Genomic DNA, 72089 nt, shown 5'->3' with positions numbered 1-72089 from the left:
TGTGCTTCTATAAGGCTCTTCTGAAGGGTATTTATTATTATTATTTATTCATTTATTTGTATATTTATAAGATTTGTAATAAATTTATTCAATAGAATAAAGTGCACTTCTTTTTCACAAGGGACAGTCATGCTTGTACTTTACAATTTAATTTTACTTACTACATAGAACATTTTCTTACTGGCAATGAACAATTTGACTGAACACATAGCTTAGGCTGAAGTTAACCTTGTATTTTAATTTTAAGCTTTAATAAAAAAAAATCACAAACATCAATTGGAGAACAACAGCTGGACCCCCTGCAGTGCCACTTAGTCAAATTATGGTGAGAAAAGAAATGCAAAAGTAATATTTTAAGAGTAATGTTTTTATTCTAACACACTGTTCATATTTCTTGTGTTGTGATGTGTGATAACCCTTCTCCTTTTCTTTTTTACAGTCGCAGCACTTGCTGAAAGCATTTAGCTTTCCCGTTTCGTCCGGGATGATGTGCTCTCTCTCTGTGAAGACATTCCTGATGGCCGAGGTAACACAGATTTACCCTCTGCACCACAAATGTGTTTAGAAAAGATATGATATACGGTGCCCAAGGTTTTATGACTGGAGCTGTTCATTACATTCCTGAAGTGGCAGCATATCTCAGCGAATCCTGGTCTCCTTCACCTCCCAACCTGACCTGCGTGTGTCCTCCCAGATCAACAGTCAATTACAGTCTCTCTTGTGCGCTCGCTCTCTCACTTTCTCCCTCAGAGAAGAAAGGAAGGTTTTGGGCCGGCCACGGTTCCACTGCCCGGCTAATTAGAACCAGGGTCTGTTAAAACGAGAGCTTTAGTAAAACATGCAGTAAAACCCTGAAGGCGAACCATAAACTAACCCATTTCTTTCATTCTTTCAGAGGCGACTCGGACTGAAACCTGGGAGTAAACTTTTACGAGCACCCCTGGGGTCACCAGTAAACCCGGTAATAGAGATGAGATATGAGGGCTCCCAATGGCCTCCCATTTCGTTTCTTTCTCAGATTTTGTGTTTGTGTATGTGTGTGTGTGTGTGTGTGTGTTTTGTATTCTTAAAGAGGGTTAAGTTCTTGGGTTCCAGCTCAGGGTTTCTTAGAGGAGCAACACCAAACAAAAACAACTTAAGTGTAACTTGGTCTTGGTGCAGTGGATTGTTATTTTACTGAGGCATTTAGAGTATTTAATTCTGAAAATACATACAGTACATCCCTACAGGAATCTTTAACTTGATGTGGAAAACAAATCTGTCATAGCTTACTGATCAAAAGTTTGGCGTCATTAAGATTTTTTTAAATGTCTTTGAAATATCTTATGCTCTTATGCTGGAGTTACTTTAATAAGGGCTCTCAGGATCTTTAGACCTTTATTTGTCTCTAATTTGTATTTGTCTTAATTTTGACAGCACACACACAAACACCCCTTTTAGGGCCGAGGGGAAATTTAAAGCCCTGATCGGAGTAACACCAAATCTATAAGCACAGGAATGATGATGCCGTTGAAAAAGCTGACAAAACAATTTGTTAATATTACAAATGATAACGATTTTTTGGCGGTCATGTTGCCACGGGGCAACAAAAACACACCAAATGTCATGTCGCAGGGTTTGTATGTCTACGTTAACGTTGTTCACAAGGGCAGCACGCTTCAGATTTCAGAGCTATGCTAACTTTCTCGGGTTACCGTGTATCCTAGGCTTTCCTACCCTGTAGTCCACCTCCGATTAATCTTCCCCTTGTAGCGCCTTTATAATTAGCCATTACAAAAGCCATTAAAGCACAGTCTGATTCAGACCCCTGGAGGATATTCTAGCTGAGAGATCGAGAGGCTCCTAGAGGCCCCTGACGGCCCTTTGCACCTCGGACGAGCCCCGAGTCAAGCGGACAGGTCCTTAAAGCTGGGTGAAAAGATCAGCCTAAAGAAAACAAGCATGATTAATGAGAGAAAACGAGGGCCCTTTTGCTTTCTTTCATCTGCCCTTATTCTGGTCTTCAGTGGGCCATTAACCCACAGGACAACTGTCCACCGAAATGCTGAGAAATGAGCTCCCTGTGCTCGGTTCAGGCAAATGTTTATGCCTCACAAATGAAGGTGGAACCCAGGGACATTCAAGAGGTGGAAGAGCGTGGAGGAGAGAAAAAACAAAGCTCAACTGACCATTTGGAACCAGAGTTGAACTGATATCATTAGTAACGGTCTCGCGGCTGCCCGGCTAATCACTAAATCTCTTTCCGCAAAATCGACTCTGAAAGTGAAACAGCCTCATTTGTGGGCCATTTTAAATGAACCCTGAGGTTCCAGATTATATATTCTACAAAATATTCACAAATCAGTGCATTAAAACTGAAGCACTCTGAGAAGAATTCACTGGATGAGCTGTTCTGTGGATGTTTCTTATTGGCACATGTCCGTGTTGATGTAACACCTCATTCACTACAGGAATTATGATTGAATTATTAATTGAAAGTTGCATAGAACATAGTTAGAAATAAAAAAAAATGCATTAAAGGAGTTTTGACTAGGCTTGATTGTGTTTATTGGATGCAGTCTAACGTGTTCATGCTTCGTTTTTTTTTTTTTTTAACGCATTATTTTTTGGCAAGGCAAGTTTATTTATATAGCACATTTCATACACAATGGTAATTCAAAGGGCTTTATATAAAAGAAAGTAAAATAATCATGAAAAATAACAAAAAATAAAACAAGCAATTTTAAAACTTTTAAAATAATTAAAACATAATTTGCATAAAAAATAAAACATTTTGCACAATTTATCTTTATTCCACACCGATCTGTCCCTTTTCTGACCAATGCTTCGATTTATTTCCTGTTATTATGAAGCCCCTCCCTCAGAAATACATTAGAACATTGGTTTTAAAACTTATGAATCCATTAGAATCGTAAGAAGACAGAATCGTTATTCATTTATAAACAGATTTTTATGTGCACATCTAGTTTTCTATTCCTCTTCTCTAAAGCAGAAGAACATGGCCTCGCCCCCTTTGTTGCATGTTCCCGGGGGCGGGGTTTATCTGGGTTTATGATGTAATGGACCCAGGAAGAAGCTCGTTGTAATCCCTTACCAGACATTTTTAAAAGAATATATCTCTGTTTGCATTGAACTTTCAGCTTTGTAACTTCGCAGATATTGTTTATGCTCAGACAGCAACATTACAAACTAACTAATGTAAAAAAAGTGAAACCACAATCAACCACCCCTTTAAGGGAAAGCACTTCAGCAACACTTCTGGTTGAAAACTATTAGCTGTAACACTCAGAGTTAAGATGCTAAAACTTTAAAAAGTAAAAACTTTATAATATTATTTTTTAATATTAAATTAAGTGTATAGTTAATATTAAATACAAATATTCAGTTATTTAATTTAAATAAATATGTATTTTGTTTCAATGCAATTGCAGAATTAAAAAAAAAAATAAAATAATAATAAAAATAGAAAATGCAACCTCGACAGTTAAGCTAGTACCATTTATTCTTCTTCTGCACTGTATTTAATCAAATGTCAGATTCCCTCTGGTGCTAATAACATTAAAATTGCCAGACATTTAGCACCTACTATAAAAGAAAAATGGTTGACAGTGAGTTCATTGAAATGTGATTCAGCTCTTTATCAGCACAGATAATGCTTGTTAAACTAGTTTTGGGGTGGTTAGTGAATGACACACTTAAATGCCATGCACAGAAGTAGTGCAACTGTTTTTGTATTTCTATTTCATCTTTAAGCATCTTTCATTGAATTGCTCTTTTAAAATAAAAATAACAAATTCTCCATGTTTGAACATCCTTGAAGATAGAAATCAAGAAGTTGCGATGCCGAGGCAGCACGCAGGGTGTATGTCCGCCTATGCGGGTATGGTTCGCAGCAAGGGGTGAAACGGAATATGAGCTGAGCTCTGCATCTCTGAAGCCGAGGCCTGCTAGCAAAGACAGAGGAGTTCAGGTCAGGGGGAGAGAGAGAGAAAGAAAAGGTCAGTCACACAGACAGTTTCACACAGTAATATGTTTCTAAGCTGTTCCCTCTGCAGAGGTAAGAAACACTCCATCACTTCATATCACTAGAAATCCCGAGGCCTCTCGCTAACCCTACACATTTCACATTGGTGAAAAGCGTTATGAAGCAATGCTGGAATGTGATTTAAAAGAATCTGACTATTTTATATTTCAGTTTTTGCAAGTGTAACTATGACAAATGGCTTGCAGATCTTCAAAAATGGCCTTCATAAATTTGAAATTGGGCCGTCGCGCTCTGAATATCAACACTGAATTCCCTTTCTTTCTTTCTTTCTTTCTTTCTACCTTTGGACCAAATTATTGCTGTCAAATCCGTAGAACTGATCAACTGATTTAATTATTTGTATTTATTTTCCTTTTTTTGTGATGTGCTCCACAATGTCTCATTAGATCACATTTATGAGAGATTTCTTAATGATGCAAAAGCATGTTTCCTTCCTGACAGCTCTGGCTGCAGAAGAGCGTCCATGGCCTGCTGAGAGAGGGGGAATAATCGTTCATTAACCTTTGAACTCGAAAGGGTGTCAATTCAGTAAGGCTTCAACCACCACACACACACATACATCATTAACACACACATTGCCTGCAGTGAGACGGCAAACAACTAATTTACATTTCAGAAGAAGTTAGGTTTGTTAGTTAGTTTTTCAATATCCTTCCTATAAGCAAGATTAGTGCAAAGATTATATATTCATGATCTTCTGACAAACATGCCAGTTTCATGCTCAAATGTATCCTTTATTTAAATGCAATTCCTATGGAATTTATTTATTTATTTATTTTTATATAACAGTATGTGGATATACATGCAAATTGGATGAAGGTTAGGTTGTTCTGTTTCTTCGTGTTATTCCAGACAGACTGATGATGGTGAGATCAGATCTCTTTAAGTATTATATATTTCTATAATTAAATTTTATTGCTGTCTAATCAATGTTTATATAAACATATGTATACATTGTATTGTAAACAGACTTCTGTAATATCCCTAATTTTAACAGTGTGTGTTGTTGTTTTACTTTTGTTGTGGTCAATATTTTTCATAAAAATTGTTGTTCTTCTTCCTTCCTTTATTTATTTATTTTATTGTCTTGAATGACATCTCAAATAATTCTGCTTAAGGAGACATTTGGCGTAAAATCCCACATTTAAATTAAAGGAGGGACATTAGACACTTCTACAGACCAGAATATCAAAGAAACGTGAGGACGGGCTCTTTTGAACAGTAAGAAACCACCCAAAACACCATATCAACTGCATAACAATGCCCTAGCAACAATTCACATCCTAGCATCATAGTGGAGACTTCTGCATAAGCAAGCACCACTAAAAATCAGTATTATAGTCTATTATATCTTGACCTTAAGTAATAGTACAGACACATGCCTTCATCATGGTATTTTATCTGCAGTTATAACTGAATTCCTGCTGTTTGTGCCATTGATTTTGTTGTCATTTTTGTCTGTAGAGCAGACATAGTTTATATCTTGCCCTCTCACAGTAGCTATAAGCATAGACTGACCCCAACCCTCGCGCTGACATAATAAAGAGTATGGTGTTAGTTAGGTGTGAGTCAGAGTTGTGTAAAAACAAACCAAATGCCATGGACAGAGCCGCAGTGTGTCAGTACCGCTGTTAGCAACTGCTTCAAACACTCAGCAGAAACAGCCCACATGACATTTCCTACAAATGGAAAGAATGCAAGAAAGAAAGCACGTCCTGGAGGAAAATACAGATTTTTTGATTCCACTGCAGCCGTTAGAGAATCGCTTTCATTGATTTGGACCATAGAGGCCGAGCAGAACGGTCAATGTTCATGTTCGGTTTACACTAACTTCCTATTGGATGCTTGGCGAACATGATTGAGTCTGTATTGCTCTCTTCAGGCTTTCTGGCTTGTCAATATTGACTTATTGTGTGGAAAAGCATGCTTTTGCACAATTGCTTGACTTGAATGTGTTTTATAAAGACCATTTACCCATAAATGCTCTGGCATTGCTCTTTTACGGTTTGGTGTCATTTAGTGGCAAGCAGAAAGAGGCTGCTAAGGTGCAGCTGTGGATAACAAAGTTTTTTAATTATTCAGGAGTTTGTGATTAAAGAGAGGATGTGTGCTCTTCTTTGTATTAGAACAGAGGTAATTACTGTAGAGGTTCTTGACTGTCCAACAAGAGGCCAATTCTAAATGTAACTGTTGAAAGCAGATATCCTTTCGTAAAGGGATAACAGCAAAGAGTGTTGCTATTTGTTATCTTCTCAATATGCCAGTGTCATATATAAATTGATTAAAACATTAACAAAAAATTCGATGAGCCACACATTCTATTTTAATGAGCTTACATTATTAAAGTTTAATGCAGTTAGGCCAAACTATTACTTGACAATTACTAACTTGATAATAATAATAATAATAATAATAATAATAATAATAATACATTATTATATTTATTTAATAAATAGTTAAAGCTTAATAATTTATTTGCATTAGTAATAATAATTACAATTATTTATTATTATTATTGACACAGAATTTGACTGAACATCATTGACAAAATTTGATTCACCTTATTGCATGTTAATTATGTATTTCATAACATTTTTATTTAAAAAAAATAAGTAAAAAAATAATAATTTCCCCCCAAATTAGGAAATTTTTTTAAATTGGGACTGGAAATACATATTGCTTTATTATTATGTTTTTTAAAATAGAAAATGGTATTTACATTTTTTTTTTTTTTTTTTTGAAGACAGGCATTTTATTTTAATTTAGAATATATATATATATATATATATATATATATATATATATATATATATATATATATATATATATATATATATATATATATATATATATATATATATATATATATTTTATTATCTATATTAGCATTAAAACATTTAAATATTGTAATTATGTATATAAAAAAAATGCAGATGTAGTAAATTATATAGACTGCATATAAATGACAGCTCATATAAACTGTTTAAATGATTCCAGTGTCCTACAATGGCTGGATGTGTTTTGATATTCCCTCTTTCACTTCTTTCGTTTAGTGCTCGTCCAGATCGGGAACTCTAATGAGTATGTCAGGCTACTTGTGAGTGTGTGTGAAGTGTTTTGTCATCACCGTGTGTGTGTGTGTGCGCGCGCTTGTGAGTATGAAATGTGTCTGAGCTGATCTTCCTGTCAGTTTGCAGTCTCTACATCACCAGAAGAAAGGCAGGAGTTGCTACCAGATGGTTAAACAAACACATCACCCAACTGCACATAACTCAGACCCAGTTAGTGTGCGCTGTCAAGGGTGCGAGGGAAAGCGGAGGGACGTCCTCCTCCTCCTCCTGTTCTCCTCACCTCTCCTTTCTCCTCATTCTGCGCTCCTTCCTTCCCATTACACACTTCAGGGGAATGAAAACAGGATGGGAAAGATGGAGGGGAATCCATCACTGTGTGTATTTAATTGTAATCAGCGAGCACATTTGTCCATGTTAGCATCTCTCTGTCCCAGGTGTGTTGAATAAGGAGGACATCTGAGAAGGCATGTCTGCGACTGTGTGGGTGCACGCAAAGATAAAGGGTTTCATGGGGAAAGTGGTGTGTGTTGAGAGATGGAGGACTGGTATCTTAGTAAGCGTGTGTAGGGGAGTCGTTGAAGACCCGAGGGGCAGAGGTTAAGAGTTTGGAGGTCATAAGATCACTGTGCTTTACTCTCCCTTCGCCTCATCTCGCACTAAAAGCTCTCAGTGGCGCCCTTATGAGAGTCATTTGTTACTGCAGGTCGCACAGTTTATCTCTGCTCTGTCTGTTTATAAATTAATACACACACTCTCACACACACACATGCACACCAGTGTTGGCTGCTTTAAAATTGTGCTGCAGTCCATTATTTGACTACGGTCAAACTGAGGTATTAATAAAATATTGGTAACTTTTAAAGGGATTATTCATTCAGAAGTTTTTATTCTGCCATCATTTACTCACCCTCAAGTTGTCAAATCTTCATCCGTGAACATAAATGAAGACCAAACATATGGAGCCCCGCACATGACATGCAAGAAAAAATAAAATAAATTGTGCTGACGATTTACTAATTAGTTACCTCAATTTATAAATCTAGTGAACAAAATAGTAAATCGAAGGAACACAATAGTAATCGTGTGCAAGTTTTAGTACAGTGAGGGAACGAATTAGTAAATCGTGCACACAATTTAGCTGGACCGCAGACAGAAGGCAAAAGGGCCAACAAGTGCTGAGCATCTCTCGGGGAACTCCTTCAAGACTGTTGAAGACCATTTCAGGTGACTACCTCTTGAAGCTCATCAAGAGAATCCCAAGAGTGTGCAAAGCAGTAATCAAAGCTAAAGGTGGCTACTTTGAAGAACCTAGAATATGACATATTTTCAGTTGTTTCACACTTTTTTGTTATGTATATAATTCCATATATAATTCCACATGTGTTAATTCATAGTTTTGATGCCTTCAGTGTGAATCTACAATTTTCATAGTCATGATAATAAATAAAACTCTTTGAATGAGAAGGTGTGTCCAAACTTTTGGTCTGTATATATATATATATATATATATATATATATATATATATATATATATATATATATATATATATATATATATATATATATATATATATATATATACACACATTACACTGTAAAAAATGATTTTTTGAACTTGTAAATAAAGATAGCATCAGTTAAGTAAATTTTACAAACAAATACTATTTTGTCTTTTTACTTCAAAATATCATGTTTAATTCAATAAGCTACTTGAGGTTTCATTTTTATTTATTTTACTTAAATACACAAGTAAATTCAAATGGAACTGAATAGGTAGAAATGAAAGTTAAAACTCAAGTATATTTTACTAGGAACCGTTTGTTATGCTTACAAGGATTCTTTAAGTAAATATCAAAGTTATGATGCCATATTTCCCATCAAGCAATGGGGCATGAATAATTAAAAATGTACACTGTTTTATGGTTGTTTTTGTTGTTAGTTGTTTATTTTAGTTGTTAGTTGTTGTTTGTTTTAGTAACATACTGTTTTGTGACACCTGGAGTTTATTTTCTATTCAAAATGACCCATTGATACTCAAACACTATTCACTGATTGCTACCGTCATTGTGTGTGGTGTACCAAGTATTGAGGTCTCTGTGTTCAGGTGGCTATTCATTTTATTGAGTGGGCATATCATCTTAAAATGATAACAGCCTGTCTACATGCTTACTTGCATGTTTGCAGGTGAACCAAATGCTTTAATAGCACGGTGATTTACCAGTGTTACCTTGTTAAAGTAAATTGCATAAACTCACAGATTTTATTAAATTCAATGTTTAAGTTGTACTTAAAATATATGAGTGCAAAATTTGCAAAAGAAAAATACAGTTGTACGCTTTTTTTCAGTAATAAGCATTAGGCTACACAATGTAAAATTGTGTAGAGTCACCAAAATTAACTGGCAATTTCCAAGTAAACCTAACTTAAAAATGTCTAATTAAACCTATTAATAATTATGTTTAGGCTTTTACTTAGCAAATGTTTGTAAATTTACTACAATTTTCTGAGTGAAAAAACTTAGCAAGCTTTTTTCAAGTAAATCCTACTCCACATTTTTTACAGTGTACAAACAAACCAGCTTTGAAGGCACAGTTCCTGTAAAAATTTAAACTGCCATTTATTTGTTCGCCTGCATGTAATTCTAATCCTGTATGACTTTTTTTTTTTTTTGCCTTCAGACTGTAATATTGTGAAATATTAGAACAATTTAAAGTAATGGTTTTCTGTTTGAATGCATTTTAAAGTGTGTTTTATTCTGTGATGCCAAGCTGAATTTTCAGCATCATTACTCCAGTCTTAAGTGTGACACGATCCTTCAGAAATCCTTCTGATATGCAGCTGCTGATTGGCTGCTCAAGAAACATTTCTTATGATTATCAGTGTTGAAAATGGTTTCATATTTTTGTGGAAACTATGATACATTTTATTCTGGGTTTTAATGAATAAACAGATCAAAAGAACAGCATTTATTAGAAAATAGAAATCTTTTGTAACGATGTAATTTGTCCTCACTCACTAAATAAAATTATTAATTGAATTAAAAAAATTGCTGACAATATTGACAAATTATACTGAATAATGATGTATTTTATTTTTATGAGTCCTAACACTCTCAGTTAATTTGACAGCAGATACATTTGCTCCAAATACAATAAATAAAAACACCCAAATGAATAGTATATTTTAGTTTAAAATGTATTTAAGTTCAAAACATGGTGATGGACAACAGCATTTAACTAAACACTAAAACGTGTAAAATGCTTCACGATACTTATAGGCTTCTATACAATGAATGATCAGCTGTCTAAATGAACCAGTTAAATTAAATGAATCTTACTTCCCAATGATATGAGAGAGAGAAATATATTCTAGTAGGAGAAGAGAGTTTAAAGCTGTGTGAGCAACTCACCATGGAAAAAAAAAATAACTTGATAAATGAAACACCTATTTTGAAAACTACTATGTTAGTTTTCTATTCAATGAGGACATTGAAACAATGTTTTATGTATATTTATGTGACCAAAAGCCTAATCACATGGTTTGATTGTTTTAGAATTGTCCTGCGTGTTTGATTACGTCTGAAAGTGGTTTTTCTTTTCTTTTTTTGGCCTCCCTCATCATAGTTCCTCGCTGGACCACGAGCAATTGCTCAAGATATGCTAAAGAAGACGAAGTCTCGTTGTTATGTTGAAGAATGTCAGATATGCATTGCAGTACCTGCTCGTGTGTTTTCTCTTTTAGCCGCAGTGCACACTGGGTGAAGAGGAGGAGGGATAATTATCATGGCATTTCTCCACACCTCAACACAGGCTGTTGGGCGGAGGCCAATGTCCCGATGCTCTAATGTGAGGCTGCATAACAGTGTGAATTACATTGGGCCCTCGGTATGTGTAAAAGATGTCCGAAGTTCAAACACAGACCAGCGCTGTCACTCCTACAGGTGCTGAAATGTGATTGGCAGAGGAGGATCCAGGGGGAGGGTGCAGAGGTAAACCAGATGTGAGAGAAAAATAAAAGTGGTTCCTCCTGTTGTCTTTCGCTTTTAAGATATTTCCCTCGTTTCACAGGTGGGTGAAGTGCTTCTCATTTTTGAAAGTGCTGCAGTGAGATAAGAGCAGGGCATGATGGACAAAATACAGGCTGCATTTATTAAGTTGAGATTACATGTGTGTGTTTGAATCCATTGCCTAGATAGTTCATAAACTTCATGCATAACAAACGCTGCAACATCATGGGTTAAAAAGATGCATGTGACCCCAGACACTGGTTGACCGGTGCTAAATAAATTATATATAATTTATATAATCTAAATAAATTATATATATATATATATATATATATATATATATATATATATATATATATATATATATATATATATATATATATATATATATATATATATATATATATATATTTAGATTATATAAATTATATATAATTTATTTAGCACCGGTCAACCAGTGTCTGGGGTCACATGCATCTTATATCCATATATATAAGGTCCAGCAAAGCAGTGGGAATGGCATGTCAGGGTGCCTGGACTAGATGGGAACAAGCTGTGGAGAGGAAGACCACGTGGACCGACCTCTGGCAGGCAGAGCCACAACGCATCAAGTTCTTAGTTCAGGCAGTCTATGAAGTCCTCCCCAGCCTGTCCAACCTGCACACCTGGGGTCTGTTCAGTACTCCAGCATGTGCCCTGTGCCAGAGAAAGGGAACCCTTGAGCACATCTTGAGCTGCTGCCCAAGAGCTTTGGGGGAAGGCCGATATCACTGGTGGCATGACCAGGTGCTGGAAACAATTGCAGAGAGCATCCAGGTTAGCATCATTAGCTGTCGGAGTTCAAAGCCCTCCAAGCAACCATTAGCTTCATCAGGGCCGGAGAGAGGCCAGAAAGATCTTCCAGGATAATAGCAGGGATTCTGAACACTGCACAGGATTGGCAGCTGAAAGTTGACTTGGGCAGACAGCTTAAATTCCCCCAACTTATCGTTAAGACCACTCTGAGACCTGACATTGTCTTGGTTTTCGAGGCAACAAAAAACCTGGTCATGTTGAAGCTCACGATGCCATGGGAAGGCCGAATGGAGGTAGCCTATGAAAGGAAGAGGGAGAAATATGATGGCCTCACCAACAACTGTCACAACCAAGGCTGGAAGGCAAGGTGCTTACCTGTGGAGGTGGGGTCTAGAGGCTTCGCAGGGAAGTCCCTCTACGGGGCCTATACAGCACTCTGCATCACAGGAGAGAGAAGGAGAAGGGCTATCAGCAATAGACCAGAGGCTGCAGAGAAAACATCAAGGTGGCTCTGGATTAAAAGAGCGGATCTGTGGTTAAATGCTGCTAGGGCACAAGCTGAGGCCTGATCAACCTGAGTTCCTACCCCTACTTCCAGGAAGCATGGCAAAGACAAACCCTCCCAAAGAAATGTAATCTTCATGTTACTAATAAGAAGTTTTGTTGACATATATACATAATCATGAAAGTGTCTATAATCATTCAAACAAAACAAATCTTCAAGGGGATCTATAGTTTTTTATATACTTAGTCAAAAGTCCAAGCGGCAAATATGGTTGCCGGTGGGCAAATATTACATATTAGTACATGTTATATGGGGTATATTGTATACTGCATTTGTTGTAGTAAACACATGTTGCCGTTAGAGGGGCTGGTATTACATGACGTAGTAGAGGTCATTACTACACCGTCTGTTTCTGGAAAAGCACCTTTATTTTATTTTATTTTATGCTATGCTATGCTCATAATCTCATGCAGTGGACAGTTTCTGATGAAGGATTTGCTCCTTGAGCATTTGTGTAGTTGTAATGATGTAATTTCCTGTCGCTCAGGAATAAATTGGATTTACAATTCGGTTCAAAAAGTTCAGAGGGCCCTTATGCAAAAATAGCAACTATTTGTTTTGCTAAAAGATAGCTTGCACCAGATAGACCTCTTTGGAGGCTACAATGTGCAGAAAGAATATATATTCTAGTTTTTCGTTTTCTCTCTCAGTTCTACTACTGACAACACTGACAACAGCTGAGCAAAAAACAATTACAGTTAGCTACCTGTTAATCTGTCAACATCTACAGCTAGCTACCTGAATAATAGCATAAATGGTTTAATGGCAGAGACATTTGAAAGAAACTCTATCATCCCCTCGAGTACTGAGGTTTGTGCTCACTAATGTTATGATGCATTTTCATATGTACAATAGGACTTTGTGCTGGCAGTGAATGTGTGTGTGTGTGTGTGTGTGTGTGTGTGTGAAAATAATAAAAATAAAACAACATTTAGATATCATTCGGCATATGTGATGGACATCGGTTATGATAATCGTTGGTATCTACTTTGAAGACATCTTGTGTAAAACGGCTTCATATTTAATGAAGCACATGCAAAGTGCTTGAACCAGAAGCAGCGAGACCAGGTTAACAATATACAGAAGTCTGTTGCGCATAACCCCTATTAGAAAAGCATTAATTTCTATGTTTGTGTACTTTGTTTCTGGCCTAAAGCAGAATTTCTTTCACCAAAATCATGAAAACAAAATTTTATAGTTTTATATGCGCACACACGCAAGGTGTTGGCACTGGTCTTCTGTTTGATCAAGTAAGAAGTATGTAATTTATCACATACTAAAAAGCTTGTTTTTGTTGTCAGTGAATGACAAATTATCTGACAGTGATTTTATCTCAAGCTGTCAAGAAGTTAAAAGCTTATTTTTGTTGGAGTACAATTTTGCATTCACTTTGCCTCCAGGGTGTCCGGCTCGTTCTCTCACGTTTGCCTTTAGCTGGGCTTTAGCGTTATTGTGAGATAAACGTTGCAGTTACTTTTTTATTATTATTATTATTATTATTATTATTATTATTATTATTATTATTATTATTATTATTATTATTATTATTATTATTTATTATTATTATTATTATTATTATTTATTATTATTATTATTATTATTATTATTATTTATTCATTTTATTATGTGGTGGAAACTGGCTTCCATAAAGAGAAGTGACACATGTCTGACACAAAGTCACTCCAGTTTATCTTGCTTCAAATTAAAGGTCACTTATGCTTAAAAAAAAGAAAAATAGACGTCTGGCTTTAATGATAATAACTGAGTCATTTTATGATTTATATAATTATAGTGATTCATATTATTATTTATCTCTTACACACAAGCAATTTTAGTTTAACAGTTATTATACATTATTTTAAATAAATATTAATGTATACAGATCATGTAATATAAATAAGCTGTAGTATCAAAAGATTGCACTATTTAAAAAATTACAAATCTGAACTTACATGTTCAAGTCTCTATCACTATATATTTTCAAATGTATAAACTAAGTTAACAAGTTCCACTTGTGACTACACTGACGGAGCAAGATCATTTATTTTATTAGTCCTCCTTCATTTTTCATATGACATTTAAATTTTTCATATTCTTCAATCTCTTAACCTTTAGCAAAACCTTTAATCTTTAGTTTTGAATCCTGCTGGGTTTCTCGCCAGAAGTAAATCAAACTTGCTTTGTGTTGCAAGGCTCGTGATTGGCTGTTCGCCAGTGATGTCACACATTCATGTGCACGTGCTCCACAAACTCAGGATCAAAGCCTGAGTTGACAAAGAAAGTTGATGAACAGCATCATGGTACCAACAAAGCCGGATTGGAGAGGTTTGGTTTTGTCAACTCAAAACTAATCCCGTAACTCTGAATTTGTTCAGCTACCATCATGGTACAGGCCCCTGGATTAAACTAAGCAAGTAGGTAATATCCTCCCATTTGATAAATACTGCATGGATGATTATGTTATGTGCCCAAAGAATGAGGTCGGCTGACTAGCTGAATATGCTGAATGACCAGGTTATTCCATCAATGATTTTTTTTCTTCCCTGATGGCATGGGAATATTCCAAAATGACAATGACAGGATTCATCGTTCTCAAATTATGAAAGAGCTGTTCAGGGAGCATGGAACATCATTTTCACACATGGATTGTCCACCACAGAGTCCAGAGTCAGACCTTGACCCCATTGAGAATATTTGGGATGTGCTGGAGAAGACTTTGTGCAGTGGTACGACTATCCCATCATCAATACAAGATCTTGGCGAAAAATGAATGCAACTCTGGACAGGAATAAATGTTGTGACAATGCAGAAGCTTATCTAAATGATGCCATGGCGAATGTGTGCCATAATCAAAGCTAAAGGGGGTCCATAATCAAAGCTAAAGGGGGTCCATAATCAAAGCTAAAGGCAGTCCAATGAAATATTAGAGTGGATTATTTTGGAGCATGATCTACATGATCACAGCCAAGAAATAAGGGTCTTATCTAGCAAAATGATTTATAATTTTGTTTAAAAAAATGTAAATGTATATGCTTTTTAACCACAATTGCTCATCTTGCACTAGCTCTACTATATGCATCCACAACTTCATGAATTACGTAGTCCTGTTGGATAGGCATTTAACTTTATTTGCATGTTCTTTGCATGATCGTGTAGAGCCCTTCGGAAGCTGCACTGAAACTGCTATTCAGACCTTCAACCCATTGAAGTCCACTATATGGAGAAAAATCCTGCAACGCTTTCCTCAAAAAACAAATTTCTTTGCAACTGAAGAAAGAAAGAAATGAACATCTTGAATGACATGGGGGTGTGCAAATCGTGGAAATTTTTATTCTGGAAGTGAACTTATCCTTTAAAATTGTCAGTATTTTAGATTATTGTCAGGTTATTTATGGTTATACGTCAGTCAACACAAACCACTCATTTAGCAACACTCTAAGAAAAGTCTATAAAAATGTACTGTGTTGCACTGTTATTGTAAAGGAATTCACAGGTGTTTTACCGGTATTTTGGACTTTACATTTCCATTTTGTTGTGTTTTAGCATTAAAGGAAATTAAATGAAAGAATAATGTTCCTTCAGAAAATAACCTTTACCTTATCCATTTTTCTAAGTGTGTGTGTGTGTGCGTCAGACATAAGCCCTGTTCATTCTCTTTCTCTGTCTGTCTCTCTCTCTGTATTTGCAGGTCCAGAGACTGACAGCGAGACAGTAAGTGGAGATGAGGTGGTGAGAGCGAGCTGTGTAGGGAATTGAGTCGCATTGATCTGCCCCCTCCTCTGTCCCTGAGCCCTTAAAAATCATTAACCTTTCTGCCACAGACACGCTAAAGCTACAGCCCAGTATCTAACGGAGGTTAATTAAAACTAAATGTGGGGAAGGGGGTTCGAGAGGTGGCCGATCTCAGGGGAGAGGGACCCAGACTTCTAAATGAGTTCACAGCAGCTTCCCCGCTCACGCTCCGCATTGAAACACACAATGTCGTCATTGTCCCCCTGTTATGGGACATGGATTCGAATATTCCTTGGGGTCTTTTCCCAAGATTAATATAGTCCTTGGCTGTTGCCTGGTAAATTATGACCCCCATATCTCAGTGAATGACTTGTTATTGAGTTATTAATGGCTTACTAGTGGGGATTCTAGTCGAGAACATAGATTTCAGAGGCAAGCAGTTTATTTATATTGCACATTTCATACACAAAGATAATTTACTGTTCAAATTCAGTGCTTTATGTATATATATATATATATATAAAGCACTGAATTCATAAAATAAAATAAAATAAAAATCATAAAATAATATATTATATAAATATAAATACAAAAACAACAAGTTATTTTACAGTTTAAGCTATAGTGAAGCACACTGTATTGAACCTGATTCATTCAAAATACTAAACTTTTTTTTTTTTATCATTTGCTTTATTTCAGTAAAATGGATTTACAATTGAATATGTTAGTCAAATCAAACCAATTACCATTGAGGAGTGAATTATTAAACGGTTTGGAGGAATATCATTTGTGCAGTTGCTTCTGCTAAGAGTATCGTAGTAAATCAATTGAAGCGGCACATTTATGAATCCTGTCAACACTAGAAAAGCATAAAACAAAGACAATTCAATCTGCAGCGGCCAATTCATTCTGTGCTAGACTCAAATCACTGATTGTTATACATGTTTAATGAATTTCATATTGAAAAACTAAAACTATGCTTCAAATAATGACATTTTTAATTTCTAAGCCTTAATTTAATGCTCGGTAGAAACATGCTTCGCAATGAAAGTCTGAATTTGATTACCGTAACACTCTGTAATCAAGTACAATATGAGTTCCTCTCTGTTTTGTGCTTGATAAACAGATAATGTTGCCACAGTGCTGGGGAAGAGGACACAATTCAAGTTTATTGCCATCTATTGAACATGTTATTGCTTTTCTCTCTGTAGAGTTTCTGTCCGAGAGTTGAGACGTTCAGTGTGTGTGTGTGTGTGTGTGTGTGTGTGTGCGTGCGTGCGTGTGTGTGTGTGTAGTGGTCCCTTAGTCTCACCCAGAGCAAATATGTAATTAAACCACCATTGCTGAATCAGCCACTCAGAGAGACACACACAAGACGCTGATAACTCAGGTGGAGATGAAGATTTAAGTTGGAAAGTTACTCACTTAAAAAGAGTAATGCAGTCAGAAAACTGGGGTTGATTAGAATAATAATAATAATAATAATAATAATAAAAATACACAAAGTATTACTGTTGAGTGAATTTCAAATTCAAGTTTATTTATTATGTACATTTAAAAACAACAAGTGTTGTACCAAAATGCTGTACAATCGAGAAGAATTACAAAGAAAGAAATTAATTAAATTCAACAAAGTAGATTTTGTTTTTAAAAAACAGAAGACATTATAAAACATTCAGATAAACCCCAACACATCTCAAACATAATAATCTATGAAAAAAAAAAAAAAAAAACTTTCTTCGATTTAAATATGGTAATTGTGGAAGAAACCTAACTAAATTTCACTAAAACATATCCAGATCATATTACACACACACACACAAAGAGAGTAAATATGTATGTTGCATAAAGAAAATGAAGCCTATGATGTGTTATTTAACTTACTGTAATGTGAAATATTTTTTTTTTATAAATATAATAATTAATTAAAATAAAAAAGGTGTGCATTCACCAGTAACACATAAAGTACACATACAGTAAACTTAAAAAAAAAAAGAAATTTTAAATTAAATTATTGAAAAAAAAAAGTTAACGTAGGTTTTTTCAGGTGCCTAAAAATACAATCACAATTACAATCTTTTGATGTAAGGGTAAAATATGACCCAGACATGTTCTTTACAGGCTTTGTGAGAAATAAAATACATATTATGCATTTTAAAATGTCATATGCACCACCTCTTAAGATACCATACTGTATAAAAAAAGAAAAAGGTGTATTTATTTATTTATTTATTTATTATTTTTACTTTTAAAATAACTTGCAATGGTTAACCCCATCATATTCAGTAAGTTAATTTCTAATAACACATAAAATGCATTTATGAAGTAAAATATGCTGATTATTATTTTTTTTAATTAATATACAATCTAGAACAAATTGGATTGGATTCAGAACAGTCAAGATTTGACTTATTTTAGATAAAAAGTTTAGATTCATATTAATGTAAATAAAACAAATATTTTTAGTTTAAAAACAGTTCTTAGTAGCATCAGATTTACATTTTTGTACTTTAAATATTAGATTTTATTGAAGGGGGCCTACTGCATGAGAACCTCAAACCCCAAAACAAAGAGTTTAAAACTGTTTAATGTGCTGCAAAATTACATCAAAATAAACAGCTCTTAATTATTTTTATTTTTTCTAGGGATGCAAGGAAATACTTAAGGTCCACTTTGTTCAGATGGAGAGCAGAAGGAATGAACAAGCAGATGAGAGATGAAAAGACGGTAAAAGAAGTGAGAGGCTGAAACATGTGAATGTTCCTCCGCTGGTCTGCTGCTGGAGTTCTGCTTGTCAGAGAGCAGCGCTACTGATGTATTCAGTATTGTGCTACTGACAGAACCCGCTTTGTTTGTGATGAATGACTGTGCCAGCAGTCCTGACGGCTCTGCTGTTCAATACATATAGATACAATACCAGCTGCCTCTGTAACACGCTGATGGGTTTTGTCCCTATTCGTTTCCATACCGTTTAATCTCGGTCACCGTATTGTGGGTGTCGCTGGAGATGGGCAGATCGGATCCGGGTGAGCAAAGTGTTTATTAACACACACAACAGCCCTGTTTCAAAGATTCAGGTGGAGTTAAAATACCTTTTTCCTGTTGATAGGAATGCTTTTGTTGCCAAACAAGCTGTAGGTTTGTTTTTTTTTTAATTTGTTTATTTTTTTCAAAGACCATGAAGCATCACTGTTTAGACTAGAACAAAAGAGCAATCAGACACCTTAAAAAGCTGAGCTGATCTTTCTTCTTATCTGTTATTAAGGCTGTGATTCTTGTTATTTAAGGCTTTATTAAAAACAGATGTTATTTTTGTCAATCTGATCATATATATATATATATAAGATGAATTTTCAGCAGTCTTCAGTGTCACATGGTCCTTCAGAAATCATTCTGATATGCTGATTTGCTACTCAAAAAAAAAACATTTATTAATATTATCAATGTTGAAAACAGTTGTGCTGCTTAATACTTTTTGTAAAAAGCATAAAAAAATCAGGATTATTTCATAAACAAAAAAGAAATGCATTTTTTTGAAACAGAAATATTTAAAAAATAAATGTGTTAACTGTCACTTTTGATATTTAAAGGGAAAAAAACAATCTTATTGACACCAAAGTTATTATTATTTTTTTTATTTTAAAAGTGAATTTGCATTTGTTCTACCACAACAATCCCAAAATATTATTTATTACTGGTGTTTTATGGATAACTATTATACAGTAATTGCTCATACGTATTTGCACAATCTCTTTACCGAAAGGAATCTTTTGTTGGTGCTCCATGAACGACACCTCAAACAATTACAATTTTTACTTGGAAGATGATAAAACATGTAGACTACTGATGAAAGTGTTAGGCTCTGTCAACTTGGCAACCCCCTAGCAACCACATCAACAAATACTATAATTCAAATGTTGTTTGATTAATGTAAAACCATGTGAACTGCATAGTTCACAATGGAATCGACTGCTCTAGACTATGATTATAAATAGATCAGCGGCTCTCCTCTGCTCATCCACCCAAGAAGCCCGCAGCCTCGAGTTGAAAGCCTTGTTTTCTGACAAATTTACTGTAGAGGTTTAGTTCCTCCTTAAGCACTGTCATCTCCAATTATTTATCTTTTTCTCCACCAAAAACAAATCCAGAATGCTTAAAAGGATGAAGTGAGCACACCAAAACACACATGCTTCAAAACGTGCAGTAATAAATATCAGTGGTAAGTTAGCAGCTGCCGTCAGCAGGACGACTGGGTGAATTTGTGATTCTCATTGTACGCTACCTCCCTTTCCATTACCTGAGAGCGGATGGTATACAGCTGAAGGCTAACCCCGTGGGATACACACATACAAACACTGCTGCTTGTGAATGGGCTTGAGTGTGAGCCTATTTCTGATATTTATGGGCGACAAGGACGCTGTAAGTTATGGCAGGACTGAGAGCCGAGACCTTTCCCAGTTTTTTTCGCTCTGCATTTTTTCCGATTACATATCTCTGTCTCAGTTTCCCTTTACTGGTTTGTTATTCTTGTTTTCTTTCTTTCTTTCTTTCTTTCTTTCTTTCTTTCTTTCTTTCTTTCTTTCTTTCTTTCTTCGAATCTTGGAAAAAATAAGCCAGAGAAAAAAATATATAAACAATTGCTATAAGAATGTTTATATAGTCACATGATCACCCACAAAGGTGCTTTCTATAGCTCAATTTGTTTGAGAAATATTTTGAATGAAAACAGTCATAAACGCTCAAATCACTTTGGATGGATGGATGGATGGATGGATGGATGGATGGATGGATGGATGGATGGATGGACGGACGGATGGATGGATGGATGGATGGATGGATGGATGGATGGATGGATGGATGGATGGATGGTTGGATGGATGGATGGATGGTTGGATGGATGGTTGGATGGATTGATGGTTGGGTGGATATTTGGGATGGTTGGATGGATGGATGGATGGATGGATGGATGGATGGATGGATGGATGGATGGATGGACGGATGGATGGTTGGATGGTTGGATGGATTGATGGTTGGGTGGATATTTGGGATGGTTGGATGGATGGATAGATGGATGGATGGATGGATGGATGGATGGATGGATGGTTGGATGGAGCAAGCAACAGATTGCTAATCTGAGATCTTCTCATCTGATTCACTCTCATTTCTTTCTTAACCTTTTTTTTTCAGCAGTCCCCTCCAGTGTTCTGTGAGGAATGTTCCACGGGGGATTCATTCAAGATGACTTACTTCCAGGGAGTGAATAGTTTCTTCCCAAACCAGAGGGGTAATGAAGGTTTGGTTGGATCTGTTTCTCTGGGATGTTTTGAAAAATTATCTTTTTGTCCTTTCTGACAGCGCCGTTTATCTGCCATTTCCAATTGGACTCTATTTATGGGAACCATCCCATGGGATGCACGCAGTCCTAGCCTTCCCAATTCCTTGTGAGGATTCAGGCCTGGACTGGATGTGTGCTGTTTTGTTAAGGTTCCAAGAAGCTCAACACCATTTTAAATACTCAAAAACGTAGTTAACAATAAGTATCAGGTTTTAAGTGTCAGACTTTTCCTAATTGCATGAGAAATGAGTCCAGATTGACCCCCAAACATAGTTATAGTATTGGATAACAGTCATATTTCTGTTTGTTAAAGCTTTAATCATCTGCCTACCGGGTTTTGACTAATGCAGACTGCCATTTAATTTAAAGGCAGAATAAGAGGTTAATTTCAAATGAGAGTTTTTATTACATGTGCACTTACTTCATGGGGTCCCTGGAAAACCATACAGTCATTTTCAGCAGAACATTAACAAGTTAAACAACATTAACTAATTCATTTGGATGCATTAATAGGTGTTCATTATTTTTAAAGCACAATTTGCAATGCACACTGACGAAGAATAATGTACCCACTCTCCTTTGACAACTATTCCCCTCTCCCTTTCTCCGTGTGAGCATGTGTGTAGATGTCATTTAAGTGTGTGAGTCTTGGGAAAGTTCAGCTCAATATACTGGATATGTACTTATCCTAAATATTGTTTGACCTTCCCAGCGTGAGGCCATTACTCTCCATGGAGTCGTGCGCAGATGGATTTTTCATTGCATTAATCCTCCAGATCAGGTGGGTTTTGTCAAAGTGTTAAACTTTAATACTTTGGGTCATTTATCTTTACAGAAAAACCGGGCTCTGTCAGCGACCAGACAAGCTATTTCCTCATTGCGCTTTCCGAGTGGAGTGGAGCTGGAGAGGGCAGGAGCTGATCACAGCTTAATCAAACCCTTATGCGCTCTGGCTAAGAGAAACTACACTTCTCCTGAGAGGTGCTTCACAACACACTTTATATACAGTATTTATTTGGGAATGCACAGATGATCTTCTCGTAAAGTGCAACACGGATGCACATTCATTACACTCCCATCTCCACACACACTTTAGAAAACATTAATTTTCTATGTATGTTTCTGCAGTATATTACGTGTATTGCTCATGTCATGTATTATTTTAGGTAACATTTTACATTATATTTCCCATGTTATATAGAATTATGTATGAGTTAATAACAAATAAGGATGTCTAGGATGATTTAAATAAATAAATAAATAAATATATAATCATTTAAAAAATCTTTAAAACAATTGGCAAGTTCTTAGAAATCTAATTTTTTTGTAACCATGTTGGTTACATACGTTTACACATTTACAAAACTCCCCCCATATATATAAATATAAATACTTTATATTTTTAATAGTTAATTAACCTTTTCAGTAACACTATAGTTTGGTATTTTAATTTCTCCTCAGTAAACTACTAATTTATTTCTCATTAATAGTTAGTAAGGTAATTATTAAGTTTAGATATGGGGCAGGATTATTTATAAACAATGATAATTAATAAAAATATGCTAGAAATATGCATGCTAATATGCAACTAGTTATAAATGAGAATTGGTCCATAAACTAAAGTGTTAAAATAATTTCCTTATATTTTGAATACACTTGAGTGTACACAACTTTATTATTTTTATAGTATACATATCTAACAAAGAAAATGTCATGGATATTTACTGTATATATCATGACATTGTCTTGCCAAATGGATTCTTCAAATATTAATTATATTTTAAAGGAGTGTAGCTTTGATGCTTATTTATTTAATAAATAAAATATAAGAAAAGTTTTAATAATAATACAAATAATAATTAAACATATAATCGCTTTTTTTCTGAACATTTTATCTAAATATAAATCTAAATTACTTTTATTTCTGAAATAGTAAACATCATAGAAGAGATGTATTAAAGTAATTTTCGTTTGAACTGCATTTTAATGAATATTTGAATAATTCAGTACATCCAGTCAAAAGGGGAGAAGAGAGAGAGAGAGAGAGAGAGAGAGAGAGATAAGGATTTAAGATTACCTTGCAGTGTATTTATTCACTATTAGTTCCCTGATATAATATTGAACTTATTTGTATTCATGTATAATATAGCAAGTTGCCATGATGACACAATTCATTGTCAACAAGCTGAGCTGTATGCTGTGCATTTGAGAAATCCAACTTTAAACCTTTTTTTGAATTTGGTCCTCGTGGGTTTTCTGATGAGATGATTCACTCCACCTCCTCTCCATCTTCTCCTTTAGGAGCCCAAGTGGTCGTGGCCAGAATTGCGGTGATTGATTCTGTTGTAGTTCCCACGGAACAGTGTGCTCAAGTGATAGCATTTATCTTCATAAACGCTGATATGCACCCGGAGTGCACTCCAAATTAAATCCCTCTTTAAAAAGCGCATGGTGCTTCTCAGGGAACTACATAAATCGTGCCTGATGTTGCTCCTCCGGTTACATGCGCCATAATCAGCTGATGATCAGTAATTTCCATTCCAGCGAGCATTCAGCACGGCATGGTGTCATGAATAGATCTACTCATCTCAAATGCAAATTCATTATTTATGTATGTATGTATTAAGTATGCATTTAGAATGCAGTTCATTTAGAAAATTATGAGTGACGTGGTTTACGTTTCTGAAAATATATATATATATACTGTATATGTATGTATGTATAATATATATATTGAAATGAATTTTTGTAGTTTAGTATTTTAATAAATGTAGTATTTCACCAACTAGACATTTTTGACACACACACACACACACACACACTATATATATATATATATATATATATATATATATATATATATATATATATATATATATATAATATAATATAATACATACCAAATAGGTACTTGTGAGAGGGAGAGAGAGACAGAGAGAGAGAGAGAGAGAGAGAGAGAGAGAGAGAATGATTACGTTTGTTTGCTTGCTTCAGGTTAATTGAAAAAAGACACGTGATATAGTCGAGTGTCGTCGAAATTTTCAATTTTTTACAATAGTTTTAAAATCTATATTTAGAAAAAGAACGTATAAAACAATGGTTTACAAAACAATTTTACAATTTGCTATTTCTATTTACAGTTTACTATGCATATCACAAGTATCAAAATAAGAGTAATTATTATTATTATTATTATTATTATTATTATTATTATTATTATGTAGCCTATTATTAGCTATTGTCTATTGTGAGTTTTAAGTTTAAATAAACGAATTAATGTCCTGCTTTCCCTCTTTATTTTGTTTATTTGTAAATTATCAAAATATTTGTACATTTTACTAATTTAAAATAGTCCCTACCGAAATAAGCTACACATTTCTTTCTCCCTACAGCATGATAATAATAATGAACAACGTGTGCTTAATATGTAATCATGTTGTAGAACATCTTGCACACTGTAAGTGTTATTGTGATTAATTATACTGATGTGCAAAAGTGTTTTCAAGTGTTTTATCCATCCCGTGCATAAAAACGAACCTGAAAACGAGAGTTTACGAGCTAAAATGACTCTTCACACATGGATTGCGCTGGCAGCGTGTCACAGGGGCAGTGCCGTGGACTGGAACACATATCAGCTCTGTTTTGGCTTCCGCTCATTGGACGCTCAGACGCAGATGTGCGTAATTGCGCGTGTCCAACGGTGAAGTGTGTTGGGGTGTCAACCGTTCATTCAGGTGAGGAGAGAGAGTGTGGATGGGTTGAGTGGAGAGGGAATGAGAATGTCTGTGTGTTAAAATTGATGTGATATGCAAAAATAACTCTTATAATAAGACAAACTAAAGAGTTAATCGTATAAACGGTTTTACTGTCTGGATATGAGTGTGTGTGTCTATATATATATATATATATATATATATATATATATATATATATATATATATATATATATATATATATATATATATATATATATATATATATATATATATATACACATTCATACAAACACACACACATATTGTTACGTCTATGTATGTGTGCTTTCAAAAACCTAAGTTAGTGAAATGATTTATTGCTCATTCGTTTGGTGAAGAGCACTGACCTACATCGAATTCCCACGCCGTGCTGATCTGTCCAAATAACTGCGTTTATCAGTGAGGACGAATCCATTTCCTGCCGTTCACACCTGTGCTGCTTTTTTTCGGAACTCATGGTGAAAAGCTCCATAATCCCCTCCAGGAGTCGTGCCCCTCACGGCTCTTTTTATGATCTGGACCCGACTCCAGTGGCGCGCTGGCGGGGTGCAGCACTGCTCTGGTGGGCTCCGAGCCTTTGATCCGTGCGTCCGTTTGTCCGCGGTTTGTGGATGTTGGGGAGGGTGCGTGCGCTTTGGGGAGCCGGGGCATTTGTCATCCACAGAATTAAAAAACATCAACAGGTACTAAATACCGCTGAACATGACACCATCAAAAGCAAAATGTGATGTAAAACAGCAGGCGATTCTGACGCCGTGATAATATTGTTTTCAGAGAAATGTGTCTCAGTAATAATGAGAGCTGTTTTGGATGCCTTCACCGCGCTCCCAGCCATCAACCAGCGCGCGCAATTAACCTATGACCATCAAATGTGCACGCGCCTCACCATAATGGATTTCCGATTTTACTGCTCCTTAATTGGCTTGAGTTTGTCAAATTGGACGAAACACTCATCGATATGACATTATTAAACACAATTAACACTCGTGCTGCATCGATTAGCTCATTACATCCACCATAGTCCTGCGCTTCTGCAACACGTTTTAACCTTAGTTTAAATTAAATAATCCAAAATGGATAATGCATTCAATAATCCAAAATAAATCAAAAATTAAATAATCCACTGGGGCACATCACTCAAGATACCGACTTCTAATGAAGATGTATAAATGGAAATTATGTAACACGATATATTGAGTTAAATATTGAATAATTATTTTATAATAATAGCGTTATTTCGAATTATATATTAAATTTTTCAATATTTTTGAAGGCTACTCTTAGGAAAAAAATATAACATTTGTCACTGGGGCTGTATATATTTTTAAAAGGTACTAATATTTACACTTTAGATTTAAATGTAAATGAAGCACTAAAGCTTTTAAAAGTAACTGCCCTACTAAGAGTTTTTTTATTTTATTTTTTATTTTTAGCTTTTTTTTTATAAGTATTAAAGTGCAATAACATTTGCACATATGATGATTTTATTTGAGTGTGTAGCCTATAATATTGTTGGTAGCCTATGGACATACTACATTCCAGTATGTTTTTGATCATGCATGAGATTGGAGGCCTAATAGCTCATGTGAGTTGTACTGGCCGTTTTTTATGGCGTGTTTTGTTAAGAGAAAACCAAACGTCGACATGACTGGTTTATAACTCAATAGCCATAATGAAAGAACGTGTCAATCACACAGCTTCATAGACACGAGACCATTCACCTCATTCTTACTTCTTAATTGAAACCCAACAGAACGTGTATCAGGATTTATTTGACATTATAAAACTATTATATTATAATAGTCTAATACAGCGCTATTATAATACATTATAGCCAATTATATTTTTTTCCATTACAGACTATCTTTATATTATTTTTATATTATATCCAATCATTATAGTATATATTTTCACATTTATGTAGATTTCTCGTCAATGCACGTGGGATCAAATTATGCCAAGAGGGTATTTCGGAAATAAACGGCACAGAGTCAGAGTAACACCTCACCACGCAACACACCCGATAGGCTGATCACAGTCAAATGTCATTATGTCCCCGTATCATGTTTATATAGTAGGCTATTTAGTAGTACAGCTTTTTGGTGAGAAAGAGACGAGCAATGGAAGCAGAAACGAGCAGCTGAAGTGAAATGCAGCTGAGACATTTGAGGCAATACTGAGATATTTTAGGCTATGAGAAATGCTTATTTAATATCTCAGTCAACAGCTCAGCATTCAATTATTATGTTGTTAGAATGACATCTGAACGTTTACATTAAAGACTGAATCTGGTATGGAATCAGAAGATTCGGTGTTTCTGAAATTCGTCACTTTATTTGAATCAGATCGAGAAAAATGAGGAGGAAAACTTAACTTAAAATAAGCTAATCTTCTCCAAGATCAAATTAATAATCAGATGTAATGTTTTATATACCCTATAGAATAATAAATCATATTCTATTTTAGTGGTATTTTTAAATTGCATTTAATATAGCGTTTTATTTGCACAAACATAAATAAATACATAAATAAATAAAAAGTAACCTGATTAAAAAAAAATAAAAATAAAAAAAATAGAATTTTATTCTATAGACGATTATGGAATTTTCCACCAATGATGCATTTTATTTTATAATGGAATAATGTTTTATTCCATAATATAATTATTTTAAATTGCATTGCCTTTTATTTAATCTTTGCACATTTCGAACATAAATACATAAATTATTTAACGTAGTCTCGTGCTCAGTAGCATTATCCTCAACAAATGTTTCCAGAGTCTATATTCGTCTCTGCTGAGGGAAGTGACGCACGGACGGCGAAAATAAAACGTCTCTCCTCCTAAACCGTGATGATTGATGATGTCAGGTGTTCTGTTTCTAATTAAGGTTTAAATTAAGCCAAAGGAAACCTTTCGAATGAGCACTGCTCCGCTTGAGACTGTCCGGATCCTCTCAGAGCGGTTTGGAGAAGAGAGATGGCGAGATAATCTTTAGAACTAATAATGCTCGCGCATTTGAGAGAAATGTAACACCATGTTCCGCTTCGGGTTCTCTAGCCTCTCTCTGTGGGGTAATGTGAATGTGCTATTGTTGGCGTCGAAGGGCATCATTCTCCCGATCAGAAATCCTATCCTTCCACATTACATTAATACCCATGTAGCCTCTCATTTAATAGGTTTTAGCAGCTTTCCTCTGACCTGATATTATGAGGTGACCAATTCGTTAAGGACATTTGATTAACTGTTCTTATTACTATTATTATCTTATTATTATTATTATCAGTATAGTATTATTATTCCTAGTAAATATTTATATATATATAAAGAACTAGAAGCAACATAACTGAAAGGATGTTGCATTACTGTAGACTCATTGGCATGTTTTGTGGTTTGATACATTTGTTCAATGCATTGCTCATTTGCTGTAAAATATTCTATTGAGTCGCCCACGTCGAGCGGTCTGGACCCGCACTAATAGAATGTCGTGCTGTTTTAGTGCTCGTGAGCTGTTTGGCTTGTTTCAGTCCCTGCACGGATGTCACCATATGGTGCGGTTTGGCACGGACAATGAGATATTCCTGGCTATACATCGGCAGTGACTCGTGTAAGAGAGACATCTATCACCCTAATCGATTATTGAAACCCTGTTACATATTATCAGATGTCAACATCGCCACTTGTTTTATTGCCCAGTGTTTTACATTAATGGGGAGACCACCTAAATAATATTCACTAAAGGCCTGAGCAAGGTTTAAGAGAAAAAAAATACCCATTGCCTGTTATATTGGATTGCTTAACTAGATGCTTTGATTGACTAAATGCAAAATTGTTTTTGTGCATCGTATGTATTATGTGCAAATCGTATATATGTATTTATTTATAATTTTAGAAATAAACCAATCAACAAAATATCAAAAGCGAATAAATCTGAAGACTTCAGACTATGTGCTGTTTACTAATATTCGTGACTAGATCATATAAATCAAAAACCTCAATATGATAACCTTTAAGATTTTAGGAAATATCTGCATAGTGCTATTTTTGTTAAAAAGCTAGCTAGCTATATATATATATATATATATATATATATATATATATATATATATATATATATATATATATATATATATATATATCGCATAATAGCTGAAATCAATGTAGCATTGAAATCACGAAGTGCGGGGCAAACACGTTTGGGGAATAAAAAATATTTTATTTTGTTGATCAATTTCTTCATGTTAAGAATCACCAGCCACAGCTCTCTTCTATTTCATGTTTTCCTAAAGCAAAAACACGATTTCTTCTTACCTGTTTCTTCATAGGAGAATGACTGCGTTTCTCCAGTGTCCCACATCTGAAATAATGTCCGATGCTGAGCGGCGCAGAACAGCACTGCTGTAAGTCCCCTGCTTTCTGCTCTTTACCCACGTGCATTTTCACAAATTCATAGAATGGCACTGTGCTGTCCTGACGAAAAAATATCACTGACATATTTTATGTTGGTCCTCAGTTTTAATTTAAACCTTCTCATATTTTTATACAACATGTAGAATATTACTGTGAAGAAATCCTAAGACAAATCACCCTTTAAAACAAAGTCACTGTTAATATCCTGCTTTAATAATTTAATACGAAGAATATTATATATTTTCTATATTTCTGCTAGATTAAGAATTGATAAATTGATGTCCCAGCAAAATGTATGCATTTAAAAGACTGCTTTAAAAAAATCGCTGTCATTGGCAAAATCAACATTGTTAAAAACTACATAAAAATACTTAAATACACTATATATATATATATATATATATATATATATATATATATATATATATATATATATATAGTTTATATGATACTTAAATATCCACATCTGAGCATATTTTACGATGTAGTTTGTTGTGCAAAAGTATATATATATATATATATATATATATATATATATATATATATATATATATATATATATATATATTAGTCCAAAACAATTGCATGCCTTGCATTCTGATCTAGTGTGTTCAGATGTCAACAGAATACACGAGGTGTGAGAAAATCATGCTGTCATAACAGCCTCCAAAACTGCAATAATCATGCTATTACAGTAATTAGTCTTTCAGAAGGTTGTTCCAATATGGACGACTCTTGAATTCTACATGTTAATTGATGCCTTGTTTAATTCTTATTTTATTGTTTTATTTATTTATTTATTTATTTATTTATTTGTGTTTTACATTACACATTTGTGTCATTATTCTTAAACTGAAGATATATTCCGCATACACGTTGACATAGAGAGAATGCAAGTATCGGTGTTAATGAGAGCACTCTCTCTTTTCAGGGAGGTATATGCGTGGAGCACGTGGTTTGCCCTAAGTGGGAGTGGGATGCATCAACAGATGCATAAACATCCCGAGCCATCTCCCCTCTCTTTAAACTTCAAGGGGAAACTCCTCCTATTCTGGGTCCAATTCATTAGTGTGGTCTGGCCCTTTAAGACGGAGCAGCAGGTCAGCAAGTAGTGTAGTGTTTCTCTAATTGAACTTCACAAAAGCAATCAACAAGAACTCGTTAGCGATTGCTTGCTGTTTTGTGCCTCCTTGAGACACGGCTAGACATGCTGAAGATATTCATGGAGCAGCTCAGAGAAGACTGGAGCTGCATATGAGGACTAAAGTTCGGGTGGCTGTGACGCCTGAAGCATGGTGCTTTTGGAGAGCCACTTCAGACTGAGGAAGAACAACGATTCTGTTTAAAGAAAAAAGGAATAGACAAGGCTTTTGTATGTATAAACAAGTTTAAGCGAACTAGGTGACTTCTATTCGAGATAGTTTCTTGGGACTGAGATGACCTCCAGCTCTAAAGACATGAAGGCAGGCTCCGTTTTGCAGTCCAGCGTCGAGGAGAGGCGACGGGGTCCCTTAGACCAACTCCCACCCCCGGCCAACTCCAACAAGCCTCTCACCCCGTTCAGCATCGAGGATATCTTAAATAAACCCTCCGTCAAGAAGTCCGTCGGTAGTCTGTGCCCTCCTCGCATGCTGCAGAAAGTGACCGGCTCCAGCGCGTCTCGGAACGGGATCAGCGCTCCGTCCTCGCCGTTGTGCGCTCTGGAAGAGCTCGCGAGCAAAACATTTAAGGGGCTGGAAGTCAGCGTTATACAAGCTGCAGAAGGTAGGCTAAAATGTTTAGACTTTTTTTTTTCAAATGGTTGTAGTTTTGCGTTCGGATTTTAAAAATTAATTTTTCTAACTGTTTACTAATTTATCTTCGAATTTTAAATGCGCAAACTGAAGTAGTGACACTTTTATTACTGAAGCCTTAGGATTGATTCTGATTTGAACTGATGTCGAATGCATATTTGTATATGCATATATAAAATCATTAATCGCTTTATAAATATTTACTACTTGTTAATATATATATATATATATATATATATATATATATATATATATATACACTCTAAAAAACACTGGGTTAAAAACAACCCAAATTGGGTTGTTTTTAACACAACTGCTGGGTAAATATAGGACAGAACCCATATGGGGTTAAACTAACCCAAGAAGTTGGGTTATTAATTTTAACCCAGCAAATGGGTTGTTTTTTCTACCCAAAAATTGGTTATTTTTACAAAAATAATGGGTTAATTTGATTTCATAAATGGGTTATATTTTTCAAAGGAATTTTTATTCCTTTTAACATTAAATATACCACATAATAAACAAACAGGACAACATTGTATTATCTTTATTTTTCTTTCAGCATATTACACTTTGTAATTACACTTTACCTCAACCAAAAATTCAGGAGATCATACAAAACTAAAACAATAAAATTCCATTTATAAACAGCATTTAAAACAATTTCTTTCATTTTTATGGTTTGCCTCTGTAACTTTTCTAAACTGTAAATGTTTAGAAAAAACATTTAAATTCATAAACTCCAAAGAACCACAAGGGTTAGTAATACATTTAAAAAATTATTCATATTATTTTTAATCCATATGCTCATGAAATTCATGAACTCCAAAAAACCTCAAGGTTTTTTTAAAATATACAAACAAATACTTATTTTTAAATAATCCATATGCACATGAAATTAAAACTAAAATACTTTACCTCAGGAACTGTTTGTTACAAAGCACATTTGTTTTAAGTCTACATTATGGACCTGTTGTTTTAAGTCTACAAAATGAACACAAAAATAAATCTATGAAATACAAGGTATTGGCAGTAAAAGATTTCTACATAAAAATGCAATTGATAATCATCAGTACGCATGAAGTAATACTCTTCCTCAAGCAATAAAACAGTTGTTTATACAAAAAAACCAGAACAAAAATCTCATGTGCAAATAAAACTTAAACTAAAATGCTACCTCGTGTTCTTGAACCACTGTTTGTTCAAAGAACCTCTTATAATCTACTTGCAAGAATGTAGTGCCCAGTGCAAAAATTTCACTGTTGGGGATTCACTTCCCTCCAACTCAAAAATATTATGAATAAACTCCCTAATATAGAAACAATGTTTCGGTTAGTTTACATCAAAAACATAAAACGATTTGAAACATACATTTACTGTCCCAATGAAGTGAAGTGAAAGTGAAGTGACATTCAGCCAAGTACGGTGACCCATACTCAGAATTCATGCTCTGCATTTAACCCATCCGAAGTGCACACACACAGAGCAGTGAACACACACACACACTGTGAACACACACCCTGAGCAGTGGGCAGCCATTTATGCTGCGGCGCCCGGAGAGCAGTTGGGGGTTCGATGCCTTGCTCAAGGGCACCTAAGTCGTGGTATTGAGGGTGGAAGAGAGCACTATACATTCACTCCTCTCACCTACAATTCCTGTCGGCCCGAGACTCGAACACACAACCCTTAAATTGTGAGTCCAACTCTCTAACCATTAGGCCATGACTTCCCCTTAAACAATAGTTATTTGTTCCAAAGCTTCTCCTGCGAGGATGACAAATGCCCGCAACGCAATGTGTCCATTTTCAAGTTACAGGACATAAGGGTAAGGTCTTGATGCTTCAGCCTGCTGGAGGTACTCCACCATATTTGTTCCAACCTAAAGGACAGATAATGCAAATGAATAAAGGTGAAACAGAATGGGAGTGTCAGGGGTGTGGGTATGGGTGGTGGTGGGTTGGGGATTCATTCGAAACTGTTTATTCAATCAAGCAGTCTTTAGAAACAGTAGGTCTTGTATAGCCAGAGCTTTGGATGAGGCAAAATACCTGAAAATTATTACAGCTTGATCTGGCCCACTTTGACAGAGCCACTGACAGGGATGCAAAGCAAGTATAAAGAGTTTTGGTAACACTTGAAATACTTTAATTTTACTTTAATTTAACACTTTTAATTCTACATTTAATATTCTGCCCTACAAAAGCAAAAGACCTTAAGTTGCTAGAGTGTGAAACTGAAAAAAAAAAAATATAGCTAGGACACTAGAAATTTGCCAGTAAGATGTTTTAGTAATGAAAATTATCTACAGAAAAAAAAATTGTGAGCTCAGACTTATTTATCCAAGATACATCATAAATTAAATTACAAAGTTCTTATGGAGCATATCTTGTCAACATGTTACTATATATATGTCACGGATTTACGCTGCCTGAAGGAATACGGAGTTGAGGATAAACGGAAGAAGGCTTTTAATATAACCAACACAGGGGATATCCAACATGGAGCACAGAGGTAGACACACGTAAGTAGCAAGTGCAAATGAAGACCCGACAAAACAGAACTGAAAGGACAAGGCTTAAGTACAAAGGATAATTGGGGAAACACAGGTGGATGGAATCATAAATTAGCAGGGACATGGAACACATGAGGAAGAGAATGGACACACCTGGGAACTAATCAAACACGGAAAGACAGAAACTGGGTCACGGGCAAAAACACATTAAATGAGTCCAGGTGTGTGACAGTACTCCCCCCTCCCGGTAGGTGCGTCCTCGCACCGTAGAAACAACAGGGGGAGGCGTAGGTGGGAACTTGGGAGGAGGTTCCGGTGGAGGACGGACTTCCAGGAGGGGGCCAGCAGACAGGGACCACAGAAGGAGGAGCCAAGGAGGAGACGACGGAGGAAGGAGCCAGGGAGGAGACAGGAGCAGGAAGAGCCAGATGGTCCACCAGAGACCAGCCAGGACGGAGATCCAAGGTGGAGTCGACGGCGGGAGGAGCCATGGTGAAGGAAGGGTCGACGACACCAGGGAGCCGACAGGCGGAGACTGCACCGGTGGGTGAGGAGCCCAAGATGGAGCAGCACAGCCGCAGAGCCAGGGTGACGACGAGGTTCCGGAGGGCCTAGGTGGAGCAGAAGGCTCAGGCGACCAAGGCGGAGGCGGGGTCCTGGCAGACCGCTGTGGAGCCGGAGCGACCGAGGATGGAGGTGGAACCGGAGGGAAGGAGGAGCCTGACAGAGCCGGAGGGATGGAGTGACGAGGTGGAACCAGAGGAGAGGAGTCCCGAGGTGGCGGATGGTCGACGACTGACCAAGGTGAAGCCGGAGGGACGAGGGAGCCCGGTGGAGCAGGTGGGATGACAGGCCACGGTGGAGACGAGGGAGCTAAGAGCCAAGGCGGAGCCGCTGGGTCGAAGGACCGAGGAGGAGTCCAGGGCTCGGAGGCTGGAGGCGGAGACAGGGCCTTAACGCGCCAAGACGGAGCTGGAGACTGGCAGTCCAGCGGCGAACCATCGCGCCCCGATGGCGCGGACTGAGGGTGAGCTGCGGGACTGACTGGCACCAGCAGGGATGGCGAGGAACTGGCTGGTCTAGGAGGAGGAGAGAGGAGAAGGATGGGAGGAAGGACAGGAGGATCAGGACTGGACGGAACCAGCGAAAGAGTAGAGGGACCAGCAGGCTTGGGGAGAGGCGGGAGAGGGAGGCTGGGAGGGAATACAGGAGACACAGAAGATTCAGGGCTGGGCGGAACCAGCGGAGACACAGAAGATTCAGGGCTGGGTGGAACCAGCGGAGACACAGAAGATTCAGAGCTGGGCGGAACCAGCGGAGACACAGACGATTCAGAGCTGGGCGGAGCTACAGGAAACTCAGGGCTGGGCGGAACCAGCGGAGAAACAGAAAACTCAGGGCTGGGCGGAACCAGCGGAGACACAGAAAACTCAGGGCTGGGCGTAACCAGCGGAGAAACAGAAAACTCAGGGCTGGGCGTAACCAGCGGAGAAACAGAAAACTCAGGGCTGGGCGTAACCAGCGGAGAAACAGAAAACTCAGGGCTGGGCGTAACCAGCGGAGAAACAGAAAACTCAGGGCTGGGCGTAACCAGCGGAGACACAGAAAACTCAGGGCTGGGCGGAACCAGCGGAGACACAGAAAATTCAGGGCTGGGCGGAACCAGCGGAGACACAGAAGATTCAGAGCTGGGCGGAACCAGCGGAGACACAGAAGATTCAGAGCTGGGCGGAACCAGCGGAGAAACAGAAAACTCAGGGCTGGGCGTAACCAGCGGAAATGGAGCAGAGGAAATGACTGGAGGAGGTAGGAGTGGGAGACTGAGAGGGTATACAGGGGAATCAGGGCTGGACGGAACCAGCGGGGAAACAGGAAAATTAGGGATTACCTCCATAGACCAGTCCATCAGATCCAGAACTTGCTCCATACGATCTTCAGAGACTGTATACAGCTCACCCTCAGTCGCAGGAGTGTGGGCAGGGCTTTCCTCCACGCCCTCGATCTCCACGAGGACTCCCACGATGCACGGTGTTGCCGGCTCACACACCTGGTCAGTCGCGCTCTCGAGATCCTGTTCCCTGTCAATGGATGGCTCGGGCTCTGCGGCTGCGGTGGGCTCTGGCTCCGTGTAGCGAGATGGTGGCTGGCTGGTCTCTGGGTCGGGAGTGGGGCTGGCGAGGTCCTCTATGGGGCAGACGGTGAGAGATGAGCCATTTCTCGCCAGAGTCCACTCCACGTATGCGGCGAAATTCTCTCGAGGACCATCTTCGGACGACAACGCTCTGCATTTGGAGTTCAGGCTGGTGTTGTAGAAGGTGCAGAGCGCGCCGTCCGGGTAGCTGGTGGCATTTGCTAATAGGAGAAACCATCTGGTGTGGTCCTCGAGAGAGCGTTCTTCCTGCTTCAGCAGAAGGATGAGGAATTCGGGACGATAGAGGGGATCCATAGAAACACTAAGAAAAGAAAAGACTTTGAAAACACAAAAACAAAACGGAGGGAAGAACACGCAGTTTTCTATTTTCTCCTTTAGGTCGGGTCTTCTGTCACGGTTTTACGCTGCCTGAAGGAATACGGAGTTGAGGATAAACGGAAGAAGGCTTTTAATATAACCAACACAGGGGATATCCAACATGGAGCACAGAGGTAGACACACGTAAGTAGCAAGTGCAAATGAAGACCCGACAAAACAGAACTGAAAGGACAAGGCTTAAGTACAAAGGATAATTGGGGAAACACAGGTGGATGGAATCATAAATTAGCAGGGACATGGAACACATGAGGAAGAGAATGGACACACCTGGGAACTAATCAAACACGGAAAGACAGAAACTGGGTCACGGGCAAAAACACATTAAATGAGTCCAGGTGTGTGACAATATAAGACTGGAATAACGATGTTGGACATTCAGCTTTGATCACAAAAAAAAATGTTCTTAATATATTCAAATAGCATATATTAATTTATTGTAACAATATTTCACAACATTACTATTTTTGCTGTATTTGGATCAAATAAATGCCTTTGTAAGCAGAAGAGACTTAATTTAAAAACATTTAAAAAATCATACCGATTCCAAACTTTTGAATGGTAGTGTATTCAACCTGGTGAAGTCATTAAATGATTGAAGTAAATTTCTGTAAAGTCGTACTTACAGGCTGAATGTCAATGAAAGCTTTTTTGCTTTCATCAATGCTGGGTCGGACTGTTTTTCTGTCAATTTTGTAGGGTGGAGGTAGAAGCAGAACAGGTAACAGCTTTAGTGCAAGATTTCCCTTTGCATCTGTAGGAAAATAATATTACATTCATCAACACTAGTAAAAACAGTAGCAAGTTGTCATTGAGAATATAAGGCCAGATTTACTAAACAGGTCAAATTAGCGTGAGTCCAAAATCCCATAAAAGTGTAGACTGAAGTGTAAAGTTGTGCTGTTGATCCACTGACAATATGCAAATAAAAAAAAACACAGACACATAATGACCAACATATCCTACCAAGAGCAGCAGAAATTAAAAGCAACGTTATAACATCTTTGTCTGGCATTCTAAATAAATTAGATGAGAGGAGAAAATGCTGCATTTTCTAGCAGCAATTATTGCCAAGCACAAAAATGGGTTAAAATATATAAACTACCACAAATATGCAGTAATGTTAGTTGCAAAAAAAATGTGCCCAATTTTTCATCACTGCATTTCTTTAGTAATCCTGACAGTAGCAAGCTATTAGTAAATCTGGCCCATAATATCAAAATATTGTAGAAACATTTTAACCTTCTGTCATTTCTTCAGCTGTACATGAAAGCTTTGCTTCTCGCTCACAAAAAGCAAGATCCTGTCAGTATACCAGCCATTTTTCAAACAGTTTTGGGGCTTCATCTTAATGTAAAATGTGAAAGTCCTGTGCAATCTAAAAGCAAAAATTACAAAAAAAAAAAACTTCTCAAAAAAGACTTAATATAACTCATGTTACCATATGACAAAGACATTATGTTAACATACCATGCCTGAGGTAGTTAGCCGAGGAAACTCATGGAGGTCCTCAAACATATTTTTCAGATGTACTGTTCCACCTGGCTGATGGGCTGTGTGTTGTTTCTCAGCCATTGTTTAATTTCCTCAGCTCTCTCTTCAGATACGGTTGATTCTACTGGACAAAGAAATAACAATGCTGTTAATCAAATAGAGGCTTGTGAACATTTTTTACATGTAAAAGGATTAGTTTCCATAAAAACAGAAATACTCTTCAGAGCTTTTCAACACTTTAACTAGTAAATCCTGGATGTTTCTAAACTCCATGCAAACTGATTCCTGAATTATACGGCTTATACATTTCACTTTGCTCATAATTTGCTCACAAGTCGTTCCAAACCAGTAAGACCTCCGTTCATCTTCGGAAGACAGTTTCACGGTCTCACGGGTTTGGAACAACATGAGGGTGACTTATTAATGACATAATTTTGATTATTGGGTGAAGTAACGTTAACCCTTTAACTAAACGGGTATAACCACAATAACGTTACCGGATATTTTTAATAATAGTGACAGCTGTTTTTTATGGTTTATGGTAATTTTATTATGATCAATGTATGGCAATCATTCAAATTAGATGAGATAAAAGTGTCACCTCCAGCTAAAGGCTGTGGATTTGCCACCACGGACAGTCAAGAGCAGGTCTGAGGGGAAAAAACAATATATTTTAGTCCAAGATTAATTGACACTTACCTGGATTTCAAATAATAATACATTTATTAAATGAATAAATGATTAGAAATGTATTTTTATTGTGAAAAAAAATAGGTAACGTTATCTCTGGTGCTCGCAAATGCAGGATGCTTTATGATCTATCATATAACGTTAAGTGATATTTTAAAATCAGAATGGGACATTTTTGCCAATCGGTAACGATTCAATGATAAAAAGACCAATACAAACCTTTATTTCACCAGAAAAAAAAGGCTGAAGTCAGTTTGTTTTTAAAATATTTTCTCCTGTAACGATCCAAAATATGCCCGCGACAGATGACCCAAAAATTGGGTTGTTTTGACTTAGCACTGCATGCAGTAAGATGGGGGATGGGCAAGGCAAGGAATGCACGTTTACATCACATTGATCTCGTGGCATTGAAATTAATTGACTTAATGGACTTTGAAGTAAATTATGTCATTTAACAGTTAAGAAGAAACGTAGGACTTTGACAAAAGGGTCGTTTAAAACATAAAAACAGTACAAAACGTATTTACTATCCAGCAGGCATTACCAGCAAACCAAAACGAGCGAATCTGGCGGTGTATTTAATGTCATGTAAACGTGACTGTTGTCGCACATTTCTTTGCCTTTTTATCGCTCGTTCGCTCATTATTATGTTATGTGTGTAAATATGTTTAAAAATACATGTCAAATGTATAAATATATTGATACAAACCTTATTTCTCCAAATATTACAGCGTGTGTGTGGCATCCACCTCCACCTCGAATTCAGTCAGCCCGCGCTGCGCTGATCCTGCGCGGAGTTGATTTGACCCAATGAGCTGGGTTATTGCGTCCGAGTGGGGGAGGGGGTGCATTGATTCAGCTCTAAGAGAAAACGACCCAGAAAATAACCCAGCGGTTGGGTTACATAGAACTACCCAAAAACTACCCAAGACTGAGAAAATAACCCAAAAAATTTACCCAAATGGCTCAACCCAGCACTTGGGTAGAAAAAATAACCCAGGATTTTTTAGTGTGTATATATATATATATATATATATATATATATATATAGCTTTTTTCATTACCGCGTAGTTCTGTTACACGCATTTTAAGATATGGTATAACATTTCTCCTGTTATTTTTATTTATTTATTTTTTTTTAGTTAAATGTCCATAGCGATCTCTCGAGTGTGACTGTAATTATTTCAGGATTTTCCCCTAACCCTCTAAAAATTTAAAGTTCTTCCGATGGTCAAGAAAAAAAAAATCAAGCAATAATAATTCTCATTTTATGTGCTTTTGAGTTGCATTTGTTTTCAGAAATGCATCTTAACGTGATATAACGCATCGTGCATTTACAAGTTAAAGAGATGCAAAGCGGTCATGTTCACATTTGACACATTTACTGAAACAGTCCTCGATCGTGACGTTCATGTTGACATTGCAGAACTGTCTTAGTGGGTCACGCTAACGGTTAAGGTCGTCTGTAATAAGATTGAGGCCAGCTCTGTGGCCTGATAGGCTGCTTGATTAACACATCAAATATTTCGAATTTACTTGGCAATCAGTAGGTCAGATGTTTTGGAAAGTTTCTCCCACTCTTTTCAAGAACAGCTGTTATGCAGCTGGAATGAACAACTGCAGACTATCACATAACACAACAGTGTGCACACTCTTAAAAATAAAGGTTCAGATTTGAACCAAACAGCATGTTGCAGCATAATTCAAAAGGAGAACTTTTTCAACTTCTACAAAAACAAAATAAACATATACAATATGTTATGGTGCTTGAAAGATCCAATAAACCATAACACTGATCTAAAAAACCTGTAACATTAAAGACTTTTTAATCTCCAGCGAACCAAATAGCAACTCAAGAACCATATGCAGCCAAAAATAAGACCAGTGAAGAGCTTCCAAATAACCTTCAAGAAGAATGCTTCACAAATCATTGGTCAATGTGCATTTAAATAATGGGGAATTAAACTTTATGCATTTTACTATATTAATATTTCATGTTACTGAATGAGCTTTAGCTTTATACTGTTTAGGAATGTCTTAATGATTTAAGTTATTGTGAATTGTGACCCACACACGCTGCCTGCATTATTTCTGTCATGTGTTCGAAATCAACTCTCCTTTCTTTCAATTTAAAGGTCGTGAACATCTCAACGCCTTCGGCCAAAGACAGGCCTCCAAAAAACGAAGGAAGTCCCGCACGGCCTTCACCAACCACCAGATCTACGAGCTGGAAAAACGCTTTTTGTACCAGAAATACCTGTCACCGGCCGACAGAGACCAGATAGCACAGCAGCTGGGACTGACCAATGCACAGGTCATCACCTGGTTCCAGAACCGAAGGGCCAAGCTCAAGAGAGACCTGGAGGAGATGAAGGCGGACGTGGAGTCTCTTAAGAAAATCCCACCACAGGCATTGCAGAAACTGGTGACCATGGAGGACATGGAAGACGCTCACGGTGGATCAGGGCCCATTTCTCCCAGCCTTTCCCCAAGAGCCTTCCCACAGTCCCCGTCTTCGTCCAGAGGCCAAACCACAGACGAGTTCTCAGAAGAGGATGAGGAAATTGAGGTGGACGATTAAAAGCAGGCCCTTGTTTTCAGAGAAGGGCATTTTTCACAACTTTTGCACGGACTCTGCGGAAGAACTTGAAATGCAAGTAAAGTTTTCTGTCTCCCTTATTTTTAATTTATTGAAAGGACCTCTACGCTCTGATGTCCAGATCGAAGACATGGTTTAAGGAATACGCTTTCATAAGATCTGAGAATTGGTTAGAGATAAATGGTACAGTATCAAGACTGCAACATGTGTTTGTACAGTTTAAGCTTTATTTCTCGATTTTAGAAGGAAACGTGTGCAATTGTTTACACCGTTCAACACATTTATGGCCGCTGTAGAAATTCTATGCCAAAAGTGATTTTCAATTAAATTCTCTGCTGAATAGAATTTTATATTTATAAATAATTTCAAAAGTCACCAGAAGCAAATTTATTCAGTCTTGTTTATACATTGTAATTGTCAAGACTCATTTTCCAAACTTTTACATTATATATCCCAGTTTCTGGCACAATTCCTACTGGCATTATTAACAAATAAAATAAATAAATAAATGTCCAAAACAATGCAAGGGCAAGGTTGTGTGTGTGTGTGTGTGTGTATATATATATATATATACACAAAACAAGTTATTATGCATCAAACTTTTTAAATTTATTGTAACATTCTATTTAATCCACATTTATGTAAATAAAGGGTATATGTAATTTTACAATGTTTCTTTACCTCAAGTCAGAATTTAATCATGAATTGCTGAGCTGAATTATAAGTTATCAAAAAGTTCCCTATAAATCTATGGATATAGGAAATACACTAGAAAGAAATTCACTTTCCCCCCATCAATTAAAAATAAATAAAATAAAATAAAGAAGAAGAAAGAAACAAACAAATAAGTCTCCCTCTCTCTCTTTTTTTGCCCAATTGTATTCATCGATAATTACATTCAAAGTGGATGAAAAAGTTGAGGACTACCTAAATATTTAAGGCAGCCCTAAAATTTAATTTTGGTATTTTATTGGCTTAATTGTCACGAAGGTGCCTTGCATAAAATGTTTTATTTTATGCAAATGATTTTATGGCACACTCGTGCAGTTAAACAGCTGAGAGAGGCAGAGCACTTTTACACATCGCTTCATTGTGTATGTTAAGAAGAGTGTTTGTGTGTTAAGTGCTTGAAGCTTAATTGGGACAATTGAACAAGGTTCCCCATCTCACATTGTCACGAGGACAACATAAAGCTTGCCTTTCTCCTCGCGCCATATGGTTCATGAATCTTCTCTTACACAAACTAGTCAACATGATTGATTCGGTTTACCCGCCTTTGAGTGCGCATTAACAGTTTCAGTCAGTCGAGCCCAAATAATACCCCACATCTGTGTCCGTGTGTTAAAAACCCCCATGAATAGCAGATGATTTGCATGCGGCTCCTAATGAATAAATCTCAAAAGGAAGCCGGTGGAAATGGGGAGGATCGCTGCATCCTGGTCTGCCGAGTTTCTCTCCGTCCATTTGTGCCAGTTGTGAGCAGATCAAGGCAGCTGTTTTGGGGCAGCGAGAAGATGGAAGTACAATTGGCCTAATCGCTTGGAATAGTTGGGGTTGAAAAGTCAAGTAGATTTTTATGAGCGCGTTGTGGGAAGACTCGCTAGAGAGCCGGTGTTCTCAGCGGCTCATTCTCGTGCTGTTTCGCGTTTTCTACTGCGATTGAAGTCCGCACAAAAGCTCTAAATGCTCGGGTTACTACTGAGAGTCGAGATGACTGGAATTTGAAGGTATATGAATGCGGTTGGATTATGACGACTGAAAGACAGGATTGCATGATGTGAATATTCGAGCAAACATCCAATCCCGTTAACAGCTCTGAAATGTCCCCAGCACGATAGATCAGTGGTTCAGTGGTCAGCTTGTTAAATACAATTTCTGAAAAAATGTAGGCCTATAAAGTGAAACATTTCATTCATGTAAAAGGCGGTAAAAGTAGCCTTTTGTTACCGGGTTTACAAGGACAGACACTGTTTTCATTTAAGGTTTTAGGATAACAATGCTTGTGAAAACCATTCGAAAAACGAATGCCAGGAGTATTAATAATAATAATAATAACAATAATAATAATAACGCTTTAGAATTTGTTTACAGAAACGTAGCCTCTAGGCTAGTTTATTAATATGTAATGTTAATTAACAATAGCCTATTATTATTATTATTATTATCATCATAATCCTCTTCTAGATTCGCTAAAATAGGTTTAAGATTAGCTATTATAAAGAAAAATACGAATAAAATTAACATTTAGCCATTCATGCGCTTAAATCTGTTTTTAAATTGGAAAACTTTTACATTTTATAGTTTATCTTGTAGGCTAGGCTACACGTTTTTTTTTCTTTCCTGGAATCGCAAAAAACAAAAATATATAAATAAATAAAATAAATAAATAAATAAATAAATAAATAATAATAATAATAATAATAATAATAATAATAATACAATAGTGGCTTATCTAGATGACGTATATTTTATTTCGTTTTCTTAAATAGTATAGGCCTATGATAGCCAATTTGCGTTTTCTTAAATAGCCTATAATTGTTAAATGCTTAGGATAAGCCTATATAAAATCTATGTAGCCTGAACGTTTAATGTTATATAAAATAATTGTGAAAAATGTAGGCTATACTATATTTATTTTTCTTAAAAATATTCGATGAAAGCAGAGCAGAGTCTTTTGTTTTAAAGCCTAACATTCTATATTTAATGCTTTACAAAAGGGGTAAAAAAAATAAATAAAATAAAGTAAAAGAAGCCTACTATTCGTAAAATATATTGTGATGATAGGCTACTACAATTACTCTAGTTAACAAAAAGCTACAAAGTAACGTCTACATATTTGACCCTCCAAATAAATTTTACGTCAAGCTGTATTTCTGATTACCTGCAGGTGGACATACATTCAAAATGTACCTGCTGAATAATAATATGAGCGGGAATTTACGTAGCCCATTAAAAAAATACCCACGTGCATTTCCCAAAATTATATTGATTAATAGAACATCTGATATTTGGATATTTTATGTGTAAATGACTTTTCTTCCCTCGAGACATTTTAAGCGTTTTGTAGTCACAACTGTTATATCGGAATTCCCATGGTATTTTATACATATAGCCTAGTTGATACATGCATGTTTTTATACTAATACTGCGATGATAATAGACGTTCTGCCTGAGGAACTTCAGAGCACTACATGTAATGTAGTCTTGAGAGTCATTGTGAGGGGACTCTCTTGAAGACCAACACTGCACCCTAGTGGTTCATTTCTAAAAACACTGGAGCTCTCGATACAAATTACAGAGACTCTCTGACTTTAAGAAGAATAGTCATCATAACTTGTATTCATATAATGATCATATGATTTGTAATACCTTGCACATGTCATTTAAGTTTAAAATACACACACAATACAAAATGCACCAAATATATATTTTTTTTCCACTTAATTTATTTTTCAAAAATACAAAACAAAAAAATAAGTTTATATGCACAAAAAAGCTATTAAAATAGAATATGTGAAATACAAAATATTTACACCAGTTGATATTTTCACACATTTCTATCTTGTCCGTTTGTCTTTTATAGCATAATGGAGTACCAGTGGTTGTGCCTAAAAGGAGACAAAGAAGAAAACATTAGAACATGAATGAAAGGTTTAACAAAGTATCATCCGGTTGACAGGCTAATGACTGACACAACAGAGATTCTGGGCAGAGCTTCATCTGTTTTCCGCACTTAAAAACACGAGGCATGGAATCACTCTTGCTCAATTCTCACAACACTTTGACGCCCCACAAACCAGAGCAAGACACCGCATGAAGCAAAATGGAGAATAGCACTTCCATTGCATTTTTCAGACCACAAGGCGACATCAGGCATATGGCTTTTCCTAGTACTAATAAATCTCTGCCAGTGATTCCCCTTAGAAGATTCCTTCAGTAAGTAAAACAGCACAGTAAATCGCTAAAGGAATGACGATCCCACCTAAAGGGAAAGCAAATGGGCTGAAAGTGTGAAAGAATGTGGTATGAAATTAGCTGGAGACGGCTGAGACTATGATACCTTTCCAAACCAGTGAGACAGCCAGAGACGCTTCATGGTCATGTGATCTGGGAGAGATTCGTTATTGAATAACATCTGGACCTGCAGTGCAACAAAGAGCACACAATGAAGAAAGAAGAAAAAAGGGCAGGAGGATGGAAATGAAAACAATGAGAGGTTCGGTGTTAAATCTATCTTGCTAATTACATTTCACCATTGAAAAATCCTATTTGACCATTGATTTTTTTTGTTTTCTCTCTACCATGGAACATCAAATTCTCCTAACTGGGATGTAAAAATCATACATGCATTTCTACATGTCACCTTTACTGACAACAGACCAATCAGCTCTAAGCTCAAGGTTAGACTTCAGCAACAGGAAATGGGTGAATTCTTTGTTTCCTACTTCCTACAGAAAAACACATTCATATGTACCATTTTGTTTACTGAATGAATTGTATACCTGGGTTCAATTGCATATAGTTTTTTTTGGAAAATAGGAATGACTGAACTGAATAAATGTTATATAGATCCTGCACAGCTATGTGGCTTTCTGGTCCTAACTATAAAACAATGGCTCCTTAAAGAATGAATGAAGGTTTATTCGGTTACAAAACTTAAGACAAAATGTATGTACAGCAACTACAATACAAACAAACAGGGTAACCGAAAATGTGTAGGCTGAAAGCATGACAGAGAAGGAAAAAAAAGTCACACCTGATGTTTCTCCACGTTAAGTCGATGACATAAAACTTTCCTCAGATGTCGTACCTCAGCCCTGACCGAACAACGTACAAATTTCTGCTGCACGAACATAATATAACATTAACACATTTATCAGTGCTTCTAACATAAAAAGCAATCAATGTGAAGGTTTACTTGAGAGTGAATCAATGTACATTCATATTTCTTCTTCGGCTGTTGTCTTACCTGAAGGGTTAATTTATTTTTGTCCTTCCCAGAAAATGACGAGCTGTAAAAACAAGACAAAATTATGATAGGATGCTTTTAATGCACCTATACGCTAACTGTTCAAAAGCTTGGAGTCGGTCTAATTTTGAAAGTTTTAAAAGAGGTTTCTTGTGCTCACTGAGTGTGCATTTATTTGATCAGAAATAGAGTAACATTGTGAAATCATAATCGTCACTGCTATCTTCCTACCTTTGCCTCTCCAAACATAGAGAGACCTGCTCGTCGTATCTGTAGAAATGAGCTTTGGAGTGGTCAAAACTTGTGTAGGGTAATCCTGTATTATCTGGAACTGAATCTACAACAAATCCAAAACATAGTTAATAATAATCTTAATAAAAAACAAATTAACAGCAGCCCTCTTCCCAGGACATGTCTTGGTCAGGATTTCTATATTGCATAAAATATTCAAGTTTTGGCTTTGTTTGCGCCGCGGTGACCGATCGGTGTATAACATCACAGTACAGTGAAAGCAGCTGGCTCCTTATGCTTTCGAATCGCTCTTATGAAACTTTCATGTCATACATGGATCGGTCTGCGCAGTGCTGATTCTAGTCAAACACATCTAATATGTACATGTATTTGCATCTTTTTTTACCACTCTCTGTAGATGCCCCCCCCCCCCTTCTCAGGAGCCACGATTGGTCAATTGTGTAGAAGGCCAGCATGTTATTGGTCAAACTACTTTTTGCTCATTACCTTCAGCAAGTATGAAAACAGGAAAACAAAGCCAAAACCTGGATACTTTAGACAATATAGAAATCCTAGTCAGGACGTGTCCAGGAAAAATTGCTTGATGGTCACCCTATCTATCGACATGGTGTCACTTACCTTCTCCAGATGGCTGTATGATTCTTTCAAGACCTCGTGACTGATAGAATTCTTTAATTCGTTTGTCTTCACCTGAGAAGATCAGATGGATATTTACCCATGACTGACCAGGAGAAAAACGGACACTCAATATCATATGATCCTGTGCACTATACTTACTCTCTTGTAAACCTGGGACTAGTTTGTAGACGATGTCTTGCATGACTCTGTCCAGCTTTAGATTCAGCAAAGGCTGCGTTTCGTGGATTTTGATGTTACACATCGGACAATACTTGCTGGTCTGGAGATACTTCACAATGCAACTCTTACAGACTGCAGAGACACGGTGGAATGAAAATGAGCATTCATTTTAGCAAAACGGCTTATGAATTTCTTCTGCATATGGTACACGATAACTATGATGTAACTCTGTATTGGTTTAAGAGTGTGTTATTAGGAGAGAGATCAAGTACACAACACTTACATGTATGGAGGCATTCTGTGATGGTGGTTGCATCGATAAAGTATCCTGCACAGAGGTAGCACACAATGTGTTCATTTAGGTCCTTTATCTTTATTTTAACTTCTTCCTGTAAAACAAACAGGTATTTGAGATCACTGTGACATTCTGCATTAGCGTGACATCACCAGTCTTTCACATACAGGTGTTTTTGGAGCAGTCCATGAATGCATATCTACAGTGAAAGTGACGTGACATAAATTCAAGTATGGTGACCCATACTCAGAATTCGTGCTCTTCATTTTTACCCATCCAAAGTGAACACACACCCAGAGCAGTGGCCACGACTTCCCCCAATATAAATACATTATTGTTATGCAATGTTTTAATGAGTAAATAAGAGTTTTTCCTTGGCATTTCCACCTTTCGTATTGTGCAAAACTTAGTCAGTTTGGTAAAACTATAAATCATAGCTGAAACATAGCTTTTTTTTTTTTTTTTTTTTGATGAGAAGAACTCTTGGATATATGTTCAAATTATGTTTAGCCTAAGCCTACACATATAAATAATTGACATCAAAATGCAGTGTCAGCAGTGCCCTGTATTATAACATAAGACTGAACTAAAACTATGTTATGACATCAATTTTAAAGATTCTGCTGATTTTTGTACTTTTCAGTTGTTAAACAGCAGGACTATTATAAACTACATATAAACTAGAGAAAGTGATTCAATTGTAAAAGTAAAATATGTATATTTACACCCAGTGTCTCTTCTGACATGGGAAAGGCGAGGATTACAGATTTGTTGTTATTAACATGCACGCACTACTTACTGTGATGCAGCAGACGCGCGATTTACTTTTCAGCGAGTCAGGTGTCATTTTCAAACAAGCCTGTCATTGGCTAAATATACGACAGTATATACGCGACTACCAGCTAAATAACAATTACTGCCAACAGGATTGAAAGCCACTTTGTTAAAACAAGGACTCGATCTCCAGGTATAAAAAGGTAGGACAAGCGTATCATCACAGGGGTCACATTAGATCCCATCACTGAATTCTGCAGTACAAAATACATCTTCTGTCCCGCATGTTCAACGCGGTGCCGATAAGCATGCTGCATATTATAAGAAATGCACTTGTTCACTCGCCAACGTGTATTAATAAACATGTGGGGCAGCGCAGCACGCGACGTGAACGAGCACCGTTATATTCCCGCAAGAGCGCGGAAAACAACTCATTTTATTCGCGTTTTGAATGTTGGGAAAAACCACAACGCAAGAGAATCGACTGGGACAGGTATGACAAGAAAAACCTTGCCACGGAGAACAAAAACGCAACCGCCAGAACACAGTGGATTGATTCTTCGCAATACTCACGCCTGCGCAGACACGCAGTAACATCTCACGCTCCATCTTTCGGCTTTCGCGCCACACAGAACGCCCCTCTCACGCGCGTTTATAGTTAGCGCGGGAAGCGCGTGGCGAGAGACGGGCCGCTAAAGCGATGTTGGCCCCTATCACTCACCTCGTTCCTTAAAGGGTCGAGCTTGTACACGTTCTGCATCTGATTTCTTAGCCGCATAGCTATCGCCATCGGACCTTGTTCCGCCATCTTTGGGAATTCTGCATACTTCCGGGTAACGGGAGAGTGGGTGAGTTCGGTCGCTCAGAGGCGGGGGATCTGCTGGTTTTTCCACACGCACACACACGCACATTTCCATCCCACAGTGGTATTATCATCATTAGGTGTGTTCAAACATCTTTCTAGAGAACTCAAGGCTAACATTAGACTTTTGTATATTACATATTATCCATTAAAGTTTAACTCTTAGTGATATCAGCTATTTCTATATGAGAGTGATAATACCTGGCTGACAGGATCATAATACTAAAAGACTAAAATATGAACCTTCCACCCTAATTTCAAAATTACATTTTTAAATTATAACTTTTTAGGATCTTTATTTTTGTATTATTAAATGAACGATTTTAAAAGAATGCCACAAACAATTACAAGTTCAGTTACAGTGGAAAATTATGGACGTCAATGCCATAATTAAGGTTTCGAAAATTTAATTCAAATTTATTTGTATAGCGCTTTTCACAAAACCCATTGTTTCAAAGCAGCTTTACAGAAAATGCATGTCTACATTACAATTTAAAGTGATCTGTTGACAGAAGTGAAAGTGTTCAAGTAATGTTCATTTCACAAATGAACAGTTCAAGATAATATAATCATACAGTTAGCTAATATGAATTAATTTCAGGCAGAAGCTCATTAAAACAATTATTACAAGTGTGATCATAACCATTAAAATAGAGAAAATTTGTCAGCTGTGCTTGTCATCTGGTCCTTGCAGGGGTCAGCATTATCTCCTCACAGGTGTTGGGTCATCTGCATGGCAAATAAAAATGACTAAGTGAATGGGTTGTATACTGTTTTTTTGATCATTCGGCTGAGACAACAGAATCTCAGAAATGTTGTATATAGAGCTTAAGATATATTTAACCTAGAACATTCCTTTAACAATTTGAACTGGTTATGCCCAGGGGTACTCAAACTCAGTCGTGGAGGGCCACTGTCTGGCAGAGTTTAGCTCCAACCCTAATTAAACAAACCTGAGCCAAATAATCAAGCTCTTTCTAGGCATACTAGAAACTTCCAGGCATGTTAAGACAAGTTGGAGCTAAACCCTGCAGGACACTGGGCCGCCAGGACCGAGTTTGGACACCCCTGGGTTATGCAGTCAAAAGTGCAACGTTGCAGTGTAACCACTAGATGTGCCTACTCACTTACATGTAGTTATCAGGGACTTCTGCAGTGCTTCAGAAACAAATGGACAACCCACACTTGTTCTTCAGCCCATAGTGTGGTTTCAGCACTTTTTGATGACTTCTAGAATAATAAAAAAAGATATTTTTTTCATTATTACTTCCAATTTAAATTTATCTCAAAACACAGTTTTGACTATGTATACATTTGAGATGCAAGAAGTTAGACTGCACACAGAAATGTTCATATAACTGATGAAAACTACTGCTTTTCTTATTTTTTTTCTTTTTCTTATAAAATAGTATAGAACAAAGAGTCTTATGTGCATTGTTTTTATTATTATTATTTTTTATTTTATTTATTTTTTTATTCATTTTATCTAATAATGTCTCACAGGTGGTCTGTTTTGTCTTACCTGTCAAAACCTATTAGAATTAATCCTGCTTTCACCTGTTTGGACTCAATGTGTACTTTAACACAAAAGAAACTATGTACCATCTTGATTGTATTCGTGAACCTGAAAAGAAGCAGTGTTTGGCTGAGCAGTAACCGTAGAAATCTGAATTTATAACTCTGCAAGTCTGAACTGTGAAGCTGTGTTCTGTTTAATATAGACATCGATGGGGTCATTGCACATCTGAGTGACAGCACCTGACTCCACATACAAATCATGCCTTTGGGGCGGACAGAACACAACCACAAGCTCTGACAATAGCTGAACACATCAAAAAGAAAATAAAGAGATGCCGAACCCTTTGGCGCACTGTGGCATTTATTTCTTAGGCATATCTCAGACAATTACTGGACACTAAGTCCTTCTCTTGTTGCCTTTTGTCTGTACACATATCATATCCATCCAGCATGTCCCGTATCTAATATAAAATAACAATCTGATTGTTTCACCTGCCAGCCAAAGGCTATCAAAGTGTAGAAGATAAGGTAAACTGATGTCCAATAAGTTGAGTCATTTCCATTGGATCGAGTTCAGTTCAAAGGGAGATACGACAGGGGTGATACAGAAGTTTTAATAAAACATGTCACTGAAATCAGAGACAATGCAATATGTTTCTTGCTGAGATTCAATCATGTGAGGAAGAAGAACCAGAACATGTTTTACTAAAGAAATTTGCTGACCGCTTTCACCCTGAATTTAAGCCAGATCTTGATAAGTGGAAACAATCTATCTCATTGATTCATTATAAAGCTGCTTTATTTTCCTCACCGCTAAGATGTGTAAAACCGTTTAGATTAAACGTCTAAATTATTTGATGAGAACTGTGGAAAACCTGGAACAAATGATCTTAAAGCAAAACTAGAAATGTACCATCATGGTATTCCAAAGGGATTCCACAACACTTATCTGAGATACTGTTTCCTCCTGAATTAAGGGATTTAGTATGTCTGAAAAAGAAAAGGATAAACTTTCATAATGATTTCAGTGCCCCTGGCCTAGACCTGTTCACCCAAAGCTCCAAAAACAACCAAACAAACATCCATATAGATAGGAGGCTCGTCTGCCAAGTCATGCCAGAGTGAGGCCCTCTGTTCGGGGCACACAGACTTTTGCTTCCCCCTGTCCCACAGCAATCAGAGCATGTAGGGACGGACACCGAGCTTTTTGTTTTCGCCTGCTCCAGCAATTAGCTGCCAAGTGGCAAGCTAATGAAGATAACCCCCTCCAAGCCCTGATCAGCAGCCAGGGCACTGACGACTGCTCAAAACACAAAGACTCTTACGGGAAGAAGAGGGGTTAGTTTGAGACCATTTTATGGTTATGATTGTGTTTTATAAAACAGATTGTTAAAACTCTAAATTCTGATCTGTCAAGCCTTATTTAAATAGTTGTAACATTATACTGCATGTGCATACTACACATAATTTGAATTCTACATTAATGCTTCAGGGTGCATAAACAGGTTACAGTTACCTGTATTCAGTGAGAAAAAAAATTGTTCATTGCATTATTTTGGTGTAGCAATTGTAAGGACATGTGGAAGATGGTATGCAATATGTAGATGAAAGGTTTACGAGTAAAATATTTGCTGTTATATTGAGTCCTGGAGTAAATATAAATTTTGACATTGCTTCAATATTCAATTTCATTTGACTAAATGAGTGTATTAACAGGCTCTTTGAATCTGTATTCAGAGCCACCGAACTCCATCAAGTCCTATACCCTGATGAGTTAATTAACATGCAGGCTGTTGAATAGTGAATGAGCAATGGAGTTTTATTTCTGTGACCTGGATATCTGAACTGACATAGAGTGCACAATGTAGAACAGTCTTGACAACACACATTTCACCATTGAACAATGCTATGTTCCACATCTAATCTTTCATTCATATATTTAAATACTTTCTGATGGTTATGTGCACTCAAAACAAGACAATCCATAAAGATTTAGATTGTTTTAAATATAATTAGCAGTCCAAATTTTTTTTTCCCACCAGGTCGCACTAGAGCTGATTGAAGCCTTATGGGTAGCTGATAGTCAAACCATCTTTAACTGTAGTTCATCTAGATAAACTGCCCGTCTGAATGTCTATTCTCTAATGACTGGCAATATTCCTGTAATTTGGGTGTGTCAGTGTATCCTGTCTGGTACAGTCTGAAGCCGTTCAACCCAGTGTGATCAGAGATTGTGAGTGTGAACTAGCTTTAAAAGGTAGGCTATGTTAACATGAAGATTTTTGTTTTGAACAGACACTATTACCACATTTACAAAAATGTATGTTCTGTGTTTTTTTTTTTTTTTTTTTTTTTTTTATAGGTAATTGATATTCAATTAGTCAATATTTACTTTAGTATACTGTACATGTATGTATGTATGTATGTATGTATGTATGTGTATATGTATATAAATAATACATTAAATGGTGTATTAACCTATTAAATATGGTATTAAATATCAGTGGTGTGCTAAATACATATTTATTTGAACAATTGAAATGTATGGCCACAAGTTTGGCAGTAAAACATTTCCTGGATAAAGAAGAAGATTTAATTGCACTTTTTCAAAGATGGTCACATATGAAGAGATTCATTAAATGGAGTTCTCTGTGCCCCATGTGGCCCCACAGGAATCCACAGTGGATATGTACGCACTCTGTTTATGGTTATGTCTCAAAGCAGGGTAAATTGGGATAGGGTACAGATGATGGCCCTCTCTGATTTCAGCCTCTGGGGGATGTACTCAGGTGGTCCTATCAGGTGTGAAACTGACTGCTGTAAAGGGGCTGGGATCTGTCAAGACAGGCTGGAACCATGCCTAGAGTGAGGCGGTTGAAGGCTTTTTAGTTTTTCTTTTAAAATGTCACAATACTGTCATTCACAAAGTGTAGTTGACTGCAAGCAGATCGAACTCAACTGTTTAGTTGAACAGGCATAAAAGTTGAAGTGGTCTAGACTGACTGAATGTTTTTCAGAAGTGTCTATTCTTAACCTTATTTAGGTAGATAGAGGAGTTAACAGCAATGATTCCATTTTTGACCCTTCTCTGACTGGTTCAGTCTTTGAATGACACCTTCAATAGTAGAACCCAAACTGACCTCTGCATGCAGAGATACCGGCAAGAATATGTTTGCATCCATTTAATAACTATACTCAGTAATTCTGAATGATTAAAAACACTTGTTCCCAATAAGTCATTCAGTTAAATCAATGACAGGTCTGGGGACGTTGTCAGTGAAAGACTGGGGTTTTTGGTCTCAGATGAACTGGCATGGCATTCACGCCCGAAACTCCTGTTTGTTCAGAGGAGCAGCAGCCGTGCTAGCCTGGCACGGCTTCACATTCCTTCAGAACTTGCTCATTCTGGATTGGGCCCAATATAAAGTCAATTTGTACAGAGAAGTACCTTTCACAGGTGTTAAGACTGATACAGCAGCCAGTTCAGAAGGGTTCTTCTGAAAGGAATCAACTAAATGTAAATGCTTGAGAAATGCTGTAACATGCAGTAACATTCTTACGGGTCATTGGGTTTGACCTGCATTGTTTCGGGTGGTATAGACACCAAAACAGCATTGTGGCATTGTTGAGTTATTGGATCAGTCCAAACTACTGTCGATTTTCTTCGGAAAACAATGTTGAGTCATGCTTTTGTTTGTAAAATACACATGCACTTGTGTAGAAAAGTGTTTAGAATCAGATGGAAAGCTTGGGTATTTGTAAAGCATGATGTTAAAATATTCATTATAGTTATATCTGGTTATGCATTACCAACATAAATGAAGTGTGATAAAAAAAAAAAACAGACTGTTCTTTTTGAAGAGTTACGTCATGTACCTTCCGTGTCCTAGCTGGTATCCTTGTGTAGATGTCAAGTGAAAATGAGAAATTACATGTTTTGAAGCCTTTGATAAATCAGGTGAAAGCTTCCCTAAAGATTGTAACATGACACGCTAGTTTCCGCTGTAATTACTGAATGGCTGGATGTTCCCCCGTTGTTATCTTCCATGGCTGTTTGAGATAATGCGGGTGCAACTCAAATCCGTAAGATGGCAAGAGGAAAAGTCTGTGTGCAGATCTAGCCTCCCTAGTCCATGCCTAAGCAGTCAGAAGGGCTCACCTAACAGTCCTCGATGACGCGAGAGACGCCAGCACCCGATAAACGCTAATCAGGAAGCTTGACCGCCCGTGAGACGCCCACAAAACATGAAGCAAGCTGGCAGAGGCAGATAGTGGCCGTCTTTGAAGATTCAGTTATATTCATTCAGAGTTTTGACTCTTGAGGAAAGCTTTGATAGAGTTACAAAAAGGCTGGTAAACCCTTATACCCGCTTTACATTAAGGAGAGGATTGTTTTGGAGACTGTATTCTTCTGTCTGGTCTTCTTTCAACCAACATGCAGGCATTCTTTCATCTTTGGGTTACATCTTTTTGTTGGTATAGCGTGCAATGTTACTGTGCTGTTTTTGACTGTGCTGGAAAGAGTAAGAGGGAGACAGACAGACACTGAAATTCATTCAGTTTTTGGATTGCATTTCTAAGTACTTTGCTTTCAAACAGGATGTCGGCCCTCATCATTTAGATCAAAGAAGATTTGATGACCTTTTTGGTTTGCTTCTTCATAGCAGGGGCATAACAATCTGAAAAGTGTGTGTGTTTGGGGCCAGGTTGTGCACCATTCAGAATTTTGTTGAATTTCAGTTAGTAAACAGGAAACTGAATTGCAATTCAAATTTGAATTTAAGTTCAGATAATTAAAATGTAAAGAAATACATCTTACATTTTTACTAGTCAATGAAGGTTCAGAAACAAGATTTGAATGTTGGCTTGATAGTGTAACAACTGGGTGAAGGAGTAGCAGGAAGCAAGTGCGAGGTTAAACAGTTTAATGGAGACAATGATACAAGACGATACTGAGACACAAAGATGACGTTGAGATCCAACGCAGAAACACACAAGAAAGCAACATAGGTCACAAACATGAAACAACGCTCTCACAAACACAAGACGATAGACAAGCCATTATATAGGGATGAGTAATGAGTGACAGCTGTTGCTGATGACAATTAGCAGAGACACCCACAAACTAATCAGTGCTGACGCGTAACACACAGACTTCACCCACAAAGTGCAAAACCCTGAGATCATGGTTTACCAACCGTGACAGTACATAAGAATAAGTCGGTTCCCCATCTACGAGACACGGCGGTGGAGGAACCGGGGTAGGCGGATTAATACGTGAATAAAACACGGGTTTAATTTTGGACACATGGAAGGCGGGATGTATTTTCCTGAACGCTGGAGGTAATTTGAGGCGGACTGTCACCGGACTAATGATCTTGGTGACAGTAACCGGGCCAATAAATTTGGGGGCTAATTTGTTAGAAACGGAACGGAGAGGAACATTGTTAGTAGAAAGCCACACTTTTTGACCCACGACGTAAACGGGAGGCTTTGACCGGTGGCGATCGGCCTTGGCCTTAGTGCGCTACCTCATCCAGAGCAGAGTCTCGACGGTTATGGTCCAGGTGCGGTGGCAGCTCTGGACAAATGCGTGAGCGGAGGGGACCGCGACTTCAGATTCCAGACTAGGAAAAACTGGTGGTTGGTAACCTAAACTGAATTGAAAAGGAGAAAGGCCCGTGGCTGACACTGGTAACGAATTGTTAGCGTACTCCACCATAGAGAGTTTTTGGCTCCAGGAAGAAGGATTCTTGGAGAATAAACATCGCAACGTTCTCTCTAAATCTTGGTTGGCTCGCTCAGACTGCCCTACAGGCTAACCGTCACTCCTAACAATTTACAAAATTCCTTCCAAAATTTGGATATGAATTGGGATGCCCTGTCAGAAACCACGTCTACCGGGAGGACATGTAAACGAAAGACGTGATCAAGGACAATGACCGCTGTCTCCTTGGCTTTAGGTAATTTGGGCAAGGGAATGAAATGTGCCACCTTCGAGAACTGGTCCACTACGGTCAAAACGACCGTCATGCCATTAGAGGGCGGGAGGGCGGTAACAAAATCTAGCGCGATATGTGACCAGGGTCTCGAAAGGACAGACAGCGGTTGAAGAAGCCCATCTGGAGGCCGGTTAGATGACTTACCGCTGGCACAAACTGAGCAAGCCAAAACAAAATCGTGGACGTCCCAAGCCATAAGTGGCCACCAGAATCGTTGTTTAACTAAATCCTTGGTTCGGATTATACCTGGATGACAAGCAACGTTAGAGCAGTGACCCCACTGAATAACTTCGGACCGTAACTCCTCCGGCACAAATAAACGATTCGTTGGGCAACCGGGCTGAGGCGTTATCCCTTCTAAGGCCGTCTTGACCTTCGATTCGACCTCCCATACGAGTGCTGAGATGACTGTTTTCTCATGTGTGCTGCGAAAGAGTAAAATCAAAACGACCGAAAAAAAAGTGACCACCGAGCCTGCCTGGAATTGAGTCTTTTGGCAGTTCTAATGTACTCATAATTCTTGTGATCGGTCCAAACAATGAAATGTACCCCTGAACCTTCCAACCAGTGAGGCCACTCCTATAAAGCTAATTTGACAGCCAACAATTCTCTGTTACCAATGTCATAATTGCGTTCAGCAGGAGATAAACGATGTGAGAAAAACGCGCAGGGATGCATCTTATCGTCCGAGGGAGCACGTTGGGAAAGAACTGCTCCTACCCCCACCTCTGATGCGTCGACCTCCACCACGAACTGCCATGTGGGATCAGGGGCTACTAGGATGGGAACTGAAACAATGCGGCTCTTGAGGTTGGTAAATGCAGTCTCGGCTGCATCCGACCACCTGAATGGAGTACTTGGGGAGGTCAAGGCCATCAGAGGTGAGATTAGTTGAAATTATGAATAAAACATCTAAAAATTGGTGAACCCCAGAAACCGCTGTAGGGCAGTAACGGGAATCTGGAGATGGCCAATCTATCACAGCCTTAACTTTGTCAGGATCCATACGTATTCCCTTGGATGAGACGATATACCCTAGGAAGGGGACAGACTGTGCATGGAATACGCATTTCTCCGCCTTGACAAAAAGCCCATTCTCAAGTAATCTCAGGAGCACTCGTCTGACGTGTTGCACATGTTCCTGGAGAGATGAAGAAAAAATCAGTATGTCATCCAGGTAAACATATATAAACTGATCTACCATGTCTCTCAACACGTCATTAACGAGTGCTTGGAAAACTCCTGGTGAGTTGGAGAGCTCGAACGGCATCACAAAATATTCAAAGTGTCCTCTAGGGGTGTTAAAGGCAGTTTTCCATTCATCCCCATTCCTGATGCGGACCAAATGATAAGCATTACGTAGATCCAATTTTGTGAATACGGATGCTCCCTGTAACCTCTCGAAAGCTGAAGACATCAACTTTATTGTGATGTTGTTCAGCTCTCGGTAGTCAATACAATGTTGTTCAGCTCTCGGTAGTCAATACAATGTCGCAGAGAACCATCCTTCTTACCCACAAAAAAGAATCCTGCTGCCGCTGGAGAAAAGGAAGAGCGGATGAACCTCAATGCCAAGGAATCAGAAATGTATTTCTCCATGGCCTCCCTCTCCGGAATAGAAAGAGAGTAAAGCTTGCCTTTAGGTGGAGACATAAGCCCTATTCGGACAGGACTAGTTTTACAGGGGGTCGTTAGAGAAATATGTGTTTCACAGACGTACTTGGTGATTTTAATCCTGTCCGAATCTGCCACGTCTGTGTTTTTCTCACACAACCTCTGTGGTAATTCCAGAGCAAATTAACTACTGTTTTTCAGCGAACTCAGTGATCCTCTGAGAAAACTAATCCCCTCCGAATGCGAATGTCTGTGATTGCCGCTGAAATTTTATTTCACAACGCGTTTCCTTGTGTGTTTTGGCCAACGTGAATTACTGTAGATGCTCTTACCACGCGCATGTTTGATATATTTGCTTAACAGGCAAAGAAATAATAATAAAAATAATAAAATCTAGAGCAAGATCACGTTAACTGTTATTACCGACTATTGTAATATCAGCATCAGGTAAGATTACTCACGTTCATTTATGCACTCAGTCACATAATGTTTTAATTACATATGCACCTTTATGAAAATTAAACATATGGTAGGTTTAGCCAACTACACAAAAAAAGGAAAACAAGTTAAACTAAAGGAACCACACATTAACATGGTTTTGCTATACTAGCCATTTAGCATTTATTGTGTAATAATACTAATGGCAATCATTCTGAATGAATGCAATTTACGTATACAGAGCACGTGATCTCTGTGACGCCCAGATGCACAAATCAGACCCTCCCAGCTCTGTAATATACACGGAAATGTTAGTCCCGTCTGAATTGGTACATGAAAATCGCAGACATCAGCTGGTAAGAATCGAAATTCAAACGTAGTTTAGAAAACTAGTCCCATCCGAATTGGGCTTTACTTGGAACTAAATCTATAGCACAGTCATAAGGACGATGCGGCGGAAGAGAAGCAGCACGGGACTTACTGAACACCTCCTTCAGGTCCATGTACTCTGTGGACACGTTTGATAACACCATGGTCTCCTTCTGAAAGACAGAAACAGGCACAACAGGACAAGCATAAACCAGACAAGACTCATGACAACTTTCACTCCACAAGGTGACTGTGTTGGAACCCCAATCCACTCGTGGATTATGTTTGATTAACCAGGGGTGACCTAAAACAATGGGAGCGACAGGGGAGTCCATGAGATAAAAGGATATGGTTTCACTGTGGTTGCCTGAGGTGAGCAGAGTTATGGGTTCAGTGTAGTGAGTGACTTGTGGCAGTTCCTGGCCATTGAGTGCGGTGACATGGATGGGATGAGACACTGGAAGGACAGGAAGGTTCAAGTGACGTGCAAGGAGAGAGTCAATGAAATTACCTTTGGCCCCAGAGTCCAGAAGGGCGTGACAGTTGTGAGTGTGGTTCTCCCACTGCAGTTTTACCAGAAGGAGAGTCGAAGATGTGGTTGAAGACCTACCGGCGGAGATCCCACCCGATAGTAGCTTCAAACTTACTACCGGGCTGGCTCTTTTACCGGGCATGAATGGATGGAGTGCTCCGAGCCACTGCAATATAAGCATAGTCCTTGGGACCTCTGCCTCTCTCTCTCCCTCCGGGAAAGCCGAGCTCTACCCACCTGCTTGGGTTCGTGATCGTGATCGTAAACATGGATTGTTTACCCAGGCGATTAATCCGAGCGTCCACCTGGAGTGCCAGGTCGATGAGACCGTTGAGGAGCTCAAGGGAGGTAGATCTCCTTCTGAACACGCTCTGCCAGCCCATGCAGAAATCAATCCCACTGCGCCGCCTCGTTCCACTGGCAAGCACCCACCAGGGTGCGGAACTGAATGGAATAAACCGCCACCGACGATTTCCCTTGTTGGAGGTCCTAGAGCTGGTGAGCGGCCTCCCTGCTGGCCGCGGCTCGATCAAACACACGTTTTATCTCTTCGTAGAGGGCGTGGAACGAGGTGCAACACGGATGTTGATTTTCCCACACCGCCGTCCCCCATAAGGCGGCCCTGCCAGATAGTAGGGTAAGAGCAAACGCAACCTTGGACTCTTCCGTTGCGAAGGTGCAGGGCTGCAATGCAAAATGCATTGAACATTTGTTCAGGAAAGTCTTGCAAAAGTTAGGCTCACCAGAGTAGCTCTCTGGCGCCGGAAGTCGCGGCTCTGGCCAGAAGAGGTCCTTGGAGGTCTCCCGGGGGACGGGCGGCACAGGTGGTGCGATGGGCGCAGTGGGAGAGGTGAGTTGATGAATCTGCTGGGTGAGCTCGGACACCTGTGTCACCAGCGCTTGAATCGCATGTCCGGTGATCACGATGCTCTCCTGCTGCTGATCCTTATGGTTGACGCTGTGATGGATGAATTAGGAAAGTGAAGTGGTGCTCGCTGCTTCCATGTTGGTGAGAGCATTCTGTAACGACTGGTTGAAGGAGTGGCAGGAAGCAAGTGCGAGGTAAAACACAGTTTAATGGAGACAATGATACAAGACGATACTGAGACACAAAGATGACGTTGAGAGGAATACACAGTCGACGTGTATTCGATGGATCAAGTATCCGGAAGGCGGAGGTGAGTTGGCAGCAGGAGAGGGTGACACAGGAACTGCCGGGAAGCGAGCCGAAGGTAAGTGATGTTGCTTGGTGGTGGTATGCGTAGAGTGGACGGGGGTTCCGGGGAGACACGGACATCCAACGCAGAAACACACAAGAAAGCAACATAGGTCAAAAACATGAAACAACGCTCTAACAAACACAAGACGCTAGACAAGCCAATATATAGGGATGAGTAATGAGTGACAGCTGTTGCTGATGACAATTAGCGGAGACGCCCACAAACTAATCAGTGCTGACACGTAACACACAGACTTCACCCACAAAGTGCAAAACCCTGAGAACACGGTTTACCAACTGTGACAGATAGAGCCATGTTTGAAAGACTTTTTTTTCATCTTCCTGTCATCCAGTTTACCTTCCTCTGGGGTGTGGCCAATTCAAATCAAATTCCAAATTAATAAATTCAAAGGGATTCAATTTCTCAATTCTGAATTTTGTGTCTATCATATTAGAACTATTTCTAACTGAATGCACAAATACAACCAGACTTTTGTTTTCTCTTAAAGCTGTTATTTTGCATGGCTTGCTACAGTTTTCTTTACCACTAAGCAAAATTTTAAAATAGATACAAATATAATTATTATTGCACAAAATATGTAGGGATAAAGTTGTAAGGCCCTGCTTCATAATAGGCTTGTAGTAAAGTACAGCATCGATCTAATGCAAAAGAACATTTGCACAGCAGACAGAAGTATTTTTAACCAGAAAATAATAGCATAGCAAGAATCTATTCTGTAATTAAGCATAACTTATATGCTCTCACTATTCTCCTCCAGCACAGCAGAGGGAAAGTGCAGGTGAGAACACTTGAGACAGGGAGGACACAGAGAAATTATGTCTGCTCCATTAAATTGAATTTAAAAATGAAGACATAAATAAAATAGTCATGTCCAGAGATATCTTCACCTCAGTAGGATATGTGGCAGACAAAGCACTCAAAAATCACACACTGAGACACAAACACAGATAAGGTTGTCTCAGTGCCTGAAAATTAAGAAATCATTAGAGCCATTCATCATTGTGTTGGTGGGGGAAAAACCTCACTCTTTTAAAATAATTACTCTGAATCAAAGGCTAAGAGCAGAGAGATCAAAATCAGGCATTCTTGAGTAATCCTCAAGTGTTGCAAATCTTCGGTAATCTACCATGCCAGGTCCCCACTGTTTGACATGTCTTAACTGTAGAAAAGGGAAGAGTGCCATTAATTACTGCTTTGCTGTGCAGTTGTTTATTTCGTTAAACCTGAGAGCTGCTTGATTTGTGGATCACCCAGTTTATAGATCAACCCGCTTTTTCTGTGTGATTGTATGGATTTTCTCACGATCAGTCTGCTTAGCTTGGTGTCTGTGTTTGCATTAGTGTGTTTGTCTGCTTGTTCCAGGAGTTAGTAGTTTGTTTGCATGTGTGTGTTTCTACACTGGGAGAGTGAGGATGAGATTAGCTATGGACTCAGACAGTTTACTTTTGTGTGTCGAAATGTATTCTTAAAAAAAAAGTGAATGAAATTGGTTTATCCCTCCCTCACCCCAAACTCTGCGAATCCCCCCAACTAATCGTGCACCTTCCTCAGCACCTCAGCCCAGACTTTCAAATCCAGTGTTGTTTGAATTCACAGCAGGGTCAAGGAAGTTCATTCGTTCTTTCTCAGTGATGAACCAAAGAGAGGCTTATGCACAGGTGGTTTAGGCCTTTGTCTGGTAACTCTGAGCCACTCTGTGCTGTAGTGACCGAAGAGTCACTGGCAAACTCATGAGCCAACTGAAGATTTGTAAGTGGGTGGAAGGTCTTTAATTTTCCTACAGGTCCTGATCAGGGGGTGGATCAAAGTTACAGAGAGATTAAAGGACATTGGCTTCAGAGCGAAGCGCCGAATGGCATACAGAACTCTTTCCTCGCATCGTTCAAATTCAGGCTGCAATCAGCAGAGCGCTGGACCACATGGGAAATTGAGGAGCCCCATAGAGATGGAAACAAAAATTTAAAGGTCATATTAGAAATCCAGTAGATTCTTAGTCATGTGATGAACGACACAGCTAGATATACACAGACGGCTGCGGAATGATCTATGAGCCCCTTGAGCTATCGATGAATGTAACTTGGCCAGTCAGTTGAACAGGATAGAACTGATGAAGCCCTTTGAACAGTCTATCCTAGTCATTGACCCCTATTTTAATCTCAGTGTCTACCTCCCATATAGCCACATGTGCAGGATTTGGCCAGAGAAGAACCCTCATCCCCGCCTGAGGAGGCGGCAAAGGGGATTCTAACCGCAGCGGTGAGGTCATATTTAGCGGAACCTCATTTTCCTTTAAATTACCCTAGCTGATGACCTCGTCTTTTCTTGCAACAATTAACTCTGATTTGCTCATCAACCGAGCAGAAAAATTACTGCAGGCAAAAAAACTAAAAACAAAGACCACATAGTTAGCCAGGGCCGCTATCTCCCATCAGGGCCGGGACACATCTTTGGACATCACCGTTTGCTTTGTAAAGTAGATGCGCTGCTGACTTCCCTGTCAGACGGAGGATGACTTTGAATCAGGCGTGAGGTAGTGGCTGCTAAACCTGACACATCTTACAAAAACACACTTTATCTCACTTGTCTGTCTCCTGACTTTATTTTAATATCTATATTTTCTCAAGTGTTTATGCAACTCTGACGTGTGTTGACAGGTTCTTTTCTCCATGAATAGGGCGTTGGAAATAAGTCATCCAACAATTTCGGACGTCATCGCAAGATGGAGAGAAAACAAAAAATGAAAAAAAAGAAAAAAATGAAAAGGTTGCTGTTGTAAGGAATGACTCAATAATGTATCTTTTAAGATTAGTATGTCAGCTCATTTGCATGCCGTAAAATCTGAAGTTAGTATAAACAACAACATATAACTATTTATATAAAGGAATGCCTAGTATTTTCTGTGTAAGAAATGCCTCATGGTCAGTTATTTAGTGTGCTTTATGGTGTCAAAGAGTGAGACAGGATTTTGATAACAGTGGGGCAAATGCAGTCTCTGTGCTATGTTTGAAAGGACATTGATTTCCCATTTAGATGGTGTGTTTGGTTCAATCAGTTACAGGTTTGTGTGAATAGCTCAGCCAGGTCAAGATATACCAAGCAGTTCAAACGCTTGCAGAGGAACACAAGATTGCAGGGTAGAGTTTATCGAGGTAAAGCCATTAAGTTAAAAGATGATGAAGTAAATGGAGTGCAAAAGAAATGTGGGATCGGTAATGTTCCAAGCTTTGTTGGACCTCTGACCCCTAGACTCTGTATTCATAAAAGTGCTGAAACTTTCTTGAATTGTTTTAAAAGAGAAGGGAGTTCAGAACAGCATGGTTGCTTCCATATTAGCTTTTTGTCTGCTTTGGGTTGCGATATTGTCTTTAGAGAGAAGCTGGGGGAAGACCCTCCTGGACACATCATTGTCTGAGCAGCAATTAAAATTTGAATTACTCCAATGGGGGCAGCCAAACCGTCTGGGATAGTACTGCTATGCTTGCCAATAGAGTTGGACATTCTTCAGCTTTGATAACACCTGATCTATGTGTCAATATTTTACCTCTACTGTAAGTGTTAATTGCCTCTATGATGTGAAGTGATCTCATAGTGGGTTCCTCGAAATTGTTCAGCCCACCAGGACGATACTGAAACGTCTGTGATCTAATAGCCTGTGCTATTGATCTAGAATCCCATTTGATCCCATTTTTGATTATTATTATTATGTATTGTCTCCATGTTATGCCACTCAAATTTAAAATTTAAGTTGATTTTAATCAAGAGTTTCTAAATGTAGTTGGTACAAATAGAAAAACCGAACAGGAAGAATATGATTAAAGCTCATTGTAAGGATTTCAGACTGTGAACAGAAAGGGAAATGTTACAATTTATCTTGACCAGGAGGGGGCAGTGCAGAGCAGATGACGTCCGGATGGTTTTCTTTTCATTCATCAGAAGGTGCTCAAAGGACAGACAGAGTAACTTAAAAGTGAAAACAATCAATAGATTTCTGTCTCTAAGACCACTACTTTGATTGACTCATTGTGAAACTGCAGTTTGTGTTCCCCCTAAAACTCTTAAAAATAAAGGCTCTTTATTGGCATTGATGCTTACTATGAAGAACCTTGTAAATTAATGTAACCTTTCCAGGTTCTTTGTAATGAAAAATGTAATGTAGTTTTCTTTTTTATTATTATTATTTTATTTTTTTAGCAGCTGTGTGTGTATTTATGTATTGATTTACTTGACTTTACTTTGGGAACCAAACCAAATTTAACATCTGGGGATTTCCTCAAAGGAAATTATATTTCATAATGTGGGCTAAATTTATTTATTTGTATTCTATAAATGCAAGCATATATTTTGGATTAGTCTGTAGTAATCTTATTTAAAAATCTAGAGCATGTCATTGTATGCCATTTAGATAGCTAAGTCAAAGTTTGTGTGTATGTACATTGTGGCAGTGGGAGCAGGTAATGTATTATTCAAGCTTATACCTGCTCACTAAAGGTCAGTTACATGGAACATCACACATTTATTGCCCATGTCAAACAATGATGTTATCACTGGAAATTGGATACTTTCCAAGACAGAGGAAACAGCAGAGTATGCCACATATCTTTCTTTTACAGACTTTAATTATTCTCCCTCTCTCTCTCTCTCGCTCTCTCACTTTCTCTCTCAAAGTGTTTTTTTTTTTTTTTTTTTTTTTTTGAAAGTGCGTGTGTTCTCTTACACTAAATGACCAAAGTAGCCCATCAGGATGTTGTATCACAGTACATCAGTTCAGATAATGCACCCTGTACTTGGCTCATGACATAGCTGAGGACTGATTTTGAAGATATGCCCATAAATCTGTTAGATTACCCCCATGCACACACACACACACACACACACAGATGGATACACACAGATGCAGATATTCCTTGCATGCACATCTCTGTCAGACCTCACAAATCGACACATATTTATGCAAAAAGGACACATGTAGCAGTTATAAATTTCAAGTTTCCCTATTTGCTCTTTTCTCAAATTCTCACCTTGTTTTTTCAGGTTAATGCACAGTACAATTCTTACCACCAATTTCACACACATGACTTGACCGAAATCCTGACCTTTTGTTAGAGGTGAGTGTATCTTTTTTCTTTTGGTGATTCATTCTGAGCGTATGTTTTTTTTTTTTTTTTAGGAAAGGGCTTGAGAGAATGCTTTGGGAATAGAAGAATGTTACAGTTTAAAATTCATGCTACAGGGGTGGGTTTAGTTCATGTGAGCTTAAATCGAATCTGACACACGTTTTGGCATTTTTGCAGTACAGATGTGCAGCACAGTCTGTTCTGACTTGGCTTGAGCATCCTAAAGAGATGGGGACAAAAAATCGCACATCTCTTGCCAAGTAGGTTTATTGAGCAAGGAGCTAAAGACTTACTAGCGTGAAGGACACACTGACCTGACACTGCCACCAAAAAACATTACCCAGAATAATAGTGCTCATATTTCACATTTGTTACTATTAGCAACAGGTTTTTCTTTGTCTGAAAGGGTAATACGCATGTGACCTCACTCTAGTTGAAACTCTAAAACTAAAGAAAACTGTAAAACATGAAAATAGCAAGTGGAGACAGATGTAAATTGACCAGTGCTGTAATCCTGGCTTTCTTTTGAAGTCCCTGACATGTTTACAAAACTCAGTTCATTCATAATGAGTTGTGAATGTTTAAAATAAAAAATGGGTTAAACAGAGTGGCCACAGGTTATTTGCTGAATCTGATATTAACTCACCTTTCCGAGACCCTGGGTGAAGCCATGCGGTGCTCAAATCCCACAAGACTTTGCTCTCTGGTCAGCACTTGAAAGAAGCTCGTAAATTCCACAGATTAGTTTAACATGACACCATGCACACTTCTGATTTTACGATCATCTTTTTCCTCCTTCAAGGGTCTTGTTAAAATAGCTTTCCTCAGTGGTGGAGTTTAGTCTAAATCTACGAGGAACCACTGATAGTAAAGGTAATAGGTAAGAGATGTGGTGTTGTTAGTACACCTAATTGCCCTCCTTTTAGGATAAATTCCTGCTTATAGACTTGTCAGTCAACTTGTTTTCACTCTTACTTCATTGCTCTTTGTTTCTTTTCTGTATGATATTCACTATCCATCAAATAAAAAAAGAGCAGAGATAGTTTGTCCAAATGATAACACATTTGACTGATGACCCAGTCTTAACAAACGTGCAAAAAGACTCAAAATGCATTGCAAATCTATGGGCCTTATTCATGAAACATGGGCCAAGCGAATTTCTTTGTAAATCGCTCATAAACCAATTGTTGCGTAAATAGTTTCTTGAAAAAAGTCCCAATATGTCTATCCGTCAGTGCCGTGTATTTGATACCACAGGCTTGCCAGAATGGTTAAAAACTTTTAAAAACAGATTTGAAATGGTTTCCGGTCACTTCATGGATCACTTCTTATCTCATTACAGGATCTTACAACTTTATTTTGAGGAACACCTAAGTCATTATTAACAGCTCTGTTTTTTTTTTACAGCAATATAAATGTAGTTTGAAATGATAAAGTCTAATTCCAGAGGAAATACAGGAGCTAAGTCTGCTTTCAAAATTGTATGTATTTGTCATTTATTTATTTGCATTTTTAGCATACCACAACTTATTTTATATAAATATGTCTAATTATAAAATTTTTGGTTATTAACAATCTGTCTATAAATATTTATTGGTACTTTACTTTTATTTCACACGTTGCACGCTTGTAGTTTCTTTTGCGCTTTAGTTTTGGCGCATTTATAGAAGAGTGTGTGCTATAAGCATAGTATAACAGGACAGGACAGGATTGTTCATTTTTTCTGAGGTGAGAGACTTTTTATTTCATAACAAGGTACAAAAATAACGATAGAAGAATGAAAATGACATTAAGCCTGACAACATCTCATCTGATCGCAGATATTGAAATTGGGACAGCACTTTTTTGTCTTTGCTTAAACTTAACAAAAAATATCAAATAAATGTGTCAACAGCTTTCACGCACATCTTTCCAAAGAAAAGTCTTGCATCAGAAAACATTTAGAAAGAAGCTGTTATGATTGTTGATGTTGTTTCTTTGATTGTACACAGCATGGGCCACTCAGAACGGTCTTGCGACCCACCAGCTGAGAAATACAACAGCCAATTTGGTTGTCTGGACGGCAGTTTTGGAGAGATGCTGTACAATCTCAAGTCAGTAAGTCTGCTGCATTCACAAGATGTGGAATTGTATCGTGCATATTTCATTCAGCAGTAAATTTTTGGGGCGCATTTGTGCCATTGCCTGATTTGCATAAATCAAGGTGCTAAACCATAGCAGATGGTGAGTGCAGATAAACAATGCTATCATTGGACACAATTCATTATTGCATTCCCAACAGTATGTTTATTTAGAAAAGAATGTTCATTGCAAAATGTTGTAGAATCCTCATTCCAAAGATGTTTGTATTGACAACCACCTAACACTTAGATGAGTGAACTAACCTGTACCGGGAGGTTTGTTCCTAAAATATTTCAAAGTGTTATGAAAACATTTTGTAGGCTCATTGGTTAGGGAATTGTTTGGTCTTGGACGTGTTTTACTCCCACAGGGTTCTTATACACTACCCATTAAACTGAAAGACACGTAATATGTACAGTAATTCAGAACTGGGCTCGAAATACCACAAAGAATCAGTTATTCATTAGATAGCAAAACACCGTTTTAAACGTGTGTTGATTCCAGCCCCATGCCGTAAACATGTCTGTGCAGTGTTGTGTATGCGGTGCAGATGTTTCTGCCATTGATAATGCCATTATCTCTGGGACTATAATTACCAACAGCGAGTCTTGAATGGCTATATGAGCCTCTGCATTCTTCAGCATATTTCTTGTAATGCTTTTTTTTCTGTTCTTTCTTTTTTACAGGAGCAAACAGCTGCTTTATCCCAGAGGCAGTGTCCTCCTCCCAGACTAACATTAAACATAGTCTTTACCTTCCTGATTCCAGAGAGCATCTGTGCCTCTTCCTGAAAGAGAAGTCTGGTTACAGCTGTCTGCCGAGAGGTGGGACGTCGTCAGGGAAACCGCTTCATTAGGGGTGTAATTAACATCTGTGCTAGACAATGGATGCCATGGTGATAGACTCACTTTCTGTGTTCTAAGGGATGATGTTATGCAGGTAATATCATGAGTTCGCATTATGCTTTTACATCATAGTCATGGTCTAATACTACATTAGATAATTACAGAAAATGGGATCAAAAACAAGGCGGTGAAGTTGTATGTACATGTACAAACAAACCATTGAACCGTTGATACCTTATACCTTAAATACAATGCAGGTTGTTTTGGTTAAAACAGTCTGCATGACTTTCTTTTTTCTTTTCTTTTTTCACCTGTGGAACACAAAAGGAGATCATTTGAAAAATTGCTGAACAACAACACTACCAACAACATTGCTCTCCACTTCATCAAAAGTATATATATATATATATATATATATATATATATATATATATATATATATATATATATATATATATATATATATATATATATATATATATATATATAAATACATATATATATATATATATATATATATATATATATAAATATATATATATATAATAAAAAATATATATACATAAGAAAAAAAAATTGTTAAAAAGTCGAAATTATGACATACTTATTTCATAATCGCAAAATAAAAAGAAATGATGACTTTACAAGTCGAAATTGACTTAATGACTTTATAAAGACATTGGTCACAGGATAGTGGTCTAATGATAAAGGGGACATTCTATAACTTATTAACTTGGTTTAAAACAGTTTGGAGGACCAAGTTCAACATGCTGAGTGTTTTCTCGGGGTAGGACGAATAGAAGAAGACAGTGGTATAAAAAAGACCAAATTTGGTTTTTATTACACCTTATAACTGTTTTCTATAGAAGGAAAGCAATTAAATTCAGTGCTTTGCATTCATATTCCGGGTTCATCCTGCGCATTGTCACAAAATCTTATCATTTACACATGTTTTTAAGCCTTGCCCATTTAAACATTCAAAAGAGTTTAAAGCATTCAAACAGAAGACGTGGAAAAACTCAACTGAGTACTCGTGCGTCGTGTCAACTGCGCATGCAGAGAGCCACGTCTCACAGACAGCAACACCGAACTGAGCTCTCCTTCACCTTAACAAACAAATACAATTCGCCGTTTGAGGATGCACACAGAGAGATGCGTCTTAAAGTGCTTGAACACCGAAATTTGCCTCTTCTTGCTCTTGTAACGACAAATACATAAAACATTATGTCAAAATACCCGTCTTGGAGAGTATCCTCTAAAAAACTGTCAGCTATGTCTAAAGTGAAAGTAAACAGTGGAGAAAGAAAGTAACCGCGCTTAATTTACTATCTGCTGTCGGTGTCCTTAATGTTAATCCAAATGAAAGAAATAAAATCCTTTATACAGTGGACTACCAGTAAAATGTAAAACAACTAAACAAATGAGTGAGACCAAAAATTATTCACATTGACAAATATACACTATGACCAGACCATGTTTTGCTTAAAGGGTTGGCTCACCGAAAAATGAATATTATGTCATTAATAACTCACCCTCATTTCATTCCAAACCCACAAGACCTCCGTTTATCTTCGGGACACAGTTGAAGTTATTTTAGATTTAGTCCGAGAGCTCTCAGTCCCTCCATTGAAGCTGTGTGTACGGTATACTGTCCATGTCCAGAAAGGTAAGAAAAACATCTTCAAAGTAGTCCATGTGACATTAGAGGGTCAGTTAGAATTTTTTGAAGCAACGAAAATACATTTTGGTCCAAAAATAGCAGAAACTACGACTTCATTCAGCATTGTTTTCTCTTCCGTGTCTGTTGTGAGAGTATTCAAAACACAGTAGTGTAGTGATATCCGATTCAGGAACGAATCATTCGATGTAACCGGATCTTCTTGAACTAGTTCACCAAATCGAACTGAATCGTTTAAAACGGTTTACGTCTCCAATAAGCATTAATCCACAGATGAATTAAGCTGTTAACTTGTTTAATGTGGCTGACACTCCCTCTGCGTTAAAACAAACCAATATCCCGGAGTAATTAATTTACTCAAACAGTACACTGACTGAACTGCTGTGAAGAGAGAACTGAAGATGAACACCGAGCCGAGCCAGATAACGAACGAAAGAATGACTTGTTCTCGAGTCAAGAACCGTTTCTGTCAGACGCGTCCGATTCGAGAACTGAGGAGCTGATGATACTGCGCATGTGTGATTCAGCGTGAAGGAGACCGACACACAGAGCATCTGAACCGAACTGATTCTTTTGGTGATTGATTCTCAACTGATTTTGTGCTAATGTTATGAGCGCGGGTAAACCGAAGGCTTGAATCAAGGGCAATCATCGCAAATGAAGTCATTAGGTCAAGCGCAAAAGAACCGGTGAACCATTTTCTTCGACCGGTTTATTGAATCAAACTCAATCTAAAGAACTACTGGTGATCCGAAAACCAATGCAACCGGTTCTTGACTCGAGAACGAGTCAATCTTTTGTTTGTTATCTGGCTCGGTTCGGTGTTCATCTTCAGTTCTCTCTTCACAGCAGTTTCCATTCAGTGTACTGTACAAACTGTGATTTTCAGAGAATGAAGAATATCTATCATCTGGCAGTTTTTAAATTTTGACTGCCAACTCTTTAAAATACATAAAAACAACACGGAACAGCTATTAAAGTGATGAAAATTTTAAATTATTCTCTGTAACCAACACCATGTAAATCATAAAGTAAAAAAATAAATAAAATACATTTAAACTCAAGTGTAAGGCCACTGACACAGAACATGCTGTTCTTGCACATAAAATATTAATGTTTAGAACAACGCAAAGAAAACAAAAACTATTAGAAACTCATACATGAGTTCAGCATCACACAGCATGAGATGGGTTCAAATGAATTTAAAAGAGGTGCCAGTTTTAGTGTTTTGTGCTAAAGAAATGAGAATCACTAAACATGATCACTTATGCTACAATTTAAACATAAATATACATTGTTTTAGAAGGAGGTTATCATCCCCTTCACACATTTACTCAAAT

At 37.7% G+C, this 72089-nt stretch overlaps 2 protein-coding genes and 3 long non-coding RNA genes across 8 annotated transcripts; 2 read left to right on the top strand and 3 right to left on the bottom strand.

Moving 5' to 3' along the window:
- Positions 1 to 30753: 30753 nt before the first annotated feature.
- On the top strand, positions 30754 to 41877 carry LOC128027023 (transcription factor LBX2-like). The gene is made up of 2 exons (XM_052614344.1): positions 30754 to 31476; positions 40864 to 41877. Exons 1-2 carry the CDS (start codon positions 31149 to 31151, stop codon positions 41307 to 41309), a joined length of 774 nt encoding a protein of 257 aa, XP_052470304.1. The 5' UTR covers positions 30754 to 31148; the 3' UTR covers positions 41310 to 41877.
- Positions 32522 to 39578, bottom strand: LOC128027024 (uncharacterized). 2 transcript variants are annotated; one of them, XR_008186597.1, is made up of 6 exons: positions 39438 to 39578; positions 38640 to 38688; positions 38015 to 38162; positions 37787 to 37922; positions 37171 to 37298; positions 32522 to 33384 (listed from the first exon to the last, which is right to left on the bottom strand). It is a non-coding gene; the product is annotated as an uncharacterized LOC128027024 (long non-coding RNA). The 2 variants fall into 2 exon arrangements; XR_008186598.1 differs by lacking the exons at positions 32522 to 33384; positions 37171 to 37298 and adding an exon at positions 37385 to 37455.
- Positions 41878 to 44751: 2874 nt separating the features above from the next.
- Positions 44752 to 49294, bottom strand: LOC128027016 (polycomb group RING finger protein 1). Of its 3 annotated transcripts, none has more exons than XM_052614339.1 (9): positions 49137 to 49294; positions 47630 to 47735; positions 47326 to 47478; positions 47167 to 47238; positions 46528 to 46633; positions 46297 to 46339; positions 46084 to 46170; positions 45388 to 45468; positions 44752 to 44935 (listed from the first exon to the last, which is right to left on the bottom strand). In XM_052614339.1, the coding sequence occupies exons 1-9, from the start codon at positions 49221 to 49223 to the stop codon at positions 44885 to 44887; spliced, it is 786 nt and encodes a 261-aa protein (XP_052470299.1). In that variant the 5' UTR covers positions 49224 to 49294; the 3' UTR covers positions 44752 to 44884. The 3 variants fall into 3 exon arrangements, with proteins under 3 accessions (XP_052470299.1, XP_052470300.1, XP_052470301.1); XM_052614340.1 differs by having other exon boundaries at positions 46084 to 46167; XM_052614341.1 differs by lacking the exon at positions 49137 to 49294 and adding an exon at positions 48989 to 49130.
- LOC128027017 (uncharacterized) lies at positions 49138 to 69344 on the top strand. Its single transcript, XR_008186586.1, has 4 exons — positions 49138 to 49263; positions 66023 to 66096; positions 68097 to 68202; positions 68913 to 69344. It is a non-coding gene; the product is annotated as an uncharacterized LOC128027017 (long non-coding RNA).
- On the bottom strand, positions 69243 to 71201 carry LOC128027018 (uncharacterized). Its single transcript, XR_008186587.1, has 3 exons — positions 70604 to 71201; positions 70096 to 70177; positions 69243 to 69382 (listed from the first exon to the last, which is right to left on the bottom strand). It is a non-coding gene; the product is annotated as an uncharacterized LOC128027018 (long non-coding RNA).
- Between the last annotated feature and the right edge of the window lie 888 nt (positions 71202 to 72089).

This window comes from Carassius gibelio, chromosome A14 (genome assembly GCF_023724105.1).
Source record: "Carassius gibelio isolate Cgi1373 ecotype wild population from Czech Republic chromosome A14, carGib1.2-hapl.c, whole genome shotgun sequence".
In the NCBI taxonomy this organism is placed as follows: Eukaryota; Metazoa; Chordata; class Actinopteri; order Cypriniformes; family Cyprinidae; genus Carassius; species Carassius gibelio.
This window is presented reverse-complemented; position numbering and strand designations above follow the sequence as displayed.

Coding starts and splice junctions, on each gene's coding strand:
- LOC128027023 (XM_052614344.1), top strand. CDS start 31,149: ATGACCTCCAGCTCTAAAGACATGAAGGCAGGCTCCGTTTTGCAGTCC. Junction 31,477..40,863: donor CGTTATACAAGCTGCAGAAG/GTAGGCTAAAAT, acceptor TTCAATTTAAAG/GTCGTGAACATCTCAACGCC.
- LOC128027016 (XM_052614339.1), bottom strand. CDS start 49,223: ATGGCGGAACAAGGTCCGATGGCGATAGCTATGCGGCTAAGAAATCAG. Junction 47,239..47,325: donor AGTCCCAGGTTTACAAGAGA/GTAAGTATAGTG, acceptor TGATCTTCTCAG/GTGAAGACAAACGAATTAAA. Junction 46,634..47,166: donor CATACAGCCATCTGGAGAAG/GTAAGTGACACC, acceptor GATTTGTTGTAG/ATTCAGTTCCAGATAATACA.